The sequence below is a fragment of the Erithacus rubecula genome (assembly GCF_903797595.1).
Source record: "Erithacus rubecula genome assembly, chromosome: 3".
In the NCBI taxonomy this organism is placed as follows: domain Eukaryota; kingdom Metazoa; phylum Chordata; class Aves; order Passeriformes; family Muscicapidae; genus Erithacus; species Erithacus rubecula.
This window is the reverse complement of record NC_136689.1, coordinates 116,718,741-116,790,829: the sequence shown is the minus strand read 5'-3', so window position 1 is coordinate 116,790,829 and position 72,089 is coordinate 116,718,741. Positions and strand designations below refer to the sequence as shown.

General features: G+C 36.6%; 1 protein-coding gene across 1 annotated transcript; it reads left to right on the top strand.

The window, feature by feature from the left end:
* Positions 1 to 12,943: 12,943 nt before the first annotated feature.
* TRPA1 (transient receptor potential cation channel subfamily A member 1) lies at positions 12,944 to 43,979 on the top strand. The gene is made up of 27 exons (XM_079300912.1): positions 12,944 to 13,130; positions 15,478 to 15,640; positions 16,699 to 16,874; positions 18,587 to 18,694; positions 19,132 to 19,240; positions 19,569 to 19,714; positions 20,963 to 21,099; positions 23,269 to 23,317; positions 26,297 to 26,396; positions 27,317 to 27,417; positions 28,691 to 28,860; positions 28,948 to 29,112; positions 29,768 to 29,882; positions 31,102 to 31,268; positions 32,113 to 32,206; positions 32,834 to 32,893; positions 33,840 to 33,938; positions 34,752 to 34,822; positions 35,246 to 35,393; positions 35,963 to 36,052; positions 36,280 to 36,449; positions 38,356 to 38,485; positions 38,618 to 38,800; positions 39,696 to 39,764; positions 40,383 to 40,493; positions 40,987 to 41,084; positions 42,856 to 43,979. The coding sequence occupies exons 1-27, from the start codon at positions 13,011 to 13,013 to the stop codon at positions 43,085 to 43,087; spliced, it is 3,381 nt and encodes a 1,126-aa protein (XP_079157038.1). The 5' UTR covers positions 12,944 to 13,010; the 3' UTR covers positions 43,088 to 43,979.
* Positions 43,980 to 72,089: the final 28,110 nt, after the last annotated feature.

Sequence of the window (72,089 nt, the reverse complement as noted above, 5' to 3'; positions counted from 1 at the left end):
CAAAGTCAGTTTACTGTGTTTGTAAGACTACTATTAATATCCAAGCTAATATTTACAGTCCTGACACAATCCACGTAATAAAGTTTCTACTAACGTTATAAACATTAACAGGGACCCAGTGTAAATATTTAAATCATAGAGATCCTCATTCAGCTTCAGATAGGGTATATGGAGGTGACAGATGCAGACTATTTCAAGTCTGATAGCCAGCTTCTGACAGAGGCAAGGCATGACCTAAGTCTGATGGAGAACTCATAAAGCCCATTTTTCCATCATCTGATGGCTCAGTTATTGTGAGCCAGTTGAAAGACATGCATCATTTTCAGACTTTCAGCTTTTATATCTGAAACTCTTTTAGACACAAACATCTTAAAAATCTCTCTAACACATTCTTATTTTTTCATCAGGTCTCACTTGCATTTTCATTATTTCACAGCAAGACATTCTCAGCTGGAGTAACTAATTATCTTAGTGTAGTTTTAACAATACTTTCAGGGAAAAAAATATTTTTACAATGACTTATGACCTTCACTAAACAGAATGAGTCACACTAACAGATGTGGTAATGCCTGTAAGCAGATGTAAACACACTGGTGTCTTGTGACTTCCCGTGCAACCCAATTGACTGGCATATGGCTGTCCCCTATTTGCTGCTCTGTGTAAGTAATGCAATCACTATGGCCACTCCAAACACACGTCTGGGAGTTCAGTACAGTGGGCAAAGCTGACAAGTAAAGCATTTCAGAGTGTCTCAGACAGTTGCAAACCTCATTTTAATGGAGTATTTATGATGCTTTGAGCAGCCTGGTCTAGTGGAAGGTGCTCCTGCCCCAGCAGGGATGTTGGAACTAGGTAATCTTTAAGGGCCCTTCCAATTCAAGCCATTCTACAACTTACTCATGAGGATCCATGAAATAAAGTAAATTGGCTCTTGTCATGAATACAAAAATACTATAAGAGTCTGGATTGCTGGGCTACTTATAACTGATAAGTGTACACCAATCATTTAATTCATTGCTAAAGAGGAAGAGTCAATGTAGAAGTAATGACCAAGAATTCTCCTTTTCTTCCTCCTGACTTTCTTCCGTCTCCTTCCTGCCTTCTGCCAGCCTCACTCTCACTTGGCCTCTCAGCTCTTCTTCCCTCTCTTTCTTTTCTTTCTGTCTTCCCTGATATAAGGTTTGGACTTTTCATCTTATTTTAGAAATATCTGCTATTATAATATATAATCTCTGTGGATTTATGAAAGACCGAAATTTAACACTCCACTAATTCTCTGTAATACACATGTTATTCCAAGGAGTTTCTAACAAAAAGAGAGATTACACTTATAAGATACACTTATTTTGGTACCTAAAAATCCAGTGTCATTTCAATGAAAATGACTACTAGGATGCACTAGTATATAACAGTGCATATAGGATATATCAGGATCTACAATTTTCCAGCAATTAAAGAGTGACTGTTGGCAAAATCTGCAGTTTTAATTCATAATTACTAAATAATTATTTAATACATGTTTTTACCTTTATAAATACTCCCATAAAATCTACAGGCTTTGAAAACAGCAAATATAATGGCTAATAATATTGGAAACAATTAATTAACCACTTTCTTGGTTGTCAGACAAAGTATAACTGAAGTTTTTCTGAAAGTCTGTTTCACATCAGATTTCATACAGATCAATGTAAACATATTTTGACATGTAAGTTTCTTACATGAAATTGAGCTACTTTGGAAAAAAGACAAACTATGATGACTGCTACTTTTATTTCTTGAATAAAAATACAGAATCTCTCTGAGGATCAATATAACATACTCAGGGAAATCATACAAGCTGATTAGACATAAGAGGAAAAGAAATTCATAACAGCTCACACTCTTTTAGCACTGAATGTAGACTTTCAGTAAAAAAGCCCAACTATGTGTCAAGTACTAATTGCTACAGAATTGAAGAACAAGTCCTAGTTACTTTGATCTCTTTAGTTTTGAAATCAAAGACACAGTTTCCATTTCCATTGAAGGCATTCTTTAGTATTTTCTGGGTTGGTAAATGTGCAGAAATGCAGTGGGCAGAGGTTTGATGTACCCAGGATTTGAGGATCCTGTGCTAGGAAAGGAGTGGCTCGATGCCATCCTGCTTTCCCAGGGCAGTTGCAGAGCATGCTAATGCTCTTGGTGCTGAATCAGTAACTCAAGCACTGAATCAGCCATTGCATTACTGGAACAATTTGATGTTCTGATAATGAATGTCAGAAATCAAGAAGAAATAAAGGATTTTGATTTTTTTTTAAAGATATATTTTGGTCTATCAATAACAGATGATGTGATTCACAATGGTCTATTATGAAGGAGCTCTGTCCAAATGTCAGAATTCTTTAAAATACATGCTAATGCATTAAATGCACTGGACAACATATTTCACACTGTCATCATTGAAGTCCCCTGCATTCACAGTTATTAGAATTTTCCCTAATTAAAATAAATATGTATCCAAGAAGCAATACACTTTTTGCAATGTAACATCAACTATTATAGTTTAATAAAATGAAGTGATAATTAACTTCTATGTTTAAAAAATGTGTTTTTTTCATGGAAGTCACATATTCAATGAGAAGATAGCACAGTTCAAACAATCAGCTTGAACTTAATATGGGTTTTATCTCCATATATATTCTATGTAATTTTAGTAATAATTTTCTTTCTTCTTGCTTTGAAATCTAGTACAGTATCTCCATTCCAGAGAGCAGAAATTTAAAAAATTTAAAATAAATCAGCAAATTTGCTAGTGTGTATTCACCTGGATGTATTTAGACAAAATTTCTGATTAAAATCTTCTAATTGTAAACCTTTCAAATTGTTTCACCTTTTACAATGCTGAGTACCTGATGTGTTTTGTCACTGAGCATGACCTGTGAATAGATTTTCTCATCTTCAGTTTATAATTAATCTCATTAAAGCAAAACTTGCCTTCAAGAAATAAAACACTTGAATAGTATTTTAATACTTTCTTAATTCCTTTCATCACTCCCTTCCTCACAGCACCACCACATTAAGATACACTCATAGCTCCCTTTATCCTGTTACTCACTTTTTAAACTGTTTATATAGTGAATCTATGAATCTCAGCTCTGTACTAGCTACATGGCACATGTACAATCTTTCCTTTGACATTACCACTGCTAATCTGCTTTTGTTGCTGTCATAACATCTTATAGTTTTTTCTGATACAGTGTACTTTGCTGTGTTTTTCTGTTTGTCTCTATATTCATTATCACCAGCTGACACATGACTTACAGAGCACCCATTCCAACCTCTCCCTTAATCTGTGTCACTTCTGCAACAAGCAAGTAAACTTTGCACAGGCACTCTTACTAATCCTTTACTGTCAGTTTTAAAAACTAAATTCTTGAAAGTGGTTAGAAAATATACTTAAGCACCTAATACCCATTCATTTGAACTGGGCATATTTTTAATGTAGCACTTACTGCCTTTTAATTTTGAAAGAAAGCTTTTGATACTCATATGACAAAGTATATAAAAGATGGTGCAATATTTATTTCCACATGTATGCAGCTTGGGTACTCCTCTAGCTATTTGTATCCTAGAGGTTTTCCTTCATCATGTTGTACTGACTCTTCCTTGCTTTTTCCTTACCAGGGGTATCTAGGAATTAAGGGCCTAAATATCTTTGAAGTGTGGATCCCAGTAGTTCTCAGCCCTCATACTTGATTTGTAAATCCCTGCCTCCAGAGGCATATGAGAAAACAACTAACCATCAATTTGACCATCAGGAATAGAGATGGGAGACGAGAGACACCTTTGAAAAACTCCTAGTCTATGTCTGAGTAGTCAAAAGCAGAGAGATACCATAGTGAGGGAATGATATCTTAAAACAGATAATCAAGAGGAAATTATCATCCCTAAATAATGAATAAATTTAATTTGGTAGTTACAGAAACATCTCTAACTATGCAAGAAGTAAGTCATTAGAGAAAAACAGTCAAGAAACTTAACAGGTTTCAAGGTAGAAACTATTCACCTTGTGAATGGTATGTTGGGAGCACTTGGGCTATCACATGACTGAGCTTAGTGAAAATCCCTTTTAAAAAATTGTTCATTTTGAAGTTTCCTCAAAGAAAATGTCACGGTGACTTGACTTTTTTATTTTCAGAAAATTAGGTTTTTCTGTGACATATATTCAATATCCACAAAATTCCAACTGTGTTCACATTAATAAAACTGTGCACTGCAATATGTAGCTATCTGCTGTAACAACAGCCAAAGAACACAACAAATTTCATGCTTCAAGAACTGTACAGCAGTACTGAAAAACAACTCAAACTGGTAAGTTCACAAAGTCTGTCAAAACCATTCTTTCTTGGTTCCATGTTTTTAAAAATAATCATGTGGTTCTGTAAAGCTTCAACTAGCACTTAGACTATTTTTGTGTTCATATCCACTTTCTATTTACTTAGATAGAGAGTTCATCTCCAAAGAGACAGATAAATGGAATTACACAGTGATGCTAGACAACTTTTGTAGGGAGAAATTAACATGTTGCTTGACTGTTGAGAAGTCAGGAATCTTCATCTCTCTCCTAAAGTCACTGAGCAATCTGGTCAAAGCCAGCACTAGCATGATTGAGTGACAATGCTTGGTGGGTTTCAGCAGGCTGGGCAAAGATGAGCAGCAGAATGAAAACCCCAGTCATCCTTTTCCAATGCCAATTTAGAAGACTTTTCTAAATTTCTTTATCTGAAAATAAATTTAAATAAATCTGTATTCAAATTAAGAATAAGTATTTTATTCTAAAGATTTTGTTTCTCTCCAGCTTCTATGTTATCAAAATGATAGAAGAGCTTGAAAATGTCACTCTCTAACCACAACTCAATCTCTTGTTTGAGAATCAGCAAGGCTTATGGATTCTGAAAGAATCTGAAATCGCACAGAACTTATATTTGTGATATTACTTGAAGTATATGAGCTATTTTCCCCAGAATGCATAATTATGCATTCTAGTATATGTGAGAAGACAATGTAATTGATAGGTGCTAGTACAAGGAAACTTTGTTCTTTATCAAAATGCTGACCATTGTAACTATTCCAGTTTCAGGGAACTGTGCAATCTTGCTTTCAGTCTAATGCAGATGGGGCAAAGGAGTCTTCTGAGAATTAGTTCAAATGAACTGAGCAACATTGAAAATCAAGTGCAGAAGACAAAGCAAGATTTATATTTCAGAGAGAAAGCATATGTAATTCTTACACTGTTCCATATTACATTAGGAATCGATCACAGTCTGCTACTTTTTATAAGGTAATTCCAATTTTTGAAACATTTATTAGTAAAGTGAATTTCATAAGTAGGCAGTTTTCCTCTTCAGTGATGTTTAGATTTTCCATTAAAGGCAATTAGTTCACTGCAAATAGGTAAACAAGTACCCTCCAGTGACTACCTGATACACTGAAACTACTCTGAGATATTGCATTAGAAAAATACTTCTTATATGGAAGGTACATTTGCAGCCAGAATTGAAATGGGGTTGGATTGCAGGTATTAAAAAAGAGAGCATCAAGGATCCCTTGATGAGAACCAGTGCTCCTCCCACCCTGAGCAATGCACACCTGCCTCTTTTAAATAAGCATCTCCTTACACAAAGTGAGCCACCAGATGACACAACTGGTGGCTTCACCTGCCACAAGAACTTACTGACATAAACATCAGACAAGGATTCAAACAGTTATATCTTTGTGTTCTTTATATATGTGTTGCTTCAGAGAGAAATCATCTGCAAACTTCTTGAATGGTAAGCGTAATACAGTTTTCGCTCAAATTCTGTCACTCAGATTTTTGTTGGGCCTATTTTTCTTTTGCTTTTAAGGAGATTTTTTTTGTTAAAAGTACAATGCAGATTTTTTTTTTTAATTCGTGTTGAAATGTAAATTTGGCATAATTTTAGCTCATTGGAAAACTGTATCTACATATTTTAGCTGATTTGCATAAAATCTGTATTTTACAGGCTGGAAAATGCAAGTAATATACAAATAATATCGCTTCATTTCATTTTCAGTATGGACTTTCCATTTCTTTTTATTGGCAAAAGTTTTTCATAATCTGGTTTTTCTTTTGGCTGTGAGACGTTGTTTATTTTCCCCACTATAGTCATATGAAAAAAAAAAACATTGTAAGTATTGTACCTACCTTAGTGGTAGATATTAGCTCTATTTCCATTTGATGCTTGCAAAAAATGAAGTATTTAATTCAATATGCTTTAAATAGAATAAAATAGACTATTACTGATGAGAGTCTGGCCATAGTTTTATATCTACTAAATATGAAATAGAAATAGATTTCAAACAAATACCCATACCTACTCCATCTAATAAGCCCACATAATTTAATCTTAGGCAGTGAGACACAATTTCTTTTGACTTAGATACCATCCTTCACTTAGGACAGGAATCGCCAGGGCTTGTAGAAGTCAAGTCAATAGTCAACAAGTCTTAAAGAAAAGCTAAAATACTCAGTACTGTACTTGTAGTAGTTTCATTGTTCTTGCCTATTTCTTCCTGAATTAAATTTGTTTAAACTGACTAATTTAAAACAAGTCTAAATATTTTCAATTTTTTTAGGTTCAGGCAGCGAGCATTATTTTTGCTTCATTTCTCATTTTCAAAATAATATTTTCTGTAATTATAAAATTATATATACATAGTTTATATATGTATAGTTATAAATGCACTATATAACATGCCTTTTAATAAAGTTAATTTTCAATAAGTTTTTTCTTTCTAACCTGATAGACATATAGCTTAATATAACAAAAGTTATCCTTCATTATTTCAGTGCAATTGCATGAGCAATTCATTGAGAGGAAATAAAAGTGATACAGAAAACTTGCAAAGCATATTACAGGTATTTGAAAGAGGTGACGACCTGAGGCACAATCTGACAATGAAAATATAAATTGCATTCTATTTTGAAGAAAATAAGTATAAAAATCTCTTTTATTGCAGTTATAGCAGTCTGTGATGATCCATAGAAAGCATTTACTGAAGATTTCCAATGTTGCCTGTTTCTGCAAAATAGATTCAATTCATTATTCCCAGTTACTTAAGCAAGAGGGTCAGGTTAACCATTGTAGAGTTAGGATCCATATCTCTCTTTAGATATCAGAAACCATGGAAGTGCCTTCAGAAAACGTGTGTCCCTAAGAAAGTTAGGGAGTTAAGTGAATCCTCTTTGTTTAAAAAAGAGAAACAACAGAAGTTAAGAGGAAGACAGATTTTGGGTGGACAATATGTACAGAAATAAAGCAATGTCAGGGGAAGAGAAGAAAGAGGATAAAGCAGACTTGAAATATAAAGAGAGAAGCCAAGGGAGAATAACAGAAAAGAGAGGTAGTAGGAAGGATACAGAAATGGTCAGAAAAATGAGTTTGAAATGCCAACATGAAAATATTGGAGATCGTGTGTCTTGGGGTGACTTTATAATGCTTTCATCCGAAATTTACCCTAAACCAGGACAAAGTGCACTGGTGCTTTACTAATGCTACTTTTCCATGCTTGAGGTTGTCGCTCTTAATTTCCCTTATTTGCAAACTGGTGGCAGGGGAAACATCCATGACATTATACAACACCAGCTCCCAACAACTATAAGCATGAAAAATTTTGAGCATTCTGATTTACAGTGAAATGCACACTGGACTCTGAGGAAGTATACGACAAAATGGGGGAATTCTAAACCAGAAAGCTTAAAATTTTCATTAGAAAATAATATATGCATGGAAAAATTTGACAGAATAAATAAATATAAATATAAATATAAATATAAATATAAATATAAATATAAATATAAATATAAATATAAATATAAATATATAATTGTTTATATAATTGTGATAAGAAATTATTCCAACTTATTTTTTCGTTCTGTTACTTTAAGGACAAGTACATCCCAATAGAAAGCTATGAATTACTAGGACACATTCTGGCAGGTTTTCCTTCATACAGTAATTTTTAAGGACTCTCACCTTTAAGGATACTTATCAATAACTGCTCAATATCAGTAACCACCAAAGACTATCTTTGGAAGAATAAACATAACCTAAGGCTGTTTTCAGAGATGAAGAGAGAGAGTAGAAGTTGTGTGATTAAGATGTCTTTGTAGAGGACAGATTTGGCTGGATAGGATGTTCACAGGAGAAAAGGATTTCTAAAAGGATAAAATAATGAATGAAAAGCACAATTTCAATGAGGATGCTGTGTTCCATGACAGGCAGCAAATATACTAAGGAGGAAAGGTCTGTGGATGCATATTAGGACTGCAGTGGTGATGAAAATCACACAGCTGCTGAGGAAAGACCAAGTAGCACTAAGAAATAATGTTTATGAATGTATTACTGGTAATCAAACAAGTGCTTGAATTAGATTGCAGGTGGGATTTGAGCTTCCAAAATCTAGGACTGTCCTGCCCCAAACAAACCCTTGTCTAACTCACACATATAAATATCCTGAGGCACCCATATCTCCAATCTGATTTAGTTGAAGATGTCTCTGCTCATTGCAGGAGGGTTGGACTAGATGCCTTTAAAGGTGCCTTCCAACACAAAGTAATATTTAGTTCTAGATATTTTATTATCAAGATTCTCCTTTTTTTTTTTTTTTTCCCCCAGATACAGTACAACTGAAGGTATATCTCCACAATCTCCAAAACCAAAAATAAGTTCATTCAAAATAAGCAGTGTGAAACATATATTCCATGCCTTAGTCTCATTGGGGTGAGGGATCAGAAAGTTTCTGAAGCCTGATAATGCAGCTTTTCTTAAATTTCATGGTTAGGAATGTCCAGGATGAACTTCCCCAACTTCACAGATGGTATCTCGGTCTGGTTAGTGGTAACTGAATGAGAAACCACAAAACATGAAGGCAGGAACAAGAAGAGGAATTTTCCAGGGTGGTGGAGAACCAAATATCAGTACTTTGAGCCAGTCTCTGGCTGTACATTGGCACAGCTCCAATAGGAGGAGGAGAGAGCATCACTACCAAAAAGCAAGGTGCCATTTGGTGACCATGATTGTTCTTATTAGGAAGTAAAGAGAATGTTTTAATCTCTTTAATTTGAGAGAGACATATAATGCCTGCCATTAAGAGGTCTTTCACTTGTTTTAAAGACAGTTTGCAAGAGATGGCTCAGCTCCCAGTTTCACAGGAGGATTACTGTGTGAAATGGGTACCTAAGTCACCCCTCACCTCTACACACTCCAAAGCATCCATCCCTCTCAGGGACAAGGGCTTACCTTCACTTTTGCTACCATACCCTTAAACTTCTAGATCCAGCATAATGTTTTTGTTTAGGAGCTAATTTGAAGCCAACAGTAGCTTCAGTTAATTGCTGGGCTGCACTGAATACCTTAGGAAGTTATCCTTATCAAGAATGTCCTAATGGAGTGACATCTGCTTAATACAATAACCAATAAATCAATTTATACTTCCTTTCAAATTATAGATTTACTTTGCAGGCCTCTTTTGAACAAATTTCTTCTTGTCCAAAATAATAAGAGTAGGACTCAAAATCTGCAAGATACTATTTCATATAATATTTTATCATTAGAAAAAAAAAAAAAGACTCTGCAGTGTAATAAAATGAATTATTGTTTTCTATATCCTCTTTTTTCACAATTAGGCATGTAAGAAACATGTTAATGACTTACTTAAATCCTTCTGGGCATAGCAGCATATTCCTTACTACAGCAAATTTCAAGAATAGAGAATGCATTGAAAAATCCATTAGACATAAAAGTAAAGTGTTAGTCAAGTTGACCTTGCTTGTTTGTCAATGACAGTAGCATTTTTTTCTCCATAATAAATACAAGTATATTTCTGAAAATTTTTCAGGACACAATGCATTCTTGCTTGTTTAGACAGTAACTCAAATTAATTTCTGAATGACTGTATTCAATACCTAAAGTAGCACTATGACTTCATTTGGCTTACTGAATTAAGCTGATCCATGAAATCCTAATGATCATTTTATACATCATCATTTATATTGTACTGGTGCCAAATAAATAATTTCCAAAGCAAAAAAACATACAGTACATCCTTTTCATTATTGCCACTTGCTTGAATTTATGGTTCCTGGGTCTGAAAAATTTACAAAATTTCAGTAATGTGTTACTCAGGCTCCAGTATTCTAATGGTGCATATTTACTGTATATATGATTTAATTATTAAACAATCATATTTTTAATGAAATGCTGTGGTATGATTACCCTTAGTGAATTTTGCTTGTACTAATGGATCCACTTCTTCCATTAGCAAGATCATGTTTGAAATAAAATGGTATAAATGTATTTTAATCCACTCTAGGGAAAAACAGCTGTATGAAAGGTTACTCTTCGACTACTTCTGTGAATTAGTTCCTTATGTCAAATCATTATGCAGAAATAAAAGCTGTGGTCAGCCCACTTAAAATTCCATTTGAATTCTACTGGGAATGGAAAACCTTTGTACTATATTTCATACTCTGAACATTCTTCTGAACATTTACTAGAAGACTAAAATGTGGCAGTAATAAAAGAAGGGAGCAGTATTATCAAATTCAAGAAAATTAGTAAAGCTATGGTTGGTTGAGGTTCATGACTTCTATTGTTTCACAGTATTTCTCTGGCTGCAGTTTAGGGGATTTTAAAAATAAATGGATGTTAGTTTTACTAATTCTTCCTGACAGTTCAGTGACACTTCAATTTCCAGATAATGATTCCTACAGAAAATGACTTTTTTTTTTTTTTTAATAAAATACCTAGATGTTGAGTTTAATTTCTCATAAAGAGAACTGTGAGCAACATAAAAGTCAAGGCTAGACAGGGAATTCAAAGGGATCTCACCACAGGAAGGTGAACATTCTCACCAACTGGAGATGCTTCTAATTGAGGCACCATGAAAACAAAGGGGATTAGAGAGATCTCCTCCTCTATCCTAATCCCAGGTCAGATAATTAGAATCTCTGCGGGCACTAATGGCTAGCTTTCTTGAGTATAGCTTTCTTGCTATAGTATCAATACCTCTGCTCCTTTTGGTCACACTTAATGATGATGTAGGAACAAAAACATATCTTAATGCACTGCAGTTGAACATTTTAAATACCTGTGGCTACAGCACCGAGTGAGGGGAAGAAACTTTTTGTCTCATTCTTAATGTTGCCTGATAATTGACAGGAATTAGGGTTTGTACCACAAGCACTTAACCCCACCCATTTAGTCTTAAAACTATTTATTTTTATAGTCTTAAAACTGCTTAGTTAAGGATTTGTAATTTCAGCAATATATGACAAACAATTCTGGAGTTACAGGTTCAAAATAAAGGGATCAAAATAACAAACACAGTGTTAGTAGAGATAAGCCTGGTATTATGCATGCCAGTGAAAGTCTCTGAAGGAACCAGCAAGCAAAAATTACAAATTATGTCAGAGATAAGTGGATTTGAGAAAGTTCTTCAAAAAAGTGCCTCCTTGTAGTCCTTTAATGAAACTAATTTGTAATAGGACATGCAAAAAGAATTTCCTGGATTTGATTAAGCATTCAAAAATCTGGAGTAGGAATACAACTTTGTAAAGTAAGGAGGTTCCTTGGGACCCCTTAAAGTCAGTGATGATATAAAGGTACAAAAAACATTCTGGTGACATGGCAGAAACTACTACTGAATTTTCAGAATGACCAAAAATACAGATGTTTGTGGCAGATCCCAAAATTTGGTGATACGGTAATGAAATGTCAGATGAAATTCAATGTTGATAAATCCTGGTGAGTACCGACAAGAAACACAACCCTAACCAGCTTCATATGAGTGTGTACATAAATGCTGTTTATTGATACTATCACCCATTAGAAAAGGGATTGTGGTGGAGAAAATTTCTGTGGAAACAGCTCAGTGGCATTCAAAAAACCCCAAATACTTTTGTGAACATTTATGAGAGGAATGAAGAAAAAAATCAAATGAACAATGAATACTACTGCTTGAATATACCTTGACCATGTAAGTATTCCCATTCCACTTCTAAAGGAACATGGAAAAGATTCAGAGTAGCAGGATGTGGCTATTCAGAGACAAAAATTGGCATCTGTAAGAAGGAAAAACACATGTACAAGGCCCCATCAATGAGCAAAGTGCTGGAAAAACTTTGCAAAATAATGAGCACTAACAGGGATGAAACGAAATGGGGAAAACCACTCCATTTTTCAAAATAAAAACCCTAGGGACCACTAAGTGAAGCCAGTGGTAAAAGAAAACTTTTTTTTCACAAATATATAATGAAATTATGGCACTTAGTGCAAGAGGATGTTGTGGCACAGACAGTATAAAAAGGATTTTAAAAGGCAATGAGCAAAATAATGGAGATTTGCTTGCCGACAGCAATTAAATAGGCTATATGGGGTGTGTCACTTGGTTTTGGCAGTCCTTAAGCTGCCGCTTGCCATAAACCATGAAAACACAGGCAAAAAATCACCTCCTGTGCCTCCTACTGCTTTTCCTAATCCTCTACCCCTTCCACTACCTGACCTTTGGCAGGGCTACTCGTCTCACGTTAAGCAAAGTGTTTGTTACACATATTTCCGTAAAGACTGAGTCAGTTTCAGCCTCTTCAGGATTAACCCTCTGAAAACATGTTACTCCTTTCTGTTCCCTTCTCACATCTTCCCTTCACATCCCCAAACTGCCTGGTCGAACAAAATCCGCAGGAAAATGCTAGGGCCGCACAGAGAAGCTAATAGCAGGAACTGGAGCGGCTCTTTGCGGGCGGGAGGGCAGTGTAGGGGCAGGCAGCCCCGTCCAGGCGGAGGCTGCGGGAGCGGAGCCGGGAGCCGCGCCCGCCGGGATGCCCGCCCCGCCGGGATGGCCCCCGCCCGCTCGCCCTGCCCTGCCCTGCCCTGCCCTGCCCGCCTCCCCTGCGGGCCCGGCCGTCACTGTGTGTCCCTGGCAGGTCGCCGGAGGGAGCCGGGCGGGCGGGCATGAAGCGCTCTCTGCTGCGGCTCTGCCGGGCGCGGGACAAGGCGGCCGCCAGCAGCGCCTACCAGGGCGTCGTGTGCGAGGCCGATGCCGCGTCCGTCGCCTCGCAGGATGTCTTCAAGGTGCGTGGGGCCGGGCTGGAGCGAGGGGCGCAGTGGGGGCGAGGGTGCGGGGGTCTCTGTGTCCCGGGGTTGTTCCTCCGGGACAGCGCAGGGAGGATCGGTGCGGATGGGAGACAGCCGGGAGCTGCCGTGGGTATGAGTATGAAGGCACAGCACACTGATGCTGTGTAGGTAGGGAGCAGGGGAAGGAGGATGTGGGTGGCAGGCTGCTGGCGCAGGGGAACCGAAGTCATGATAGAAATAGATTAATAGATCACCCCTTAGCAAAAATGGCACGAAACAGAAGTTTAGAACCGCTGGAACTGTGACGGAGGGAAAGGGAACCATCAGTGCAACCTACAAAAGTGATATTGCAACCAGGAAGGTTCTTCCCATTTTTAATCGAGAATAGGATGAGAAGTCACATATTTGTATTCCTGCCAGGGAGACCTAGACCAAGCTTCAGTGAAGCCTTTTTAAAGTATTGGAATAATTAAGCAGAGGAAGAGTTTGCTTACAGGATGGGAAACTTGGATGACTTTGGAGCTTTTTAGCAGTAGGCTAAACAAATTTGACAAAGTTTGGAAATGGGTTTAAATACCTCCTGAGGTCATTTCCATCCACATTTGTTTTCTGTGTGCTGGCTGTAGACCTGAGCAACACCTCTTCAGCATAATATGACTTTACACTCTGATGGGTGATCTGTCCCTACAGAGCTGTTCAGGCACAGGGCAAAGGAGCTGCTGCTGTTTAAAATAACTTGCTTTGCTGTTTCTAACTAACCCAAGTACTGAGAACACCTAACTGTTCTTTATTCCTTATTTTTTTAGTGAAACACTGCAGTATTGACAGATAAATCTTACTTTTGTAAATAGGAATTATCATCAAGCCACATCTTGTCATACATTGAGAAATAAATCCAGTGTTAAAAGTGGGAAAATGTGGTCTACATGAATAGAAGTAATAAAGCTAGAATGTTAGAAGGAATAGAAAATACTGGGCTCTTTAACAAGGTTTTCCTAGACAACTTTTTGGTGTCTTTAAAATTTATAGATATTGCATGTGTAATTGAGCTGTTATTTTTGTGACAGCTGAATCATCTTAAATATCCTTTCCACAATTATATCATATGTTTCCAATTAGCTTTTTCTGATTGCACTTTTGAAGCAGATACCAGCCCTCTATTTGGCCTCAGTCTTATAAATGTTTAAACACATTTGTAACATTATTGACATGAGTAACCTCACTGAGGTCAGTGGGACTATTAAGCTGAATGAAGCCAAACACATGCTCAAGTACATGAATGGGCTGCTCTGTAATGTATATTTGCTTAAGGATGGCAAAAATTGTTGAGTCGTTTTGACTCAGGGGATCCTGGAAAGCAAAGTTTTCCTTTACTTTTGCAGGTGTGAAGGGAGCAGTGATTTTAGGGAATTCCCTTTTTTTTAAGCCTTTGCTTGCTTACACACCATTTGAAGGTTTGCATTACCTTAAATAAGCATTTTTCTTTTTCTTTTTCTTTTTTTTTTTTTTTTTTTACCCAATGTAGTTGAACTGTTTTTCTTTTTTATTCTCTTTTAATTTTTAGTATCTGTTTCTTAAATTCCTGCCCATTCTAACACAATCATGTTATTCTATAACTTTTCTTTACATAGAAATATGGGGTTTGAAAAACTTTAACAAAAATATTCGGATACTGTCATAAAATAATCAGCAGAGTTTCCATAGTGGACTTTGGTTGTAAAGCATAGTACCTGGAATGTATCAAGCTGCCAGTGGGCTCATGGGGAAGATACTGAGTTGTTAAGATACTGCTGAGATAATATTCTGATGTTCTCAGCATGCTGCTGAAATTAAAAAATATATTGGTTTTTCTGACACAAAGAACATCACAGAAGCCCAATGGCTGAACTTGAAAGCCAAGGACACAATATCAGTCTCTGTAAAAACATCTAAAAAAATTAATTTATCAGGATTATTAATTTTCCTCTCTGTTGAGTTCATTTTACATGGCCACTGCATGAAATAGTATAAAAACATAAGTGTTGAATTTGCTTGTTTGAGATTTTCAATAGTGAGGGAAGGATCTTGATCTTACTACAGAAGAGAAAACAGCGTATTCTAGATGATTTTAAGTTCCTTTTGCACTGTTTCTCATCTGGATCTTATATTGCCATCAATTGAACCAATAACCAATCAGAGTTTCCCTGTTAGCTCAATCTGATCAGGATTTGTGAATTTCTATATGATCCCAAACAACTGGGTGGGAGTTACTGAGCAGTAATACACCCACAAACCACATTATGGCATTGCTAACTTCCTGCCTTTCAGGAGAATGAGAAGATGAGAATGTTTTTACCCAAAACAGGTAATTTCAGATGGAAGTGCCTGCAGGCTACGGAGCTTCATTAAGAAGAATCGTTCTGGGCTTACAAAAGTGGATGAGTTAAATGCCACCCCACTGCATCACGCTGCAGAAGGGGGACAAATAGAACTCATGCAGCTGATCATAGATGATTCCTCCTGTGAAGGTAACATGCCTTTTATGAACTACTTTCTTTAGCACAATGAAAAAATTCAATAATCAATATGTCCATTACCCAGCTGGAACAGGACTGATGAGTGTTATCTCCATTTATAGATTCAAATATATTTCAAGCTGTCTGCCACAGTTTGCACTGTCTCAGGTGTGGCTTGGGTCGCTCTTGTTGTGTAAGACTGTTTTCTCTCTAATGCAGTGAATCAATATGTCTTGCTTTGTTTGACACTCAGATATATAGTCTTCAGATGTGAAAAAGGAAACTGCAATGACTGAACAGAAGACCTGACTTTCTGTTTTCCTTATTCATGTTAATGATAAGCATTACATAATAAGCATTGTGAACTACATTAGTCTCCACTGATAGAGTATATGCTACTGACTAAACATGCAGTAGCCATTAAAAGCTTGTTTTTTTCACCTATTGATGGCAAATCTAATTTTAGATTCTGGCTGAAATATATGTTTTTTATTTTCAGTCTTTCATTTTTGTCCTAATTTTTTTAAGGTTATTTGTAGAAGTTTATCTTCAGTTTTCAAGCTCAAAATGTATGGATAGAAGAGAAAATTTTTATAACTGGTGTGAACTGATTTACTTTTTTGTTCTGAAGTGAAACAGAGTATCTATGGTCTTTAATTTTCTTATGGTTGGCAAGCACTTATTTGTTACCTCTTATTTCCTTTATTCGCACTCATTTATTCTGTGCTCTAAAGAAACAGCTGTGAAGTAAAATACAATAGGAAAAAGAAGAATCAAGAGAGGGAAATCAAGTTAACTCTTGGGTGAGGACAAACATGTATAATAATAGGCAAGAAATAGACAGGTGTTTCACCACTCCCATTCCTCTCACCAATACTGCATATTCAGAACAATATTTAATCAATTTAACACAATGCAGTGCATCTCATAAAATATTTTCCTTTCCATTTCCAAGAAATGTGGTAGCACAGACCTAAACTTTACACTGAAGACACCTTTCTTTTTCAGTGCATCAGAGCATTTGATGGATTTGTTTTGTTTTTTGTTTTATTTTCTCTCCTTTGACCCAGCATTAAATGTGATGGATTCTTCTGGAAATACCCCACTGCACTGGGCCACAAAGAAAAACCAGGTGGAAAGCGTTCGTTTGCTTCTCAGCAGAGGAGCCAATCCAAACATCCTCAACTCCAATATGATGGCACCTTTGCACATGGCTGTTCAGTCCCTGCACAATGAAATTGTGAAGGTGAGCCTGAAGTCCATGCAAATGCACACACCTGATAAGTAGCTCAGGCAGCAGGTGTGTGCAGAGCACCATGGCCTTGTTGATATGTTCCATATCTCCTCGTGTGTTTCCTTTAGGGAGCTGGATGTGTAACATGATGCCTTTAGAAATGTTGGTGTCCTCTAAGCACTGCCAGAAAAAAGAAACTTACTGATTTATAGAAATACAGATGTTTGTGCTAGTAGTCCTTATGTTTTACAGAAAATTAATTTAATTTTCCAGACACAAGGGAGTTTCTTTAAAAGTGTTATTTTTAAAACAGAAACTTCATGTAGGCATGTGTATTTCAAATTATAATGTTCTGTTCTTTTTTTTTTTACAATTGTATAGGAAGTCTTAGAAGTATTAACATTCTTGAAACTAATGTATTTTTAAAATAAAAAATAGAGTAAAACTAGTCAGTACAGTTCTTAGAATCAACATTTTAATAAACAATTGAATGGTAGCAGAACTAAATCTGCAATTAAAAATCACAAAAATATATTGTGAAGAAATTACTAAGGTGTCCATGTTGAACCTTGTGAAACAGCAATAGCTTTGAGATTTTAAGCATCATAGTTTTTTAACTATTTTTCTAAGTACAGTGAGAATGTTTTTCTTTCATAGGCAGCATAAGGTTAAAATTTTAAAATTATAAACATTTTTAATTTTGTAGATGAATACAACCTTAAAATTGCAACATTTTCCTTTTACCTTTAAATTTGTCTCTCTAGTTCATCCATGCAAAAGAAACATGTTATATGTATTCAAGACTAAGAGTTCTTTAAAAATGTTTCAGTGTCCTCCAGTCTTTTACAAAATCTGTATTTAATTATGAATTAAAGAAAAATGAAATCTGAAATCAATGACATTTTTAAATGGGCTTCTTTATCAGTTTCTGTGCTTTTGTTCTTGACTAAATCTCTGCTTTCATTTTTTCTCTGCTCTGTTGTTTATTCAAACTAAATCTCCCTTTGTTTTCATTGCCAAATTGCCTGAGAGTGATTAAATGCACCAGTTCCTCTAGTACAGAAAAAATAAATAACTGAAATTACTGAAAGACAATTAAATAAATAAGTAGCTAGGGGAATGAATTAGCCAGTATGGTCATTATAATTTCCAGATCCTTTACTTGTCAGAAAGTGCTGGAAGCAGTGATGGAGATAATTGATGATACTGATAGTTCAGTGTCAGCTGTTAACACAGAGACTGGAGCAGGATTTCAGGACTGCAAGGTCCCACTTTTCATCAAGACCCATCTCCCCTCATTCTACTGTTCAGTTGATCAGATTCCTAATTGAGCAGATTCTGCAACATTGCCACTTGCCAGGGAATTTTCTGTTGGAAACTTCAGTTAAAAATCCTTATCTGCAATGTGCTACATTACAAAATATTTTCCCCCATTATTGAAAAATTGTTAAATCAGACTTTAAAATACTTTGTGCAGAATTTAATTTAGTTGCCTGGCTGCCTGCTGGGAAGAATTGTACTTCATATCTGTTCATATTTCTCACCAGCATATTTTGGCATTCTCATGCATTTTTTCCCTCATCTGCCAAAGCATTGTGTGCTTTTGGCATGCAAAGTGAGTAAGTTGCAAGGGTACTATGGGTTGTAAGCAACAAAAATAATGAAATAGGCTTTTGTTGTTGTGTTTGGCTTATGATTGACTGAATGTTTTCTTCATCATTTAGATTTTGGTCCAACATAGCAGTACAGATGTTAACCTGGAAGGTGAAGCAGGGAACACACCCATAATGGTAGCGTGTTACAAGGACAATCCTGAAGCACTGACACTCTTGGTAGGTACAGTTATCCATCATCTTTTGAGGTGATTCTCTCTACCTGATGCAGTGTGATTCTGTTCCTGTTCTGTCTTTGTTCAGTGCAGGAAGGTTAATCATGGACCTAGTGTTCAACTGGCTTTGCATGAGTTGCTAAAAAACTTTAATCTTTTAAGAGGGTATATTATATCTCTAAATATCTGAGTGGCCAACTTTTGGAAAAATCTGATTTTGAAGGTCATGAGAACACAGTATGAAGTACATACCAATGTATGGCCATAACATGCAAAAGATACTTATAATCCATATGATACTAATAATCCATATGATATTAATAATCCATATGCAACATTAAAAAAAGGATATGCTACCTAGAAGACTATATCTGTAATAGTACATTAATTTGTCAGATTTTTCTGTGTGTCATTAAGCTGTGTTGAAACATTATTTTTCAGATTGAAAATGGAGGAAAAATATGTAAAGCAAACAAAACAGGATGTATGCCTATCCATGCAGCAGCATTTTCAGGTGCAAAAACATGTCTGGAAATTCTTTTGAAAAAAGGTAAATACAATGTTCCCAAGCAGTGAGTACCAATTTGCTGCTTTAGTTTTCAAATAATTGTGAAAACAAGAAATTATAACTGTGTTTGAACTTAAAAGAAGTTATTGCAGTTATTCCTATAAGTGATTTATGATGACAACTTTTGTATGATTGCAACAGCAAATTAGCTGTTTTCCTAAATATGTTCATTCACTGTCAAATTATACATATGACAAGTTCATATTTTCAGAGAAGAGAATGTTACTGAATAAGCTTGTTTTGAAAGCCTTTATATTTTCTGGTATCTCATTCTCACTTTAAAAAAAATCCATTTATTTTCATCTCTCAGGTGAAGAATTGGGTCACTCTGCTAAAACCCACATCAATTTTACCAACAATGGCAAGTGCAGTCCACTTCATTTGGCAGTTCAGAGTGGTGACCTTGAGATGATTAAAATGTGCATTGAATTTGGAGCCCAAATTGATCTAAAACAGGTAAAACTCCAATTGGAGTGAAATGTGTTTTTGATAAAACCTAGTTATCTGTAAATATCTGAGTGGTATGAAAAGAAAGATGAGCAGATTATCATTGTTCATTTTCTCCTCCAACACAAAGCAGAGGGAACAGCAAATGCAACCAAGTCTCTGGTTCAAATCAAGCAAAATATTATGTTTCTTTACACAAGTCTGACCCTTTCTGATCATTTTTGTCTATCCTCAGCCTTGCCTTGGCCTTTACAATATCTTCTTCAGAAGCAAACACAGATTCATGATAATACTGCTGCTTCCATGGTGTAGCACTGCTGGTGTAAGGGTCTGTGCCCAGATGCATTCATGAATAAACATTTTTAAAAGTATCTATCACAAATTAAAATGTTTGCAAAGATGAAATCAACTCATGAGAGCAAAAATAAATATAGTTTTGCCTTCTTTACTGGTTTGATTCTTTGAACACACAGCTTTTGAATGAGGTGATTTATGCTGCTGATTTTGTGATGGGTAAAACTGTTTTGAGAATGTTTATGGCATTGTGGAAAAGCCCCTTCCAGTGCATTCACCAAAGTGGTCCTGCTGTAAAAATGAGAAAGCCAAGACCCTCAGCCATATATCAAAGCTGCTTAGTCCCATTTAGCTAAACAAAATCCCCTTTTGGCAAATATTGTTCTATTCATCTGTATATTGCTTAATTATTTTATGAGTCTAGGTTAGAATAGTTTCATAGCATATTGGGCAATGTTATTTTATACCTGCTGAAAAATGGATTTAAAAATTACTTCTAAGGATGATTCCATTTTAGGAAGTAAATGACATTTTGAAATAATACATTTTCTGTATTATATAGAGACATTTGTTTGCTTTTTCATTTGTATTGGCCTAGATATGGTTTTATGCAGGTTTCATTTGCTTCATTTCTTGTATTAAAGGGTGCTGCATCTGTCTGTTTTTAAATTAAACTACAAAAGGTTGTTAAGAGTATAATTATCTCAAATCTTAGGGACTTCATATAGAGTGATAAGAATCTTTGTAGTAATATTTTAAAACTGTATCTTCAGTCTTTCCTGGTTTTGCCAATCTCTTTAGAATTCTACTACAGTTAAAGACTTAAAACTTTATTACTTGCAGAGAAATTTAGACATTTATGAATTACAAATCCTGGGCTGGTTCACTAGTGTGTTTAATAAATTGGAAGTTATGTTTCTGAGGTTTAAATATTTGCATTTTGTCTTGTTTCCCCATTTATAGAATGAAAAATGCACAGCACTTCATTTTGCTGCCACTCAAGGAGCAACAGAGATTGTAAAGTTAATGATGTCATCCTATGCTGGTGAGGAATCCATCATTGATGCTGTGGATGGGAATAAGGAAACTTTGCTTCACAGGTAGGAAGCTGCTGTGCCAGATTTCACTATAAATTGTGAACCATGATATTCTTAGGTATTCTTCCCATTTGGAACACCCTTCTACATAATTTGGAACTTCTCCATGGTAGAGGAGGTGATTGCAGTGCAGTATAAAAGAGTGAAAAATTCAGTCAGAATGTTAAAAATCTCAGTGCTGATACTGAAATGCAAACAGTTCCACTTACCTTGGAACCATGGCAAGGAATGGTCACTAATAGTTTGCATTGAAAATAAACAGTAAAGATTAGGGGAACAAGTTATGGAATTGTTAGCATCTTCTGACAATGTGGAAGAAATGCCCATATATAATCACTTGATGATTTTCAGAAAATGAGTTTAAAATAATATAAACTATTTGAAATGATATTTTCTTTTATTTTCAAAAAACCCAACCTTATACCTGATCAGGTAAAAGGAAATGGTTTTACACTTCCTTGAGACTTCAAAGTTGCAGATGATGTTTGTTTATGTAGCAATCCTCAAGACTCCTAATCTTTCACACTCCATTAAAAACTAGAGCACTAGACTGTGGAGAAGTTTCCTAAATCTTTTGTAGAAGAAAAGTACTTACTTACACATGCTGGCTCCCAACTCTATAGATTATAATATATTTCCCCATCTGTACATTTTTTGCAAGAAAGATATGTTTTACTGCATTTAACTGTAAGTATTTGACAGTGTTATTCTACAAACAATTTTACAGCATGAAATAAGTGATAGAAGCAGGGGAGGTGATTGTTCTTTGGACACAGTGTAAAGTAGAATGATTCAAAGATAATTGGAGACATTAAAAGAGTTTGTTGTAAAATTAGGATAATGTTTGGGTACACTTGGAAATGTTACCATGGAAGAACATGATTGAAGATAAAGTGATGACAGAATGCCAAAGCAAATTGTGCAGACACATGTACTACTTAACAGATAACTGGCTGCCTTATCTGTGAAAATTATTGTCCTTGAAAAAAGCTTGGCAAAAAGGACAACACTATTTTAGTCCCTGTGTCTGTGAAACTCTAAAAATTATATAACCAAGAATCATCAAGAAGGTAGAAAGTCACGCAAATATCTCAGAATATAAAAAAACTGAGTAGGAACATTAACTTGTTGAGAAACAAAGTAGCAGTAAAGCATAGGTAGGACTTGATGCTTTTGCATTCCTACTGTCATGTTTTCATATAAATATTCCATAAAATGACTTTGCTTTCTCTTCAGCCACCTTGGAATTTTTTTCAGTAATAATGTGTGGCTGGAAAGGAAATGGAGGCATCTCTAGTATTTGGAGCCATGACTTGATTTTAAAAATATGTCTTTTGATCTATCAGTTCTAACTATAGTACACCCAATGTTTTATTACCTCTTATAATGCTAAGGCAACAGTTATCATCTGAGATACAGTACAACCTTGGAACTGTCCTTCTATGTTGCTTATTGAGTCAAAGTATTTTGCAGAGGTCTGACTTGTGGAAACATTTTATTTGTGTGTATTTACTGTGCTATACTTTCATGCTTGGACCAATTTTTTCTTGTAATATGTAATTCAATGCCTTACTGTACAGTAAAACCAGAGAAGATTCCAATTGTACAGACAACTTTAAAATGTTTTTGGTAAATGAAAACTTTTTATCAGTATATTTAACTAATGCTACTGACTATACTCCAAATAGTCCCAATTTACACCAATTAGTTTGTTAATACTTTTTTGAGTAGACTTGCCTGCCACAGTCAGAATGTATGTTTAGACATTGCCATTTTAACCTCATACTGGCAATATTGCATAAAATGCAACCAAATTATTTTTATATAATTAAATTATATATATTATATGCTTGTAAAAATTTGCATATAAAATTTATGGAATTCTGTATTGACTTTGTGTGGGCACACTGAAAGATCTGACATATGAAATTACTGGTTCTCTTAAAAATCAGTGGTAAAATACCTGTTTACCTAGCAAGGAAGTCTTTGTCTTTGTTTCCTGCAGTGAGTTTTGAATGTAATAAATGAACTGAACTTAGTTTGAAAAGAGAACTCCATGCAAAAAAATAAAAACAGTTTATTAAGATGAATTATGGGGAAGAATGCTATCCTTTGGCTTGAAACTTCATTGTCCTTTCTAATATTGCTGTATTTTTGTATTTTTCTCCACAGAACGGCTCTCTTTGATCATTATGAACTGGCAGAATATTTGATTTCAATGGTAAATATTTAATCAAGCAACATGTTTAGAGAGATTATTGCTATCTATTGCTGCAGTTCTGCATAGAAAAATTCATAAGATAGAATGAGTTCTCAGGTATAGGCTACTTAGATAGGTAGATGTATACATTTCATAATGTATAATTGAGACTTACAGTGCAGCAGTAGTTGTTGACCCATAATATCATCCCAGTTACAGGGGATGAAATCTTGCATTTTTATTTCCATTTTAGTTACTCAGAAAAGTTTCATAAACAACTTTTACCAAGTATGGTGAAGTGGTCTGGTCATCCTACACTCTTCAGACATGGAATACTAAAAAAAGTGCTGAACATGCATTGAATTTAATCTGTTTTTTTAACAAATTAATAATTTCTTTAAAGGATGTACATACGATTAATGTGGGATGACATAGCCATATAGCAAAGTTTGTGCATGATTCAGAAATATTTTTTATTCTATGTGGTTTGGTTGTATTTCTTCAGTGAATAGTAATGGAGAAGAAAGAGAAGAAATGTAATCAGGGATGCTACTGGCTATGCTCCCAGTGTCCATTTGTGGCAATTAAACAAAGGCTCATAATCATTTTGTGCCCTTTTCAGCTGAGGACATTTTCAGGAATCATCAGATTTCTTTTTCTGTTTTATGTGTGTTTAGGGTTTTTACTTCATTTCATGGCAATTACACTAAAAGAAATTCTCTTCTACATGCAGTTCTGCTTTTCTCAGGAAGTCTGTTACAGGGATTTGATTTAGTTAGAATTAGATGTTTGGCTTACTTTTGATTCAAATATGAAATGGTGAGGTTTGACACTTAAACTTGTCTGACAAAACCAACTGTCAACAAAACTGACTACCTGAGAAATACAGGTATGAAAAATGAGAAATACCTGAGAAATGCATGTGGAGGCTGGTGTGTACAAAACACTATAACATAAATTTCTTTAATACTGCATTTGCTGAGAACAAACTTTCATTCCTTTAGTTTGGCCTCTTCCCTAGATTTGCTAAGGGTTTCTTTGGCTTTCCATATAAAGTACATCAATTTTGATGCTTTAGGACTGTTTTAGTTTTCCCTGTCTGGGAGTGGATCAAAATGTGTCATTTGGAGGTGGTGGAGTGTTGCATGTACAACCTGTGCTGCCTCCTCCCTTGCACTCCTGGCCAGATCACAGAGTTCTGCCTCTGCTGAGGTGTACATGAGGGTAAAAAAGAAAAGGTGCAGAAATGTTACTGCCTGAAAGGGCCAGTTTCCATTTTTAATGTAGGATGACGCATTTATTTTACGCATTAAATATTCACATTTTATTCAAAATAAATAAGCAGTAATTTTACACATTTTCTTCTTATTTTTTGTGACTTTTCCCCCTTTTGCTTCTTTGGTTTTCTCTAAAATGAAAATGGAAGATTAAATTGCTAAAAATAATAATTGATATTTACAAAATTGGCATGTTTGTTTTTCTATTAAAATCTGTTTAATTCATTTATGTTAATGCATTCAGGGCAACAGAAATGGAAAATTAAATGGAGTTCAGAAACTATTTTACACACCCTTAATTCAGCTGTATTAAATATATGTGACAATATACAAGTTACTTCTTACTGTGATAAGTAATTATGAATTCTGCCAAATTACTGAAAGCTGAACAATTGTGTTAGCTGGTGGGAAGGTGATTAAATATTGCATAAGGAACTGGAAATTGCTGCCCTGTATTCATTGAAATAAATGAGACACTTGGATAAAAAAAGGTCTGTTTCTTCATGAAAAAAATAATTTTTAGTATGTGGTCTCGCCTTGTAGAAAGGTAAATGGGGAAAGGGTATTGCATGTATTACTCCCAAATATTTAATGAACATACATTGGAAGCTCCCTGTTTCCTGTGGTAAAGTAATCATTACACATTTATTATGTACTTCTTATTACTACATTGCAGGTGTTACCATCCTAGAAAGTAAATACTGCTCAGGACTGTGATTAATTCTCTCTCACATTAGGACTGGACCCAAAGATGGTTCAAGTTAATCAAAAAATTGCCATTGATTTTTTTTTTTCAATCATCTTTGGATGTTATCTGAAATAAAATAGATTTTTTTTGTGTACTTTGTTCAGCTCATCAAGTTCAACTTGCAACTCGATATTTAGAAAAAATAATACCTAAACCATCATAAAATATACATACATCTCATTGGTTCATTTGTGTGTATCTTCCTGTTCCCTTGGTGGGATTTTGTAGATAAATATGTTTATGCTTACAGTAGCACTTTGCTGATATGACCATAGTGATACTGTGACTATAGTGACTCTAATATTCTGACAATATGTGTCAGTGCAAAAAGGAGATGAAACAGAATAAAATATACCTCCTGTTGCTACAGCTACTTTGGTGTGAAAATGGACTTGGTTCAAATCACTTATGCTGGAGGATAAAAAACTAATATAGACTGAGCTAAGCAGATTGAACTATATTAATTTCTGGATGCATTACTTCTTGAATTGTGTTCATACAGTGTGGAGGTTTAGGAAGATCTTTTTCTGCTAATTCTTTGATAGGTAAGACCACATCGTTCAAAGGGTATTATTTTTGCATTTTTCCATAGTGTCAGTCCTGGTATTTTCAAGTTAAAATTTTATATTTAGAATTTATATACATGGAAAGGTTCTCTGACAAAAGATCATAATCTGTAAGTACAATATACCTAAAAGCAAGCCACTATTAATTTGGCATCTGAATTTTTATATATAGATGACTGAACTGTGGCTGATGGTGAACAAACATAGTAGTTTTTTAGAGAGATATAAAGTGTTTATTTATTTATTTATTTATTTATTATTTATTTATGTATGTAATGTGAAATTACTTATCTGGACCATCTGCAATTACTAAGAGTGCCTTTATTTCTGCTATGCTTATAAAGGGCAGCACCATTTTAAAGTTTCATTTATTCATTATTCACCATAAACTTTGAATTCTTTTTCTCAGGGAGCTAATATTGATAGTGTTGACATAGAAGGTCGATCCCCACTTCTGCTGGCCACTTCCTGTGCATCATGGAAAATTGTTAATTTACTGCTTTCCAAAGGTAAAAAGGAATATACACATACTATATATATATATAGAACTACTTCCTTTGAGCAGGGTTCATTAATTTTAAAACTCTGCATCCAGCTTCTCCCTCAATTTGAATTCATTGGTTCAGCATCCAGCCCAGGAGCAGCTGAGCTGAACAGCTGCACACTGCTGGTATCCCCTGAGATAAAGGAAGAGTTGGTGTGATGATTTCATCCCTTTCTACACCCCTGAACAGGCTGTAGAAGAATGTGCATGCCATTTGTCATGCTCCTCAAGGTGGAGGTGGCACTGGCACTCCATCCCTGCACTCCTTACAGCAGAGCTGCAGAACAAATACGCCACTTAAACAGAGCTGTGTTTCATACCAGCAATCAGTCTTTAAATGGTAAAGCCCACCATTTAATCCTTACCTGTGGTTTTATAAAATCAGTCACCTTGAAAATGTTTGAGCTATAGCTCTTTCATTTGCTGCATTTTGGTGCAAGTTAATTATTATTACTGTATTTCCTCTTGTTAATAGTATAACTTTATAACTAGTATAATTTTCTTTAAAAACCTTATAGTAAGTTTTGAAACTGTAAAAAGTCACTGTAGAGGTTATTATCTGCATCTTTAAATTTCCTCTTGATTTGTGGGTGATCAGCATCTTGAAATATAATGACCCCATATAAAACTTAGTGCTGCAATTAAATACAAAATGCATAAACACAAGAAAATTATGGAAGCTGAGTTTTGCAGTAGGGGAAGCAAAATTACATATTACATGGTTGACCTGAAGGAATATATTATAGATATATAAAAACTATTTTATACAATTTTATAGATTAATAAGCATTTGTTCAACATTTGTTCCTTTGTCTTAAACATCATCATGTATGCCAAGAACCAGCAGTTTTGAGGTTGCTGGTATTTATTTCCATATTTATTTAGGAGCAAATGTATCATTAAAAGATCATCTTGGTCGGAATTTCTTGCATTTGACCGTATTGCAGCCTGGAGGATTACAGCATCTGAATGAGAAATATCTGCAGGTACAGTAAGCATCAGTTTATGTCTTTCAGTTACCCTTACTAAGAAAATGTAAAGAAAAAAAGCAACTACCATTTTATTTTGGTATGTTTGTAAAAATTTCTGATAATTGTTAAATTGAGTGTCACAGAATTGGTTTGAGGAGGTACATGTCACATAGCTCTTCATTAAAACATTTCAAGGCAAATAATACAGTTTTCTTATTGCCAGGCAAAGGAATAACATAATCCCATAAATTATTTTGCTGTTGGGGCATTGAATAGCTCAAGAGGTAGGCAATAAAATATAGAACTTTTCACTTCTATTTTCCCAGCTTGCATGCAGTAAAGCCAAGAGACATGCTCTTTCAGTCAAGATCTAGAATTTTTTAAATAGTTTGCAGCATATTCTATCGGAGATTTCTGTGGACTGGACCATTATGAAGTCTTGGATTTAGTTTTCAAAAATACGTCTAACATAAATTTGTATTTGGCTGTGTTGAAATGAAGAACTCATATTGATGGAGACCAAGCTTGCCTGAAAAAAAATTAAATGTTCTGGCCTCCAAAGCTCCAGCCTTTTAAATGTGAATCAAATATAATTCATCTTACAACATGTGCTGAAATCTGTGGACAGTTTTGGTTGTAATTCAGAATTGATTTAACCTCCCTTTTCAGCAGATGTAATGAATCAGTTTTAAAATAGTGATGGTAACTCAGCATTGACTTTCTGATTATTGACCATATTAATAATTCAGACAAACTAGGACAGTAGAGGAGAAGTTTTAGTTGTTTGAAGAAAGGTTGTAGGATAATGTTAGACAAGGAAAATGGTGAAAAAGATGAAAAAGAGAAACAGGAAATAAATTTACACTGTAAACCAGTGAACTACTGCGTTTTGACAGTCAGAGGTTTTGCTACTGAATATAGACTATAAGCTGCCTTTAGATTTGGTACAAGCCTTCTACTGCCAGCATTGAGCTGGAATGTTGGAATGGCAACAAAGGAGAATTTCCTTTATTGTGCTGTGGATGGGTTGCAGTCAGGATGCAGGACAGCAAACTCCTGTTCTTTGAAAAGTAGTTGTTTGAAAAAATGATGACCCACAAATCAGCAGATTAAAACTTTACTTTTACTTTGTTCTTAGCTTTACTTTTACTTAAGTTTAATTCTTATTTTTAGATACTTGTTTTTAAGTATTAATGCTATTGTTGCAACCTATTAGAAACTATGGAGCAGAAGAGCTACAGATGTAATTCTGTGCTTTTGTTTTTGGGTACTTCTTGGGGGATAACAGATGGAACATATTAAAAATCTCGTTGTGGATGAGGATAATGAAGGATGCACTCCATTGCATTATGCATGCAGACAAGGTGTGGCCCTCTCTGTGAATAATTTACTCAGCCTCAACGTTTCCATCTACTCCAAGAGCAGGGACAAGAAGTCGCCCTTACACTTTGCTGCCAGGTTAGTGGCACACTCTGGGCTATGGAATTCATGCCATGGTTTTCATGCCTGTATAATTTTTGACATTAATTTCTGTCTCTTGCAAAGCTATGGGCGCATCAATACTTGTCAGCGACTTATAAGAGATATGAAGGACACAAGGCTTTTGAATGAAGGTGATAAGAAGGGAATGACTCCCCTCCATTTGGCAGCCCAGAATGGTCATGAGAAGGTAGTTCAGTTTCTTCTGAAGAGAGGAGCTCTCTTCCTCTGGTAAGTATACAGATTTTCATTCATTAAGCAAAAAAAAAAACAACCCTTATCTCCCTATGTTTTATGTTCATCTGCTAGGAAGTTAATGCTATATAGATGTAAGTATAGTATATGAAAATAATTATTATATTAATATATGCAAACACAAACAAACAGTATAAGAGTATGATTATAAAATACTTGTAAAACAGAGAATCATGGCTAGCTGTGGAACCAAGGCTTCTAATGCTGGGGGAACTGAGTTTTCTCTAAATCCAAGTGAGAGAAGAATATTGAACATTTTAATGAAAAAAAATTGGTTTGGAAATGTTACAAACATTTCAGCTTCACTTAAAGGCTTGAGTAGGATTTTTTAGGAGTGGAGGTTCACAGGCATTCTGCCTTGCTCTGTAAGTCCTGCCTTCAGGTCAAAGATCCACAGATCTCAGAAGCAGATGAAAAGGGAGAGATCAAAGTACTATTATTGAGTTGAACCTTTTACTTCAGAATGGTGCATTGATCACCACATCATAGTTGACAGAAGGTATGGACATCTCAGCAGAAACCATGCCAAAGAAAAGAGGTCTGAGTCAAAGGAGCAGGCATTTACATTCACTTTAAATTTATAAAAAGATTTTTTATTCATAATTTCTAATTGTATACCATTACATGTAAGTGATTATAAAGGCTGGACAGCCCTGCACCATGCTGCCTTTGGAGGATACACTCGCACAATGCAGATCATTTTGGATACTAACGTGAAGTGTACTGACAGAGTGGATGAAGAAGGGGTATGTGTTAACATTATTTTTCTTGTCTGCTGTTACTTCTAGATTAAATTTAGGGCTAGGCTATTAGTAGTTTTCCATTGTGCAATGCATGTGTAATATTTAATTTCCTGTGGCAGACTCAGTGCTGTTATGTTTCACCACTGTTAAAAGATTTATTGGATAAATATATGGTTGCTTAAATTGTTGTCCAATTCTTTTTAGTGGGAGACAAAGAATATTCAAATACCCTTACAGAAAACATGAAACACTGAATGCATTAGACATGTCCTTCTTGCCCTCTATACAATGCTAAATATTTTAGCAATGTAGTGTAAACATTGGTAATGCAAATTACACAGATCTGAAAAAATCTGGTATCAACTATAATTCCTTAACATATTGTTTGAAATCCACTGCATAGTGATGTCCAACAAAAACAGCACCTATCTTGTGCTGGAGTTAGGCAAATACAGTGTGTGTTAGGTGAAGACAGAATCCCTTTCTTGGACTGAAGGCCTCTTGTATGAACCTGTCCCATCAGTAATAAATGAACTGTTCAATTCTCAACGGAGAAGCTGCTGCTAATTTCTCTGAGAACCTGTTGAAAACATTTAGAATTACTAGATTAGAAACAAATCTTGACTATATAAATTTATGAAAAGCCTTAATTTCAATTTATGAGAAGTCCTTAATTCCAATCAGAAAAATCTGTATGTATTCAGAAGACTCTCAAATGTCAGTTTCAGTGTAACTTGATTCTTAAACCACTGATTCCTTTACTTTTATGAAAGCACCAAAGAAAAAAATAAATGTTCCCCTTGCAAAACTGCACCCTCAGATTTTCTGGCAGATTTTTTTGTATGAGCACATCTGGTTATAATTGGATGCTTCTCTTCTTGATTATCAAATGCAGGTGTTCTGTATCTGTGGATACCATAATTTTTACCTAATTTTGACATTCAGTTCATTAACTGCAAAACTAAAAGATATTAGAGAATTGGCTTTTCTTACCTACCATGAGTATCCTCTTTAGATTTTGCCTTACTGTAGCTGTAGACCTAAAGAACATGTCTGTAATCTCTGTCAGAATCTCTGACAATATTCCAATGTTTTGTGTTGCTAGTAAAAACATTCAAGACTTGCAGCTGAGAAAAGCATGTATCTTTTCAATGTGGAAAAGCACTGAAACATGTTTTTTTTTTTAATTACTCATGTGCTGCTGTACTGCTTGTCTGCACAGAACACAGCTTTGCACTTGGCTGCACGAGAAGGACATGCAAAAGCAGTGAGGTTACTTCTTGATTATGGTGCGAAAATTCTGTTCAACAAAGCAGTAGCTTCTTTTTTCCATGAAGCAATACACAACAGGAGAAAAGATGTGGTGTCTGCTGTCATTTTGCACAAAAGGTAAAGTATACACAAAATGCTTCTTGAATTTATTTGCCCATGTTTTGGGTTTTTTGTTTTTGCTTTCTTAAATGAGATTAAGTTCTGAAAATGTGTAGTTTAACAAGTAAAGCTGAGTATACATTTTAAAATTCTCCTGTTCTAATGACCACAGAGAAAAAATGGCATAATTGTAATTGACATCAGACATGTGGGAAGTTGTTTTTCATATTACATTGAGTATTTGGATTCTGTGTTGAAAAAAAAAAAAAGTAGAAACCTTCAGAAATAATTTTGACCTTTTATATAATGCTTAAATGTCTATAGAATTTTAATCAAAATGTGCATGCAACTGAAGTAGTTCAAGAGATTTATTTTAAAATCCTGATTTTAAATGTTGGAAGTATTTTAAAATGTGGCATTTCAACTGCAGTTTAGAATATTTTGGGTTAAGGTATAGTGAAACCCTACTTTTGGAATAAAGCAATAAACCATTGCCTAATGATAACATCTTTTGGTAAGAGTTACAGGAATACTGACAGGATTTTACTGTATTTATTATTACTTGCCTAATTTTGTAACCCAAGATTCCAAAATTCATTCCAGTTTCGTATTTTTAGGAGGCCTTAGCATAGCTGAAACATTTCTGTTTAATTGATAACAGAATTTAGCATGAATCATTCTTACAGAAGTATCCAGAATATTACTCAGATACTTCCCAAATAGCTTAGTTTCCATTTAATAGTAAATAAAATAGCTACATGTTATGATTTTCAATATCTTGCATAAAACTCAATCTAAAAGTAGTTAATTTAAAACAGAAGCAATTAATTAATTTCCCATTATCTGAAATAATTTTTTGCAGATGGGAAGAAGCTGTTGTGACTTTCTCTCACTATTCCACTGCCAATAAGTGTCCTTTGCTGGAAATGGTTGAGTATCTTCCTGATTCATTTAAAGTAAGTTTTCTGCACATGTTAAAGAAATGACATCACAAAATAACCCTAGTCGTGCTGCATTCATTTTACTGCTTGCTGTGCTCACTGATATGCATTATTATAAAATAGAAATAAGTTCACAAAATTATTTAAATAGTATTTTAGTGATAGTCTCAGTTTGTGCAGTTTAAGTTCTTCAGTATTAGAAAAGTTCTTAGCTTCTTGAGATCAAAGGAATTATAAAATTAACATAAGAATGACGTATAGATGTAATGAAAGTAATAAGTGGATTGGATTCAAAATGACCTGAGATATTTTCACTCTCTTTGCTAACTGCTAAATGACACAGCAGAAATGTTTTTGGGTTTTTTAAAATAGCAAGTGACTCTGTATATATGTATTCATAAACTATTCACTCTTCATACTCGTAAACTAGCATGTAGTCTTGTAAACTGCATTTGTATTTAATTCCTGCATGAAAGCTTGGGAATTTTTGTCTTCAGAGCATGCATCATAAAATCTGACTGAGTCAGCACTTCTGTTAGCTGATCACTGTATTTGATGGTCATTATCTTCTGGTCTAAACAAATTCTTTCTGTTGAACATTGTCTATATCACCTTAATTCATTTTTCTGTTCATCTGCAAAGCTGGTGTTGGACAACTGCATAATTGAGTCTTCAGAGGAAAAAACAAGTCGAGACTTCTATGTAAGTAGATGAAAAAGTCTGGGAAAGTACACAACATGTATATTTTAATGTACATGTCAAACTCACATATGTAAGGTACAGCTGTAGATTAATCTCAGATCTTAACACAAAACATAGGAGACAGATCTTATTTTATCCTTTGGACTGTAAATGCTTTGAGTTCAGTTTCTGTAATCTTCATAATAAATGTGATATAAAACTTCTACAATCCATAAACTGTACCTTTGCTGTGTTAATTTTTACAATCAAGCTGGATATCAGAGTTATGGGTATTTCAAAATAGCAGTGAGAGAAGACATTCATATTATATCATCACTCATAAATATCTATTTATGCATATCTAAATTATGCTTATAATAAGTAGTGCAATTGTCATCAATAATTTAGAGTTCAATATATTTCTTTGTTTTGTAAATACTTGTCCAAAATTTTAAGCAGTATGTTGCTTTTGATGCTAGGGAGACATGAATGTTCTCCAGTTATGTTACCTTTGAAACCATATTGAAAACCACCTTATCAATTATTATATTGGATTGTGTCCACATCATTAACAGAAAGCTTGCAAATGTTTTGCTACTGTGCATTTTCTTTCATTGTATTCTCAAAGCCATATAACTTTTAAAGACAAGGTTTTCTTGAAAGTCACCATTAAAATAAATCACAGTTATGAAAATTACTTTTCTTATTAGTAACATTTTAGGAAGAAATGTGCACTTTTTATTTTACAATCCAAAATGGCTGTTTGTTTAACATCTTGCAATCACAGATGTGTGTCTTGATAGCATGTGTTCAGCTAACAATTAATATACATTTTGATCCTGACTACCTTGACACAATATGCTTTTTTTTTCTCTGAAGGATAGCCTTTTTTGTATTAAGAACATAATCTAAGACTGAGATATTTATTTGCATTATTTTTAAATTCTGGTCTATGTGTGTTATATAGATTGAATATAACTTCAGATATCTTCAGTGTCCCTTGACACTTAACAGGAAATTAAAGGATGGTGAAGATATTTTCTATGAACCTCTTACCACTTTAAATGTAAGTTCTGGTTTTCCTCTGACATCATAGGTTGTTGTCTTGGCTTAGATAAAATTAGGAGGTTTGAATTTTTCATCATAATATTTCTTCTCCAAAGCCTATAACTCTGTGCATTAAAAGTATATTGAAATTAAGTATGGGCCAAATTTCTAAGTAATAAATAAAATTTATTTTAGGTTTAGATAAAACTATGAATGCTCAAGATATTGTGCTGTACATTCAGGTAGTACATCAAAGAAAACCACACTTTAGTCATTGCAGTGACCATGCACTGGAATGTAAGGCACTGAAAAACCTGACAAAGCTGATTTGTTTCATATGCTAATTGCAAAATATTTATGATGCCTGAAACAAATTTGCTGGTTTTTGCATTGCCAATCTGTTCTCTCATTCTTTGTCAGAAAATGTTTATATAAGCAACTTTCTGGCTTAATATGCTTACTTTTTGGGATTCCTCTTGGCAATTAGTTGTTATGCTGTCTAATAATAAATTAATAAATAGGTAATTTTCTCATTAAATGTAGAAGCGTGGTCTCACAGGTGGAGTTGAAAATAGTCTGTATGATTTTTGAATCTTGAAACAGAGTAACAGAGCCCCAGCAGAGGAACTGAATGCCTTAGCAGGCCGAGAGGGCAAGATTATGATGGGTTTGGGCCACAGCACTTAATCACAAGAATTTTGCAATATCTTACACACATTTTGCTTTTCATTAGGCAAATAGTCAGGTAAAAAAAGGTGGCCTAGCCAGTTTTGTAAGCACTTTGCTTGCCTGTGTGAATCAAGTTTGACCTTTCTGTATTTGTGTTTTGTAGGCCATGGTGCGCCACAATCGCATGGAGCTGCTCAGTCATCCTGTGTGTAAAGAATATTTGCTTATGAAATGGTTTGTCTATTTTAATGGATATAAAATGTAATACTGCATGTCAAGATAAAGACTATTGTGCCTGAAAGTTGTTTATTAAGATGTGCTTATTTATAGAGTTATCTGAGCAAATGTCTTTTCCATGAAGTGCAACTTAGTATTTAGTAAAGATTTTTTAATATTTACAACAATTGCAACTACTATCTCTGTTTCCTCTTTATTGCAAAAATACCTGATAAGCTTGCCAAGTTAAAAATGAAAGGAACTTCATTTCAGGGTAGCAAATGCATCTTTGTCTACAAAAGTGATGAACGCATTCATCACACAGAAACATTTCAAGAAATGTTTATTTCCTCATCTTCAAGACATGATTGACTCTTAAATTTGAATGCATGCTCTTCTAAATTTGAAAAGTGTTGTAACTTTAAGATTTTCACTTTCAAGGATGGCCTATGGGTTTCGAGCACATCTAATGAATTTAGGCATATATTCTCTTGGTCTCATCCCGTTGACTCTTCTGGTCACCCACATACAACCAGGAAGACCTCTGAATGGAACAGAGCTCTATGAAGCAAGACCATTAGAATATGAGGTACTTTTATTAGTAGTCACAATATGTTTAGGATTTTCATAGCAAGATGGTATGATTATTTAAATAATTTCTAGATTAATTTATGCTCTAGTAACCCTAAGGAATAAAACTGTAGTGTATATTTCTAAACATTCAGCAGCAACCTCTGCAGAAAATTTTCAGTTCTCATTTATTTTTTTTTCTGAGAATTTTTATTTGATACATTGTTGCTCCAGTTTTTTTCCCTGAAGTGAACAATATTTGTTTAATATTGAAGAAAAAAAGATTCACATGAGAGAAAAGGCATAGAACTGAACTCAAAAAGGATATGCCAGTAGAAATACAGTATAAAATAAACTCAAGGGATATAAAAGGTTCGTTAAAATATCCTGATATATGAAAAAGTCATGAAAATCACTTATATAGCCCAACCCAGTACATGGATTTCGCAATAAATTTAGACAGTAATAACTATATGACACAAGCTAACAGTTACTTAGCTTGGCAGTATAATGTATATATAATAGAGATGAAATGAACATTCCTTTATTAATTTCTATTTTCTTTTGTGTTCTGATTTTTTGTTTCAGGACTCATACTTTACAAGGGTGTGTATGTGTTTAGTTTTAATTATGAGTTTACTGGGCATCTGCAAAGAAATATTTCAGCTGATTCAGCAGGTAAGTACATAGAGAAATAACATTGATCAGATAGTGTGCTTGCATGGCAATGTGTATGATATTGAAATTAATGTGTTTTTTTCCTGTTAGGAGGGAAATTCCAATTTATACATTTTAATTTATATATATAAAGACTAAAATTGAGAAGAAAATTTAAATAGTGTATTGAATTCAGTGTTTAATGATGGATGACTTGTAAATATGAACCTTTCTCTCTTAAATCCTAGAAATTGAAATATTTGTTGGATTACTCCAATCTACTGGACTGGACCATTTATACTACAAGCATAATTTTTGTGTCTTCTTTATTTATTAATACACCAGCTCATTTGCAGTGGGAATGTGGAGCAATTGCTGTGTACTTGTCTTGGATGAACTTCTTGCTTTATCTTCAACGGTAAAAATATTTTATGAGCTTTGCAATAAATAGTTTAATATTTTCAGATATTTGGCATGTCCTAAACTGTGACTGATCAAGTTTGAGAGTCCATTTTTATTTTTTCAAACTATACAAGTTTCCAGATTAGGACCATAGGAATTTTTCTATCTCTGGTAAACTGTAAAGTCATTTTCAGTGTTTTCCATGTAGAGCATCACAACGTATTTATAGCAACTATAGAAATAAGAATATTTATTTTAATGTTAATTAAGCATAGCTGTGCTTAATTTTACCTTTTTAAAATCATCTTTCATTAAACTGTACAGACTTTGATTTTAGAAGAGCCCAGAAGGATATGAATTATGAAAGGCATAAAGTAGTCAGGTTTTATGAATAATACCTGGGAGAAGATAAATTCTTTTATCATTTCCCATATTAAATAGCACATCTCACTTGTATCTTGTAAAAGAATTCCAATGGATGTTATTATTTCTTCAGCTGATATTATGTCTGTTTATTGCCCTTAATTATCTTAAATCTTGTTCTTCCTATTCTTATTGTATATATGCATTAATGACCCCTGTGAAGTCTTGCAGACAGACAAACACAACATTTGCTGATTAATTTCAGGGTTGTTTTACTGTAGCAGGGATGTTTAAGGACAGGCTTTGTAAACAGAGTTAATGTCAGAGCAAGTACCTTTATGGTCTGGCTGCAAACCTTGTCCTCCCCGTGTCTGATCTTGGATGAGTAATGAATGGGTGTGTCCTGTCTGCTCTGGGAAAATGGGGGCTGAACCTAAACAGTGAAAAGTAAACAGGTGATTGCACAACCCTTCTACTCCTGTCAGAGGAAATGCCTGCCTGGCCTGACTATTTTTCAAGTGCCTAGCAGTAGAACTCTACACATGAATTTTTCTAACTCATTCAGGCTGTTATTTCCCAAAGCAACCATTGTGATTCCATTGACTTAACTGAATTTGGCCTAATAAATGCCTAATAAGTAAAAGAAGATCACTTTGCTTCATTTACAGCTTGACCTTTTCAGTCTTGCACACAATGTTTCAGAGTGAAAGCCAGGCATAGGGATTATCACAGTTGCTGCTGTATTAGCATAAAAATCTCTTGGACCCTGGATTTGAGGAGGACATAAATTCCCAAGTTCAGGTTTGAGAGAAAAAGTAATGTAATATGGTTTATGGTAATTCCTGTCCTGAGATTTAGTTTTTGTGTTAACCATGAATAGGAGAGGCTTGCTAACCACAAACTGCTGTTGGAAATCCAGGTGTCTTAAAATTATGCTATTCTCCTTCTCTTACTGGGCAGTGTGTTTCTTTTTGTTTGTTGGTTGGTTTTCCATTATTGTATTACACTAAAACTACATGATATCATTTGTTTCACATCTTGTAAAAAGCAACATCTTTTAAATCAGGTGTGTGGCTGCTACGTGGATTATGGTGCCAGTTGTCCTTTGCTCTGGTTGCTACTTTGCTTAAAGAAGGAGAAAAACGTTAGATAATTTGCTAATGATTTTATTCTGAATGCAGTAGTGGTATAATACTGTACTGCTTATGCCTGTGAAGAAAATAAATGAAATTTTTTCTTGTGCATTAAAATAGAAGATTATGCAGTTTAAGTTGCTGTGAGTAGGATCACTTGCACTCTTTTAGATGTGAAAGTAGAACAGGTTTGTTACCATTACAGAATCTCTCAGAGAGGCAGTGTCTCTTTCCACAGGTGAAAATCAGCATTACTTACTGTCTCACATAAATAACTGCAAGGAACTCTAACTTCAGTATTTAATGGTTTAAGGGTAGACTTGGCAGTGCTAGATTAATGATTGGAGTTGATTATCTTATAAGTCTTCTCCAAACTAAGTGATTCTATGACTGATTCTCTTTCTTTTTTGTTTACTTATTGCCTAGATTTGAGAACTATGGGATCTATGTTGTGATGTTCTGGGAAATTCTGAGGACTTTGATTCGGATTGCTGTGGTTTTCTTTTTCCTAATACTGGCCTTTGGGCTGAGTTTCTTTGTCCTTTTGGGTTCACAGGTTAGTTCAATTACATAGTTAACTTCTCATAATCTTAAATATTATCTTTGACTAAAGCATCTCAAAGCTTTATTTACAAATTTCATCACTTGGGTTTTTTTTATTTTTTTATTTTGATGTTTCTTTTTGCAGCAAACATACAGCACACCTCTGCTCTCTGTAATGAAGACATTTGCAATGATGCTGGGAGACATTAATTACCATGATGCATTTCTTGATCCTTTACTCAGCAGTGAATTGCCATATCCATTCCTGAGTTACACAGTTCTCATTATATTTACCTTGCTTATTCCAATCCTTCTCATGAACTTGCTAGTAAGTAAGCTATTTATTAATATACAAAAGTGGTTAAACACTATTTTATATAGAGAGTTCTAGCATATGGAATTACTTCAGTAAGTGACAGCCATTCATTATTTAACAGATATTTTCAGTAACATATTAAAATTTCCCTGTTCTCTGCACTTGTTTTCCATCCATTTTACTGTTCTGAATATTTTCCCACAGCTCACTTCTGCAGGTGTATCTTGTATATCTTTAGGTAATAACTGCCATGGAATTTGAATTGGACCTGCAATGTATTATTCTGAGGTCTTGATAAAGAAAATCAGGGAACAATGATTTTTGTTCAATCCCTTATTATATCATACCCTAACAATAATTTAAATTAAAAAAAATTAAAAATCCCAAAAAAGCCCAAACTCAAAACTTCATTGCACACAAAACAGCAATCAAAAATAGTGTTAGAACTAACTAACAAACTTAACCTAAATGTTAAGAATCAGAAAACATGATAATGGTGAAAAGGGGGGAAAATATGTAATATATCTTCAGCCGTGTTTCATTGAATATATTTTTATTTAGGAAATCACATTTTCACAAGCTGAACAATAAAAAATCAAACAGCTCATGTTTTTTAAAGTTATTTTTTGATGCCATCATCCTACTCAATCAATAGATCAACTGATTTCTTAACATTACAGCAATAATGAAGAATATAAAAGAAGGGATGTTATTCTTGACAAAAGTAACTCTTTAGGGCCTTACCAACAGATTGTTGTCTGTAAAAACACTGTAAATTTATCAACACATATTTTCCATATATGCAAAAAAAAGTTTCCAAATTCAAGTGAAGAAATAAATGTGAATGATAAATACAACTGAAATCACAGACTACAAAATAATAGATAATTAAATATTTCTTTTCTAGATTGGTTTGGCTGTTGGTGATATTGCTGAAGTACAAAAATATGCTGCACTGAAAAGGATTGCAATGCAGGTTAGTAACATACCATGAAAGCATCAAATGTTGGAAGTACATATCATTGCTAGAACACCACTTAGATAATTAGTGGATATTTCATCACATTCCTAACTGTCTTAGGATGTCTGTATAGCAAATTGGTGAACATGGAATTTTATTCTGAATCCCATTTTCACTCATATGAGTCATTGCCAAGGAAGCATACAAGCAAATGCATTTTACAGGAATTTTTCAACCATCAGTTCAAACAATTCTGAGTTTTTCCAAAACCAGAATCTCAAAATCTGTCACTGCAATGCTTGAAATCACGGTGGTCTTTTTGTATAGAACCTGTGCAGTGGAAAGAAGGCACACAAAAATCAAAAGGATACCAAATTCATTCTGCTGTACTAAATTCTCATTAGTTAAAAGAATGCACATCTATGTGGAGTAATTAATTCTGCTAAGATACTCAGTCCTGGTATGAATATGTAGTTTTAGTGTCTGGGCTGGAGTATTCAAAATATTTTACCAGTGTTTGCAGTGTGGGGTAGTACTGTGAATTGGATATAATGGCATGATGATTATTTTCACTTATAATGTGTATTTATCTTAACACAACCAATCTCATTCTAATTGCAAAACTGCATTTAGGTTAATCTCCACACCAACTTAGAGAAGAAGCTGCCATTTTGGTTCTTGAGCCGGGTGGACCAGGAATCAATCACTGTATATCCCAACAGGCCGAGATACTGTGGGTTTATGGTAAGATGGTGGATTAGATAAAGAATTCTGATCAAAAAGGGACATGATTGACTTTGTGCACACATTGCTAAGACTCAGTCATTAACTGATACCAAGGGTATTGTGTTAGACCTTGAATAAGGTCAGTGAAATTGATAAATCAGTTTCAGTGCAGCTGTATTCAAATAAAAGTATGGTTTAAATATCAGTGAACTGTAACTTTATTAAGTGAGATAAGCTACAAAAAATTTTCGGATAAAAGGTAGAAGTACTCCCTTTGGCCTTATCTTCTTTTGTTTCTCTATTTTGCATTTCAGCTGTTGTTGATACACCGAATTTTCTTATAAAACATATTCTGCAAAACAAATGTTTTAATACATAAAAAAATAACATAAGAGAAAGTCTTGTTAGTTTTAACACTGTGTGAGGACTTACCATTCATATATTTAATCTATTGTCAGGATCTATTTAAGACTATAGGATCTGTTTGAGTTTGGTTCCATGTTTTGTTTAGAGTGTGTTCCAGTATTGCTTTGGGTGTGAGGACTCTACCACGTATGCACAGAGCCCTGATACAACACTAGAACTGGAAGTTCTGAAGCAGAAATACAGGTATTTTTTATGATATTTTACAGTTGTAAAAATAAGTAAAACCAATATTACAAATTCACTCCTATTTTTAAAAGCATTTTAAAGCTCCATACTGTATCTACAAAGCAAAATTCAGTGTCCCCAGCTCAAACCAACACAGCCTTGCTCATTGAAGTAATCTGAAGTAATGGGGAAGATGCATTTTCATTTTAGAGATTTGCAAGTGGAGATTTTCAAGAGTTATTTGGAACTCCCAAGCAATGCAATTCCAGTTGGTTTCAAAGTATACACAATCTGTTACTGACTTTTCCCTGGTCTGATGGTAAATCAGGTTCAGATTGTTTCCCCAAAAATTGATTGGTTTCTTGAATCTCCCTTGAGCAAATCATGTTTCCAAAGCCTTGGAAGGAATTCTTTGTACTTTCTTGATTTACCTGTCACACCAACATATCCATAATAATAGTTTAAAAAAACCTTTTTGTGAATGTACAGCTAGAAAAATTTATTGTTTCTCACTCAGTCTCTCTTTCCCCTGCACTTTCTTCTCTCCATTTTTTTCTTTCCTTTTTTTTTTTTATCTACTAAAATTTTGTCTTCCTGCACAGATTCAGATTGAGTATTTTCTTGAGTGGAAGACTCAGAAAAAGTTGAAGGAGGGTGAGACTACACCCTGCAGATATAGTCATGGACTATATCCATGGGCTCTAGCAAGTTTTCTTCAAATGCATCCTACATCAATATATTATGAAACAGCATAAAACAGACTATTTCTTGGTTGGGATTTTTTTCCTACAGAGAAGAAAGAAAACTATAATTCTATAAAATTATTTGCAATAGAATAACTTGTGACATATTGTTATGGAAAGTAATTTTTCCTTCTCTGAAAATATTGCCTGAAGTCTCTTACTCCATTGTCAGTGCATTTTTATTATCAGAGTTTAAAACAGTTACTGCTGGAGCTAGTGTCAGTGCTGGGTGTATGTATTTTTGTGTTTTGGTTTGGGGTGGGAATTTCTTTTGCTTTGCATTTTAATTCTTGTGGGTTTTGCATATTTTAAGATGTATAACCATTTCTTGTTAAAAAAAACCCCAAAAAACAAACTAGCAACCTAACTACATCTAAAGCCCCCCATCTGTTCTTCACAAAGAATCTTTTCAGTCACACTACATTTCATGTTGTAATTTTGAGAATCTAGACATTCAGGAAAATAGGTTTTCAAAATGCCTGTTTGGTAATTTTAAAAAGTTTCTAGTCACATTTCCCTTTTCTTTCACTATTTCTTTAAAGATAACAGATACTGTGTTCTGTATGTGTGATGCTAACTTAGTTTAACTACTTAATTGAATCAATTACACTTTGGATAGCACTTTGAGAAAGATCAGTATTTCTCATATGCTGTAAAAGTAGTTGCAAATTTCACTAAATGTTTTTGGTTGCTTAATTGCCGTTGCAGCTCTGGCCTTTTCCTTGCCAGAAAAGGAAATAGGTCATTAGGACAAACTTTTGATACAGCAGTCTTTATTTTTGAGATTGATTTTAAGAGTGAAGTTGCTTCTACCTTAACTATACATTCATTTTCACAAGAACCACGGATTTGTTCTTTAATCTTATTTCCTGGAACATGGAGAAGTACTTCGTCTTGAAGAATTAAATGTATTCTAGATAATAGTCTTTGTTAGCAGAAGGGTTTAGTTAAGTACTGTCAATTTTTGCATCTGTAATTTTAAAGACTTAAATGACCTTTGAAATGACAAAGCCTGATGCCTATTTGTTTGTTTGTTTGCTTTTTAGGCTCAAAGATATATCAACATTGTTGGAAAAGCAGCATGACCTCATTAAACTGATCATCCAAAAAATGGAGATAGTGTCAGAGGCTGAGGATGAAGACAGCAATGATTTATTTCAGCACAAGTTTAGGAAAAGGCAGTTAGAGCACAAGAATAGTAAATGGGATACAGTGTTAAAAGCTGTTAAAACAAATGTGCCTAACCCAAGCACTGAAAAGAACAATAGCTTCTTCTAGACTTGGCTGTGGTATCATGTTGTATTATCATTTTGTTCTACTTTAGGGTCACTTCTCTTATTGTCTTTGCATAATGTTAATGTGATACATCATGTACTCAAGTATAAAAAAGGCCAGATCCAAAAGCAGGATGCAGGTGCTCAAAACAGTATTTAAGGAGACTCGAGATGTCTACATCCAAACTGTGATCCTAAAAGTGACTGGCTAATCAGGAAAGTGCCTAACTCAACAGAGGCCAACCTTGCTGTCCTGGCAGTTCCCAAGGCTTCTGCCTAGATCTGTTCCTGGATTTGGCCCTAGTACACTTAGGTCTGTATGTAATTACATTATTTTCTGTTACGAGTATTTTTAAAGTTTCTAAATTTTTAGAAATTAGATTCTAGTCATTTATTATTCAGATGTTTGGATGTAGAGCCAATGTAGGCTTTATGTAGCTTAAAGAAAAAATACAAAACTGACAGAGTGCGTTGGAAGTTTTGCTGAGTAGGGACTGCAGGATCAGGCCTGAAAGGTAGGAAATAAAGGATCATGAAGTTGTGATGTAAGGGAAGAACTTCTTTGTTTTCTAGAAAAGTGGAAGCAATTCACAGTGGGATCATTTGTACTAGCATGCATATAGCAATGATAGAATGACATGTTTAATATTAGTAATTTAAAACTTAAATGCTGTCCTTATACTAGTAATGTGATTTTGGCCTTCCTGATAACCTAAAACTGATCTTGCTGCTTTCATTTGCATTTTGGTTTTATTATTAATTTACTGAATATTTACTGCATTATGTAATATATGGTAACATATTAAATTTAGAAATAAACATTAATTAAAATGTCCTTAAATACCCAAATATATTTGTTTCAAAACCAGTGCTAATAAACTAAATATGACTATGCATGATGGTAAGGCTCTGTGGTCTGCTTTTGAATTCAGACATTTTCTTTAAGAATTTAGTATACATTAGTTCTTCTCATAAAAAACAATCATGATTCCTGTTTATTTAAAAGGTAGTCACCAGAAGGTAATTAATGCTGTACAGCACTTGTCCAATCTTCAGAAAACACTGGAAGATGCACTGTAAATTAGTGTGCTTGTGCCTTAAAATTGCCACAGATGTTCAGTAGGCAAAATTCTTTCTCACCCAACTGCTCTATCCCAACTTTGAGACTTTGAATCCTTGACAGGTAAAATGGAGAAGGGAGGAGGCTGCTGGAGGAGCAGCTCTGCTCCAGGGCCAAGACTGGTAAGACACAGTGAAACAGGGAGAGAGCATGTAAGCAGAGTCAGAGCAGGAAAAGTAAAAATATAACTATAGTCTCTGAAATTGTCATGGCCCCTGAAGTCAGATTTCTTCCTGTGAATAAACTGTTTGGTTTTTCTGCACTGCTGTGCATCTGTAGCTCCCTGTGTCAGTAGAAAGAATGGCCAGGTTCTCAGGATAGGGCCAAACTTGAAAAATGTAATAGTGATACAGTAATTGTAAATTCCTGGCAGTCTGTGCCATTAACACTAGATGGCAGTGAGTGATAGCATTTTTTGGTAAGTAAATGGGACCTAAATGCATTGTTTTGAGTGAAGAGCAATAGTATGGTTGCAACAGGAACAAAGCAGCCAGCACTCATAGTTTTACAGTCTGAGTCTTTCAACCTTCTTTAAATAGAACTCTGAGACCTTTATATGCAGCTGCCTCTCAGCTTTTCTGAGTGTTCACAATATGAGAAAAGTTTTCCTTTCCAATTTTGTATAGAAAGGCAGAAATAAGTTATTTTATAATCAGCTAATATTACAACATTGAATTAATGACTTATCTTACCATGGGAATCATTATACTAAGATTATTTAATTGTCATGTAATAGAAGTATCTAATGGAGCCTATGTACAAGAGTTGTAGAGTTAAGGAAAAGTGCAAGTACAACTGGAATATAAATCACAGTTAAAAATTTGTGCAGACTGAGCTGAAGATTCTGGGCCTTTTGAGCAATCTCTAGAAGCAATCCTGTTAGAATCATTGTGGCTGGAAAAGACCTCTAAGTAAGGCAAAGTAAGAGAGCATTGAGTACAACCATTAACTTAACACTGCCAGGTCCACCACTAAATCATGTCTCTGAGAACCATATCTACATGTTTTTTTTAACTCTCCCACGGACAGTGATTTCATTTTCCTGGACAGCCTGTTGCAATGCTTGATCACCCTTTCAGAGAAGGAATTTCTCCTAATATCCAATGTAAACCTCTGCTGGCTCAACTTAAGCCAATTTCTCTTGTCCAATTGCTTGCCACATGGCAGAGGAGACCAACCTTCAGCTGTCTAGATATGTTACATGCTAGGTACAGCTAAATATATGTTAACCAAAAGTGTGAATTTTTGAATTCACACTTAGGAACTGATATTCAATGGAAATGTATCCTCTGGGTGTGAATATAGTATCTGCAAACTGTGATGGGTGTGTATCTGTATCCAATACTCACCCACTTCCCTTCAGTCTGTATGGAAGTAGCACCTTTTCAATTGGGTGTTCTGTAGACATACATAGTCACCATTTGTCTCTCTCAGGACTGCATATCAAATATTGCTGATAGTGAGGGTAAATGTTCCTTTTCATTTCCTGCTGCTCAGCAGTGCTGTCACTGTTTTCCCCTGAAGATAAATGGCAGTATGGTGCAGGCACCATCTCCTCCTACCAAAACCAGGTCATTCCCATGAGTTCCTATTGGGAAGGCTGATTTCTGCCTCATCTGTGTGACACAATGGAGGGTCACAATTTGGTACAAGAAATGACATTTCTGCATGAGTTCATAGCCTGAAACAAGATGGCAATCCTTTGCTGAAACCAAAGATCCAATTGCCTGCCTTTCTAGCATCAGACTCTTGTTGATAATGATGGACTAGCAAAATACTTCACCCATGTAAATTAAAATTAGCTAGAGCAATAAAATACATCCTTAGCAGAAAATCTGAAGTGCCCAGATTTGAAGTGGATTAGAGTGAGACTCTTTTCAGTAGATGGGAAATAACTTACTTCAAGCTGTCTAGTGTGCATATTGCTGTTCTCCATGATATGCTGCTGGAAAAAATTCAAAGTCACTCTATAAGTAAGTCTCCATAATTTTTTGAATCGCACTTCTTCTTCAAAGAAATAGCCTTGCATTCTCCTTAAGAAAGAAAGGAAAATCTATATGAACAAAGTGGTGGTCCTTCTCACTAGTTAGATTTTTATTTTGTAAGATGGAATGCCCATAAGTAGAGCATGAAGCAAGAAAAAGAAAGATGAGAAAATACCCTCAGTCTGTAGAAGAGGACCCATGAGAAGAAGTCAGAGGCAGATTTTCCCTTAGATTAATGCCCTTTTTCCCTGCCCTGTAAGTGTAAGGAATCACTTAGGCTATAACATGATGTGCATCAGTTTTAAGCTGTCTTTACATTGGCTGTCTGATGAGGGCACTCACTGTGAGCAGGAATTAGGCCCAGGTAAAGAACAGACATAGTATAGGAGTGTAACAAACCTCACCCTGGAGTTACAGGCAACAGGAGAGTTTTTTGAGCTTTCTCTTTGAAATTATTGAGAAGATACAAAGAATGACACAGGAGCTGAGAAAATCTCTGATACCAAAAGTATCATTGCTCAAAGGCAGCATTTTCTGAGGAGTAAACAGATTGTCAGTGATGCCAAGGTGCAAATCCATACTGACACAGGTACTGCAAGAGAGATTTGTGTGAGCCAGGGCATGGGTTGTTCCATGCAGAGGTCACTCAGGCACACCTGAACCTCTTAGGTAAGATATTCACATCCTTATAGAAACACAATGTCACAGTAACCATGACAGAAGATGCTTCAGATGCTTGAATGCGCCAGTGTTGTAGAGATTAACTCCATCCCAGCAGAAACCAGGATACTCAGGCAGGGAAAAAATCTCAGAAATAATAAGATTTGATTTAGAAGTCAAGGCAAGAAAAAAATGAAAGTGATGAGAAGTGAGGCATTTTGTTGTTTCATAATTGGGAATCACTGCTTAAAAGCAGAGCAAAGTTTAAAGCTATTCATTTCAGAAATTTTTAGTATTATTGTTAGTATTTATTTATCTAGAGAGATGACTGCAGTGTAAAAGTTGACCAGCAGCAGGGAACAGGAATGTGAAAAGCAGAAGGTTCAAATAGGCCAGTAACTTGGAGTAAAAACTAAAGTGAAAGGAACTGGGACTAACATTGACATTAGTGTGATTAAAAAGGACAGAAAGCCCCAAGGTACCACTGACCCATCTGAGTACAACAGTGTTGCTCATAGCAATGTCAAATTCAGCTGCATTCAGCCATATGGGATCAAGGATAGGGAGAATTAAGAGCATTTAAACTTTTAAAAGCAGAAAGTATGCCTCTCAGCTCAGTCCTGATGATAATCCCTGGAGCTGGCAATGTCCATGGGAGTGATTCAGCAAGGCAGCATGGAAGTGATGCTGTGAGAGATAGCCATAATGGACCTCAGAGCCATTTCTCATCCCCTGAGCTGACTCACTTCCTGTGCATTCAGATTTTAACATTTCTTGGCATATCTGCCTATTCTGTGAGATAATTACAATTGTGTTAAATGGCTGACAGTGATCATGGTTAAATGCTGCTGCTGGCAGTGTGAGTCCCACCCCAGGTAGAGCAGAGGGGCATCTCTCCCCTGAGCTGTGTGGAGCAGGCTGCAGTCTGGCACTCCAAAGACCACCTGAGAGAGACTTGTTGGACAATCCTCTTGTTGGCTTTTAGTTGTGGTGGTGTCAAATGCAACAAAAGGAAAGGTGACAGCTTGAATCTCAGATGGCTCCAGTGAGTCTGTAGGGTGTTCTGAAAGTGCTTACCTCATTTAGTTTTGAAGAAATGTAGGATTAGTGTTTCAAATCTGTATCTGGTCTAAGTTTGGGCCCTGACTGTTTGTCCCTTAGGAAAGCTGGCTGATAGCTTTGTGAAATGGTTTGTGGACAAGTTTCACACACAAAGGAAAAGTTAGGGAGTCTGCATCACTTCAGCCTTTAACCTTAACCCAAAAAAATTTGATAATTAATGGAGCTGGACTGATTTAATTTAATTTCATTTAGATTTTATTCCCTTGTTAGTTAAAGTAAGTCTTTCTCCCTGAGTATGTTAAAAAAAAACAAAAAAAATCTCCTCTGTTATTTCATATTTCATCATAAATTTATGAAATTAGCCATAAGATTTCTCTATTCTCTTCATACCTTCATTGTATTCAAATAAATGATATTTTGCTTTGCAAAGTTCTCAAATATTTTGTAACATAAGCTAATGAGTACTGGGGATAAAAAAAAATACATGCTACAATTACATTAGATAAAGCAGAGACAGACGACCACAATCAGAGGTGTGCACATCTACCCTCCCACCCACCAGACAAGTGGGGTCTTGTGGAAGGACAGAGGGACAAAAGTGAGGCTGGTACAACCACAAAAAAAAAAAAAAAAAAAAATTGGAGAAGTGAAAGAAAGTGTTTCCCACTTCTAAGAATAAACTTCTTACAGGTAAAGAAGAATTATGCATTTCTAAACTGTGTAAAAGGAGCTTAAAAAGTGGAGGTGACTGCTGAAATCCACTTCTGCTGCCTGCAAGACAAAACATCAGCTGTGGCCTGGAGCTGGGAAGTCTCCCATGACCTGGGAGATTATCCTAATTGTTGCTTCACAGCAGCTGAGGTGGACCTGTGATGTTTCCTTTGCCTGAGATCAGTCGTGTGGTGGATGTTGTCACACAGACAGGTCAGACACAGGTGGCACAGAGGATGCCACATCTGAGCCCCTCTTCCTGGCCATGGCACAGCTGAGGCACACCCTGAGGTACACAGTCTCACTTCCTCCAGAAAGCACGAGCAACTGAGCACACACTGTTAAAATAGCTGTTTTCTTAATTGTGAAATCTATAGATATGAACAGAGAGGCTAAAAAAACCCAGTGTGGAATAGTGAGTGTCAGATGAGAAGGAGGAGCTGCAAATAAAAAGCATATCTGACCCAACCAGGGGGCTGCAGGCAATTATGGCAGATCTTAAGGGAGGGGAGAAGTTGTGGGAGTTGCTCTATTGACATTGGCTCAGAGGTCACCTGGGACTTCTGGGTTTGGGACAGCAAAGTTATCAGTGCTATAAAGCTTCTTAAATTTCACTGGTGAAAGAAAAGGCAAGGGGTGCTGGGGGAATTGAGGATGGAGCCAAGAGTCCACAGTAAGAGCTGTGAGTCACAAGGGAGTTTTGTTTGTTTTCCAGAAGAGATGAAAGCATCGTCCACTTATCTGAACATACACAACAATGCAGCAATTATTCCTGAGGAACTCATAAAACATGTATTAATGACTCTAGAGTGAAACAATGGAATCCTAGCTCCAGCATGCATATTTTCTGATGTAAGAGCCTGCTTTTTAATGTCCAAAATCCTAACTTACAAAATAGCCTTTAAATAAAGACTGAATAATCAGTAAAGAGCTTACTGTTGAATTTTGAAGCAAAGCAATAATACATATCTAGGCCTGTGGACTTTTTCCTCCTAGACTTTAAGAAAAGTTAAAACCTCTAATAAGAGAGGTTGGGAAAAAAAAAAAAACAAACCTAACATCACAGAATCACAGAATGGCTGCTGTAGGACGGTATCTCTGGGGATCACCCAGCCCAAACCCCCTGCTAAAATAGGTTCACCTGGAGCAGGTTTCATTCAATCTCATCCAGACAGCTTTTGAATATCTCCAGAAAAGGAGAGCCCACAACCACTAGACAGTCTGTTTCAGTGCTCTGTCAGCCTCAGAAGAACAAAGGTTTTCCTCATACTGAGATAGTACTTCCTCTGTTTTAGTTTGGGCCTGTTGCCCCTTGCCCTGGGCACCACTGAAGAGTCTGGCCATTAATATAAATATTTGTATGCATTGATAAGATCCCCTCTCAGTCTTCTTTTTCCAGGCTAAAGAGGACCAGCTCTCTCAGCCTGTCCTCATGAGAGAGCTGTTCCAGCCCCCCGATCATCTTTGTAACTCTCTGCTGAACCTGCTCTGCTAGTTCTTTGTCTTTCCTGTACTGGGGAGCCCAGAGTTGGACACAGTACCCCAGGTGCAGCCTGAATGCCACCCCAATGTGGTGGGACTGGAGCCCTCACCCTGCTCTGAGCCCTGTCCCATGTCCCAGGTCCATCTCTTTACTGCACCCCAAGGGAATGGAAGATGTTCGTGCTGTTTTGTTCAAATGGAACTGAGAGCCTTAGAGTAATTTACTTCAGATGCCCCATTTTTTATTTGCAAGAGGTGTTTATTGCAGTGAGTCTTCCCTACTCTACTGCCACATTTACCCTTCATATTACTTAAGAATTTAGGAAATTCTTGAAGGTCCTTCTGAGGCAGCTGGCTATGCTGGTCCCTCCCAGGGGACACACACTGGTACTTGCACCTCAGTTAAGGTATGGCATTCCCAACCTGAAAAACTTTAGAAATGCTGGAGAAGTTCATGCAAACCTTCCAGCAAATTGTGCCAGATTTCAGAGCATTTGTGGGATGTCTGAATATATCCATAGGAGAACTACCACTGTGATTTTGTCCTGTGCTACACAATCCCTGACCAAGACCATTCTTACATGAAGAAGCAGAAGCCTGCACTTCTGTCAAAGCAGGAGTAGAGTGTGTGGTGCTCAAAATGCATCAAGCTGCTGTTCACTGCCACTACCTCCACACTAGCACAGCACTTGCCTCTGGGCTTCTATCAGCAAGATCAGGTCAGCCAGTGCAAGCAGAAGTCAGAGGGATGTGAAACACAAGCAGTGCTGCACTGGGCACCCCCCAGACCTCCCACCTCCATTTTTGGGGTGCACTTAGCAACCAGCAGCCAGGAAAACCAAACAACAGGTGCTGCAGCATGACTTATATATTCCAGGACAAAAATAACCTCCCAAAGCAGTGGTGGCTACCCTAATCAATTAGAACTTTCCAATCTGTAGAAACTGAGCTTCTGCCATTTGCCTTTCACTGGCTCAGTGGCCTGCACTCTTCTTGCAATGCAAATTCAGAATGTTTATAACAATACAAAGATATTTTTCAAGATCACCTTCTATACCAGAACCAGCAAGGCAAGGTGAGGCAAGGCAGTGACTGGCAAGATGTGTAGCAGGTGTCACAAGGACTGTAACCTGTGCAGTCTTTTCCAAATTGAAGCCATATGATGTTTTCTAAGAGGCTTTCAGGGTTGCAGAGCCTTCTGGATGCCCTTTCTGCAATGCCACAGCTTGCCAGCATTTATAACACAGCTTGCAGCCATGGAAGTGAAGGGATGGTGTAGCTGCCTCAAACCCACCAGTGATTCTTAATTCCCCATTCATATTTTGCTGTTAAGCTACTAACTGCACAGAAGTGACAGCATAATAATGGCCATGGCAGAAAGTCCCACAGATCATTGCAACAAAGTTCAATTTTAACTTCAGAGAGCTTGAAATCAGTTTCCAGAAGGGGCTCAATGTAGGCAGCAACCTGAAGATGATTCTTCCAACATAGTCAATAAAATGGGTCCATTACAGGAAAGCAAGTCCCAATGGAGAAGGAGAGAAAACCAGAAAACACTACCCTTTTCCTCATAATTCCTAAATTAATTCAGTTGTCATTGCAGACTGAGATTTGCCTTGATTTCTTTCTCTGCTATTCTGACCCTGAACACGGCTCCAGGTTGTCCAATTTCCCTTGTCCCTGCACAGAGCAGTGACACCCATCACAGAGCCTTGCTCTGCTCACAGGGAGCTTCAGACAGTAATGTTCACCCACAGAAGGTTAAAGCAGGCAATAGGAATCCAATTTACCCTTTGTGCAGGTGCATCAGGGCTGGGTAAACAATCAGCTGACTGTGGACTGAGCTGGTGGCTGGGCCTGCATGCTGGAGAGACCTATCTTATAGAAACTGACCCTTAATAAATTGTCCTCTCTTTTGTAAATTTATCCTGATCACAGATTTGCCTGTTGGAGTTGTGACCTGGACAAAAGTAAGCTGTCTGTAGCCAGATCTTTCCCCTGAACCAGTATGGTGTGGCAATCTCTGGGAGCAGTTAAAATCAATTTAATTATTTCTCTCTTGCTGTGGCTGACAATCATAGCCACAATTTTTTATTTCCTAGCTGTGGCAGAATTTGTGTTTGCTGTTTTTTTCTCCTTTTTCCCAATAAAAAAACTTTGGTCCCTATATATAAAGATTTAACCAAATGCAATAAAAGATCCCCTTATTATAGCTTACATAAGAGAATACAACTAACCAATAACCACTAACCACTAACCTCTTCCTATCTCAGTACTCAGTAGAAATGTAAATTGGTTCTCTGATAGACAACCTAGATCAGACTCTTAGTTCCAGTGCAAAATGAAGAATTAAATCTGGTTTTTGGTTAATAAGGACACATAGATTGTACAGTTTGCTATAATAAGTGACAATTTAGCAGCCTGAAAGATGCCTCTCTATAGAGCCTGAAGAAGGTGGCATTGTTCAATTTGTACTCTCCTCCCCCAAAAAATGAGTGAAGATCCAAAGATAGGGCACAAGGCCAGCTCTCTGGAGTGCTGTCTTAAGCCTTTGCTGCTCCAGCCAATGTTTTAGCGTGATTGTATCAGGGAAACCAGATAGAGAAAACTTTTTTGTTCTTTCTGCCAGCTCTTGGTTAACCTCTGAGCCCTTTGGATTAGCAATATAGTAAGGATGTATGCCTTGTATGTTTTCTGCTGACTTCCAAGTTGTTCTGTAATGCTTCTTTCTGGGAAAGTGAGCAGTGAGGACTGACTTTAAGGGAATTGCAATTTGATGGATGTGGGAGGTTTAAATGTTTGGAAAGAAATGTCCTAATTTTCTGCTTTGTATACATGCCCTAAGATGTGGCTGTGGGCCCACTTACACTAATGAATGAATACATTTGAGGCAGTGGGTGTTTTTAAGACAAATTTAGCCTACTCAAACACTCACTACAGTTGTAGCACCAAGAGGTTTGCTAGACACACTTTTTTTAGTAAAAGCAACGAGGATGGGCTGGAGTTTTCCCTCTTCATTACCAGCTCCCAGTCCTGCCCCTGACATTCATATTAGATTGAGAGGAGAGTGTCAGTTTAGCAAACCAGCTGCCAGGAGTCATCAGTGGTTCTGCCTGGCATCCTGTCCTTCTTTCCTCCTGGGCATCTCCAGCTGCCCTCTGAGTGATACTCACTGCTGGATGTCAGCCCTGCTCTCCCCCTTCTCCTGCCCTGAAGGACACTGTTCCAAGGTGTGACACCCTGCCCTCTTCTGTCTTCATCAGAGAGCCCAGGGAGCAATTAAAATGCTGTTATAAATCATAGTTATTAGCCAAGTGACTCATCTTACGGCAGTGAGAAGGAATCTCCAATCTCATGAGTGCTGGGTGTCTCTTACAGAGAGGGCTGGAGTGTTGATGAGCCTTTATGGTATCCTTATCTTGCATTTCCAACAGCAAAATCCAACCTGTGTTTTAGTTGTGCTGTTTATATATCTAATCAAAGTGGGTCAGGAAACGTGGAAGACAGCACCAGGGCTGCCTGAGAAACATAATATTTGTCAGAGAGCATTAACTCAGCCTCCCTCTTTCAGGGAATGATAGATGAAGTGTGCCTGAAACTCTGTTTAGATTATGTGAAGTAATGCACTGGTGGTTACATTCATCCCAAGCAAATAATTTTCACTCACTTGAGCTGCCTTACAGAATTTTCCAATAACACTTTAGGCAGCCTTAAACAAAATGAAGTCCTCACAGGTCACTCATGTGGGAGTTCCTCCTGGAGCCCACTTGCACACAGACAGGTTCAGAGGGCTCTACATCTAAAATAGAAGTGGGTCCCAGGCTAAAGCCTGCATCAGCATCAGCAAAGTTTGAGAGGTGCCAGGGCTGGTGTCCATGTCCACTGTGCAGTGTTTAATCTGGTTCAAGCAGCAGAAAGCCTGACATTAAAGAAACCACAGCAGCTCTTTATGAAAGGGTAGGATGACCTTCAAGGAGGCTCTGAAAACTTTCAGAATGCCTGTGGTCACCCAGGGCAGGCACCCTCTCTCTGCTGGGAGCTTCCTTCCTGAGTGGCATCATCCTCAGGTAATATTCAGTGTGGGGCATTTCCTGGGCCCCTCTGTTCAGGGACCATGCCATGTGCCCCTGCTCCAGCTCCATGAGCTCTTGGGAAAGAGGAACAAGCAATGTGATAGCTCAGGGAGCCCATGCCAGGTCACACACCAGCAAAACTGCTTCTGGAAGGACCAGAGCCAGCCTTGAGACCCATTCCTGCTTCTCCTCAAGAGTCAGTGACAGGGTTGCTCTAAAGCTCAACACATCTCTTACTGAAGCCCAGGGAATCTTACTAGAGGTAATTATGGCTTGCTCAATTTAATAATTGCACAGAGATATATTTCATTTGCACTCATTGCCAGATCTAAGACAAAGTGAATATGCTTGCTTAAATTTAATTTTTTTTAGGGAGGAGTGCTATAATTTTCAGGGGACGAATGCAATTAGATGATGCCTAATGATGCTTCTTCTAGCCTGCATATTTTTAAAGTGTTTTGCCTTCATATTTTTTTAAAAGGAGCCTTTGTCGGCATCAGTTCCAGCTTTCATATGTGCTGTGGCCCCTGCAATTAAGAGTTCTGGGGATTAACTAAAAAGTCCCATTTAAGACTTTTCAGAAAGTACTTTGAACGAGAGGGGGAAACCACTCAAGTCAGTTGCTTCTGTGCATGTCTTTTTGTGCTATGAAATACGACTTCAAAGAAAACCCTTCTGTTTCCATTTCAAGGTCTTTTTGTAAGGCAAGGAAGATAGGCAACCAGCACTGGAATGCTGCCACTGGGAGATTTATTGGAAGTCTTGAAGGGCTCAGTAGACTGGGAAGGTAATTTTTGTATCCTACTGCACTCAAGACTGATTTAATTTTGTGTCAGTTCTGGAACTGCAACCAGAATATGAGCTGTGAGTTTATAAATTGCTCCTCCGAGTGCCTGACCTTGCAGGGGAGGAGAATCTAGAAGGAGTTAGAAGATAAAGAGATCTTGCACAGCCAATCAAACACATTTCACTGGGTTAGTGGACCTCTTGCTTGTGCCTCATTTCACTCTCATGCACTCTGGCTTTGACAGGATGCCAATCTCCTCCACAGCATCCATGCTGCAAGGGATGCACACACTGTCCATCAGGGTACATCTGACACATGGATCAGATTTTTTTGAACAGAGAGCACTACAACTACAACAAATTATGCATCTAACAATCATTATTAGGAGTATTTTTTAAAAATCTTTAACTGAAGTGGAATTTCAAAGAAAATATTTAAGGACAGCACATTTCATTCCAATAGGAGGAAAAAAAAATGTTAATTGCTTGATTAGATTTGGGAATATTGTCTAAAAAAGAATGTCAAAAGTTCCACCGTATGAGTGATTTAAAAATATATTAGACAAAGATTTTGGGAATGCATTTCAAAAGCAGTATTGTTTTTGGCCAAAATTAAAGAGAAAATTACCTAATAGCACTGTAGGATTTTTCATTGTTCAATTCCAGCTCAAAAAATCTATGATTCAAGTTCTGGAAAGCGTAGAATGTATGAAGTCCCATTGGAAGATGAATTTCATTTCCAAAGAAAGTTTTATTAGAATAAATTGTGCTTTCTTGACATTAAATCATTACTGTTCATAAGATACAAAGCACAGGGTGGCCGCCTTTGAAACTTCAATAACCTGGGATTCATATAAATTCTACACTATAGTTGCCACAAGTTTTTATTTCTCTAAAACTGATATTCTCTGAAACAAGCAGAATGGGGTTGAAATGACACCACACATACCAAAATAACATTTGGTGCTATTGTAGAGGGTGTTAGCCCCATGACATGGCAGATCCTCCATGTGTTGGGTGTATGGCACAGGACAGGGACCATCAGCTAGCAGCTCCTGACCTGTGCCTGGCTGACTGACATGCCATGGAATCCTATCATAGTTTCCATCTAATATTTTTGCAAAAAAACAAGCTGAATTATGCTACAAATATTGCCTGAATATCAGCTTACCGTGTAAGCACTCCTTGCTGCACCAGGAGTGCTGTGCAATCACTAATGGAAAGCCAAATGGTCTATAAACTATGTCAGTGAGATAGAAAAAAAACAAAATCCCCTGCTACATATCAAATCAACAAAGCCTTTCTGTATTATATACAGTTCATTTATAAATGTCACGTGTGATTAGCAGTGGTGGAGCTGTCAGGGAAATACATTTTCTGCTGTTATATTTGCTGCCTTGTCCATTTCATTGCTCACTTTGCAGCTTTATCTTTTGAAGGAGTTATCTCAAGACCAAGGTGAGAGGGAGACCTTGTATTACCTTCTGATTCCCTCATATTTTGTTCATTTACCACTATGACCCAGAGGCAAAGAATGATTGGCACAAAGTTTTCCAGGGAGAAGTGTCTCCAGCATTGAGATATGTCACTGAAACAGGAAATTCCCTAGAGAAGTGACAGAATACACACAAGTGCAAGGATCTGTTGCTGTCCAGAGCACTGTGTACATTTTTCAGTGTGAGAATCCCATGTGAGATAGGATATCTGATATCATCTTGGAGTCCTTTGAATTTGCTTTACTCCCACTGGCACTGAGGAGTCCTGGTCATGCAACATGCTGTAGAAAGTGTCTGACATGGTGGTTGGTTGACTTCAGCTCTAACTAGCAGTGGAAATATTGCATGGAGATTGCACATTTTTTTGCCTCAGATGGCGCTGAGGGCAATGCTTCTCACAGTCATGATGTGATCATACCCTCTGCATTTGATTGTGGTGACATTTTTTATTTCATATTCAGAAGACTGTGGAAGACAGTAGAACCCAAGAGACCACTATTTATTCCCCTTTAAATTGGAAGCTGATCTTTCAAGTGTTCAATAGACTAATTTAACCCCCAACTGAAAAACACTCTCAAAAAAGAAAATACTGCCTACAAGAATCCATAAATAAAGGTTTTTTAATGTGCATGCCTGTGTTTGCTAAACATACCTATTCTAGCTGAGAACTGTAAAGACACAGGCCACTGAAAACTCTGTAGGGAGTAAGTTAAAGGAGATGACACAAAGCCTAAAGCTTTGTTGTTACAGTTGAGCTATTGATGCCGTTTTTCTTGGCTGGAGACAAGCTCTCCTCCTGACCAAGCTAAACAGAATCAGTCACATCTCCAGAAAGGACTGAGATCCAGTCCCATCTAAGATCCAGGCTTCTGTTTCAATGGCAAGTACTTAATTCCAGGTGCTGACTTGGCATCTGTCTTCTCATTTGAGAGGGTTATGTGGTCATGTTATAAACCAAGAAAATGTAATTGCGAAAGAAATATCAGAGAAAGAAATGTGACATCACTGATGCATATTTAACTTTCCCCTCGACACTCCATCCTCTTTTGCATCATCTGTAAGAGATCAAGAGATGCAAAGCAGCTCTGAAAGGTCATGTCTGTCCAGGCAGAGGTTACCTGTATTAGGACCCTTTATTAGACATTTGTAAGTCACCTTCAGAGGACACCAAAGGGCCAGACCATAAGCACACATGGTTGTGGTGAGATGGAGCAACATCTCTAAGGCTTCAAGTCCTCCCTGAGAACACCCACCTCCCCCAAAAACCCTTCTGCCCTATTCCTTTGAGAGAAAGGTGAGGGGCAGAGAGGAAAACCAGTACTGTCAAGCTCAGGCTCCCCTTAATGTGGTTTATCAATACAAGAGAAAATTGCCAACAGGATTTAAAAGCTGTTGCATTGCCACAGCCGATTTAAGGATATTTTTGTGGATGCTCGGTGTTAAGTTATTTCCTTTTGGTGAGATTATTAATGACATGTTCTAAATGAAAGTGCCAGGCATAAATTTAGCTTGGACAAATGTTGTCTTTGCTAGGTGTGTAGAGCTCTGAACCATTGCAGTAAATTGCCTACAGCTGGCAGCCAAATGAAATCTCCAGGCCGTGTCTGCACTGGCTGTCTGTGCATGACACTGATGTCTCCTTTCTGCCTGCCCATACTCAGGCTTATTCCACAAAAGTGAAATATTTTTCCAGTGTCTACCTACAGAGTCTGCTACTGGCACATGGTCAAAGTAGTAGCTGCTGCATACTCAGCTCTGCAAATATGTGTCTCTTTTGGAAAAGGCTGTTGCCATTGCAATATTAGCTGGACTGTCAACATGAAAACTGAACTAACACTTCCATTAATATTTAGACCTGTCATGCTCAAGAGAACATTCTGATCTAACATGTTTTTGTATGCAGCAAAATTAAAAATCATGATGTTTAAATTGAGATATAACTTAATGTTAACTAAGTGTCATCTCCCATCATGGTATTTTGCCCCAGTGGAAGCTCAGCAAGCAGAAAATCTTCAGGGGAGTGGCTCTGACGGTATCATTAGATATTGGCTGGCACTGATTTTACTCATCTTGCATATGTGCACTTAATTTTCAGATGTGTTTTTAGGAGAGATATGCCTCTTGGGATATTGTGTGTTTATAATAGGTAGCAGCATTGACAACTCAGCAAGGCTTATGCAGAGATAAACATATTGAAATAAAGCTACTTCTGTGGCCACATATTGAAAGATCTTTTCCATTTCTGTTCTTTACTTTTCGCAGTATGATTCATGTGTTGTGTCTCTTTCATGAACAATTTGCAATGTGGAGTTACACATGCAAAGGAGCAGAAACCTGTCTTACAGTATTTTATGGAAGAGCAAAACAACTTGTCATTTTGTTATTGCAGATCTCCCAATTCACCAGATATTTAATGTTCTGTTTTGCCCCCCCCCCCCAATCTAATTTTTCAGGTGTAACCTAGGATGTTTGACAAAAAGTATGTTCAGGGAAAAAAAAAGAAAATAAAAAGACCCACACAATTAAGTCCTTGAAAAATCTTTCCTTTGGCTCTGTGCTATTACTATTTCAGTTTTCACATATATATTTTTCTTCCCAAAATGAACAAAAATGTTACATGATATTCTGCTTGGTTTTTCCTCTTGGCAGTTACAAGGAACTTTCACAAGTGGTTCTGATAAGTATAAAGTATTTTTGTTAAAATGAATCACGTCAGCTATCAAAAGAATGAAAAAGCAAACTTAAATAAATATTTTGGATGAAGGAGGGGAAACATTTTCAAAATCCTCCTTGTATTTTCCTGGTATCTGATCTTTTATGATTTGTCTGTGAGCAAGCTGAAAATCTTTTAGTTGTTCCTAGCAGAATCCCATTTTGCTTTACCACTCTTCCCAGCTGTTTATTCAAAACTATAAGTGATCCTTGGATATTTTGCTAAACTGAGGATGAAAAGTCTGAGGAATGCCATGGGATTATTATAACAGTATAATTAGCTGCAGACAGCTCTCTTCTCAACAGCTTTGAAAAGCTCTTCTATCCATCTCACTTACCCAAGTAATTAATTAAACACAGCTGCAGACTAGAACAACTGTTGCAAACAAAAAAGAAGTGTTTTGCATTTGCTTTTCCTGCTCACTTCTAGGCAGCAGTGGAAGAGGAAGCCATGTAGGAGCAGTTAGCACAACTGGGGACAGTCTGCTTTGCTCCATCGCCTGAAATCCTGTTCTGGAGGAGAGAGGGGAAAGAGCATCTGTGGAGCACAGCTGTTGCTGTGGCCAATTCATGCCTGAAGCAGGGGAAAATCTTTTAAAATCACATGACTATGTCCTGGAAGTGACCCAAGGAGGAAAAGCCCTGAGCATCCTTGCCAAAACTCCCATGTCATGTCTTTTTTTACATAGTGTTAGAAATAAAGCACATAAGTGAGAAAAATGGAATAACTGAAGCAGTCTGAATTTGGAAGGGAATTGGCAAAAACCTGGAACAGGTGATTTTAATACTTTCAGATGTTCCTGGAAGCCAGTGCTACTAAAAAAACAATAAATAAAAAATACTGGAAAGGATGCTGTCTTCTCTGTCTTTTTGCTGTAAGTGGCAAGCTTGAAGATGCAGGGAATCCTTACAATTCCTTACAAGGAATGCTTTTGGGATAAGATAATCCATAGAAGAAAGTGACTTTGGAATGGTGTATTTTCTGTCTAAGTAGTCATCTATCAGGTCAAATGACTGAACATTGTATGTCAGAATTATAAAATAAAGGTATGAAATGTGAACAGTAAAGCTGAGCTAACAGGCAAGCTGGGCAAGACTGTGCAGTTTTTTACTATTTCCTTTTAATGTCATTGACTTGCCAAGCACAGCAAAGACCACAGAGAGAACTTAACTGTATCACCAAGAGCAGCCAGTGTTACCTGGTTCCTGGAACAAAAAGAAACTCTGAAAGTAAAGACTTGAAGAGTGAATGTGGTTTTTTTCATGGATTAGGTGCTTTCCTAACAGAAAATTTAGAGAAGCACAAGAAGCAAGGGCTGGTTTTTCCAACGGCATTTAGGGATGCCCATGTGGTGACACAGCCTTCACTGTTTCACAATTACTAATGGCCCACAGCACAAAGTATTTTATGACCTGTTTGATTGCTTTTCCACAAAATGCCAACACTGTCAAGGACTAAGGAAGTCCTATATCCAGAGTTTAGCTTTTTATTTTTATTTGTGGTGTATTCAATGGCAGTGATTCTAGTTTAAAATGAAAAAGGGATTTGTCCTGGAAGAGGAAACCATTTATCCTGACAAGGCACAGGTTTGCAATGTGTGGAATTTCATCATCCATGTACCATCCAACTTTCATCACACTCTGCATGATGGTGGAAGTCCTGCCTGCTTGCCCCAAATGAGTCAGGGACTATAATGAGATTTCCAGAGGCATAGCTAGAGCCTGCAGCTCTTTCCAGACACTTCTGAAAATATTATAAGGGCATTCTAGACACAAATATGCTTGTCATGAGTTCCTGTGCAGACATGAGGATGAGATGCAATTTAAAACATCAGTATTTGAAAGCAGATGTGTACACTCTAAATAAGTACTGGAGAGGCTTTTGCAATTTTTTCTTTGAGAATAATAGAATGGGTTGGGTTGGAAGGGACCTTGATGATCATCAGTTCCAACCTTCCTGCCATGGGCATGGGCACATTTCATTAAAACAGGTTGCTCAAGTCCCACACATCCTGCCCTTGGCCACTTCCAGGAGTGGAAGACCACAACTTCTCTGTTTCCTGTGTGAGTGATATGAAAAGACTTGCCTCTTTTCTCCTTTGAGAAACCACAGCGTTTTTCACTAGTGAACTGAAGATACTGTAAATGAGATATTTGAGAATGCTGGAAACAAAATGTTGTATTGGCTGCTCATGTATTGTATATTACTAGTGGTACTGAGTAGCATTGTCTTACAGAAGAGGCTTAGAAAACCCAAAATTAATTTATAAAGATAATAATAATTTATTATTAATATTTTATTTTAAGATAATAATTTTAAAAATCAAAAGCCGGCCAAAAGCCAAATTATAGCCCATAGCATGCTTCTTCAAGGGAGGAACATTTTTCAAATAATGTGTTATTTATAATTAGCTGGTATTCCAATTACACAGTTCTGGATTTCACACAGGCAACAAGAGGGAAGAGTGCCCACTGCAGGAAACCATCACCCTTCCCAAGGTCCTGCAGTGGTGGAGCCAGCAGGACCCCAAAGCTCTGTTCTTTCCAGCCCTTGAGCTCTGACAGAAATGGGGGTAGAATAGTTTCCATGCTCCTCAGAACACACATCCTTTTCCCCAGACCCTTCTTTTGTCAATGTCAATGGTTTATTCTATTCCTCCTTTCTCTAAGTTAAAAAGCAGACTGTATCTGATCTTCAGTGATTTCCACTGTTACAATGTCATTTATGGGCTCTCTATACATTTAATGTGCACAGTGACTTCCTTACAGGATGTGGTAATAGAGACTTAGCTATCTTCTTACAGTGTTTCTCTTTGGGCTAGTTTATAAAGTCATGCCCTGGAGGCTTAGGGTAGGAACTCCACTTCTCTTTGTCCAGCATCCCTCATGTTCCTCCTTCACAGGCATTTAACTGCTCCATGTTTTAAATGAAGGGCCCTATTCCATTTCTTTCCTCAGTCTGTACATTGATTAGCAGACAGTATTTGCATTCCAGTGTCTCACAGATGCTGCTTGGTTGGCAGTGCCTCTGACAGGGACTCTCACTGCACCTTTGCAATGCACCAGCAGGCTGCTGATGGCTCCCTCATTGTGATTCTCTCCATGTGGCAGGGAAGATTTCATTCCCACTGCAAGCTGGGCTACCTTGGTCTCCTGTCCCTGTGTTCTGTCCTGGATCAGGCTGAGCACAATGACAGGCAATTGTCAGTAGTCACAATGCACAGACATGGCACAACTCCTTAGGAAAATTGCTCTGTCATCTCTTCCTGCTTCAGTCTCTGCTGCCAGGCAGAGAGCAAATGGAAGGTAAATAATCTGTGTGTCACACATTTACAGGTGAAGTGGTGATAAATGTGTCACTGCCAGTGCTTTCCCATTTCCTTCCATAGAAAGCAGGTAATCTGATCTGAAACCCTATAAAAAGAGGAACCCCAAGGACTGAAATCCAAGTATTTACTTGGCAAATGGATATGCCAGCATCAGTGCAAGGTCCTGTTGGTGCTGATGTTACTCTGTTTTCCTGAGCAGACCTTTGGAGATCTCTGTTTCTGCAGCAGTGACAGGGGCATGTACTGGCCTCGATGAGGCTGAGGCTGGCAGATAGAACAGAGGTTACAGCAGGTTTTCCTAAGCTCAAGGGTGTCTCAGATCATCCACCTTGCCCAACAGGCTGTAAAATGTGAGCTGCAAATAGCTCTCAAGATAGCTTGATCCTAAAGTCAAAGAAAGGAAAGGGCTTAAACCTGGAATCAACACTGCATGATGACTGCTTTCATTATAAATGCATCCAGAAAACATTCAAAATTTAGTGGATTCAGAAAACATTATCCATTAATCAGCTGCAGGAGATTCAGCTCAGCTGCAGGAGATTCAGCTCAAATATGCCTGTAAACAACTTTATTTGGCTTAATTAAAATATATTGAAAAAAATAAATAAAGCAAAGTAGAAATCTCAATTTCTAAGTAGTATCTCAATTTCTAGCTCCACACTTACTCTTTGTGCCAGTTTTTATTTGCAATGAAGGAGAAGAGATAAAATCTTGGGGTGGATCCTCACTGCCTTAGTCACCATATTCTGGATGAATCCTTTTTCTACTATAAACCTGCTTAGCTGCAAGTATTTCTTAGATTTTGGCCTCTACTCTCTACCAGACTATGGAGAGGCATACTAAAAATAGGGAGCACATGCTGTTTTTAGAAAGCTTTGATACAAATTTTTCAGCCTGTGTTGCATTTTTTTAAACATTCCCTCTAACAAGTTGTTATTGTATTAATATGTTTAAGATTTTATTTCTCCTTCAAGAGCATCTTGAGATCTCAAGAGTTTGCATTAACTATGACACAAATGTCATTTGGCAGACTGAATATGGCATGCATTTTTAACAAGATAGAAAAAGGATAGGTAAGAAATGAAGAAAGGTGTACTATCCCAGAATTTTAAAATGTGGAACAGAAACACAGGGAAATCAGGTACCTGTACAAAACCACCCAGGAAGTGAGGCAGAATCAGAAATTAAATCCAGGTCTTCCCCCTATAGATTGAGAAACATGTGAGTGGGCTGACTACCATAGCATATGCCATAGAATATGAGATTTTATTCAGGACAATCTCTGCCAATGCTGAACACTGCACATGCCCAGCTAACACTTTCTGGGAGGTGTGCTCACATGAAAGTGAATTTTGCATCCTTTCTCCACATATTCTAAACTAATTAATAAAGCAGGCTGTATTTCAAGTGTGAACTTGCTGCTGTTGACGAAACAACTTAGGCTGTCCTCTCATAGTTCATGATGTCAACAGGTCCCTTGATTGAAATACAGCCTTGAAATCCACCTCTTTCTTCCAGGCTCCAGTATATATTATTCTTGTAGTTTTTAAAGACAGCTGTGTGAATTAATGAACTGATCTGAGAATCGAGGTTGGCCAAAAGCACCATTTAAAAGCCATGTAGATGACCTCATAAAAACTGCAAAGAATGCTTACAGCTTGCTTGTAAAACAAATCTATTCCTTAATAACTCAGAATGCCCACATAATTCAGTACACATTTTGACCCAAGTGAGTGCTTTATAAGAGAAGATGAAAATTTCCCATGAAAAAGACATTTAACCGGTACAGGCAACTATAAACTTTAATTGATATTTCACAGTATGTACAAGTTTGCTCTCCAGGGAGTGTAGAATATCATTTTTGCACCTGCACTCTAACTGCAGTCTTATAGTATTTCAGCCATTAAGCATTTTTCATTAAAGCACTTCATATAGAATTAGTATAATCTGATTTTAACAAAAGCATTCTATATATAGGTTTTTCACACCATATTAATGCATAACTGTTAGAACTGGAGAAGCAGTATTGTGTAGGTTTCTATACATGGTCATTAGTTAGGGTGGTCTCTGTACTTGGAACACTATTTGTAAAACATATTTATGATAATGTATTTGACTCTGAGAAGAAAGGTATTTCTAATAAATTAAGGGGGGTTTCCACAATTTTTTTTCTTGGTGCCAGATTTCCCCAAAGAAATTGCAAAATATAGTGAAATAGCAATTTATGGTAAAGCACAATGGTATCACATTATTTAAAACTTCCATCCTTGGCAGTCATAAAACCTAACAGTAGAAAGGGTGTTTGCATATTGGGCAGCAGAGGGAATATTTTTGGATGGCTATAACCTAGCAAATCTGCAGAAATATTTGTCTTATGGCTTGCATTTTATAGCTGTTATCTAGCTGGCAATAAGAAGTGAACAGCTGTGCAGTTTTAAGATGTATGATTTTACAACAATGAACTGGAGGCCTTGCTAAATGGTTCAAATTAGACGTGGGTAGTAGCAAACATCACAGGACTTTTCACCTTGTGCTGGAGACAGAGACTGAAGTTGAAAGTGCTCTACAAACTCGGTGAAAGCAGCACCTCCTTAGTCATTTTTAAGAGACTCTGGAGAATGTCTGCAAGTTTGCATGAAAATACTTTCTGGGATTTTGTGAATCTTTTGCATGCTGTTTCTTTCAGATAGCTCTCACCCCAAAAATGCTTCCTCCTGCAGAAGAGATAAACTTCATAGGCATTACTCACCATACTATTGACAACAATTTTAATATTTGAGAAAACAATTGAAAAACTGAGAAGGTAAGGCACAGGGATATACAGGGATATTGATTTCACAAGTGCCAGTAAATTACAGAGTTTCCATCACACACCATGTATGATTTGCACAGGGCTGCAGGGAATCGTGGTTTGTCTATGCCTGTGATGAAAATATGAGACATGGTTTGTGTTTAATCGAGGTACAGGGAAATATAGTTGTTTTGTATAAAAATAACTCCCTCCATACCTCAGAGACTTACAGAGGAGGTGGATGAAAGTGTGACTGATTGACTTGCGATAACCAGCTTCAGACCACACGCAGGAATTGCTTTAGTCAAGGCTTTCTTTCCTGTTAGATCAACAAAAAATACAGTTTAGGATTCACAACAGTCCAGCAAACACTAGGCAAACACTGCAACAAAAATTTTGGGAAGATGGTGTAGTCCAATTTCCCATATCAACATTTCTGCCATCATTTTCTTCAAAGAAAATCATCTTGTTTGTGGTGGGAAACTGGTTAGATCTATGCTTAGAGAGCTAATTATACACAGTTAATCCACATATTCTTCCTCCCATTCTCTTGAAGAAGAAGGTTTTAACTTTCACAACCACAAACACAATGAGTGAGATCAAATTTTAGTCTGGATTTAGCATCAGATAAACTGCTTGAAATTTACCACTTTCAGGTGATCTCCCAAAACGCTTTGAGACAAATCCTGTACCACACATGAGAAAGTGCAGAAACAGCCCATGGGGTTACACCACTGAGCTTAGCTGTGATCTTGTCAATATTTTTTGTACCTAGCCTTGTCCTATGCGTGTGAATACTGAGCAGCCTCCTCCTTCCTTTGTGCATGAGCCAAGGTTTTATGGCATTTATACTTACCCTTACAAGATATTTATCCTTCAGGAACATTTATACTGGGTGACTTCTCACATTAAATTTTTAATAATGACTGTCTTTTTAGCTGAGTTTTCTACCAATGTGTTAAAAACCATGACCTTGCTAGGAACATTAAAGATCTCTTCATCATGAGAGACAGTAGGAGGCTATTCATCCTAGCAAGGTTGTGTTCAAAGCAATCCCAGTACTGTATACCACCAGTACATATCCACACTGGTCAGTTCCCTGTCCAGGACTTGCTGGGTTTCTCTCCTTGCGTTGGGCAGACTAGCAGAAATGTATCATACTTGTGAGATTTTTTTCTCTTATCTCAAATGATTATTTCCCTCTGCAGGACAAGGTGAGGTTACATACCCAAAGCTTTTCTGAGGCTCACCCAAACAAGATCTCTGGCTCTGGAAAGTGATGCACACGCAGCTAATGGCTGGTGGGAGAACACAATCTTGGGCAAACATGATTTTGTGGAGCCTGCTGAGGTCTCAGTGCAGCTCATGGGCTGCAGCCAGAACAAGGAGTGAGGGCAGCAGCTCACCTCCCTGAGACCCCTTCTCATCTCAGCTGAAATGGGGACAATTGATTGCAGCTCAGAAGAGGGGATTGCTGGGTGCCTAAGACTGCTTGTTGAGTGACACTTATCCCATAATATATTTGAAGATAACATATCTCCCAGAGCAAAGTGAGGGGAAATGACTAACTGGACCAAGCTGGGGCAAAAAGCACTTCTGACAATGGCTCAGTGAAAGTGAGGGGTTTTTTGTTGGTTTGTTTTAATGCAATAAATCTTACACGAAAGAGCAGTTAATTTTTTCTTTTCTGTTTGAGAATCTGATGCAGTGATTAAAGAGGCTGGATGGAATTTGGAAAACAGCATAGCCAGAGGCCCTCCACTGTTCTCCTCCATTTGGTGGCAAAAGTTCCACCCTTTAGATGTGTGATCAGACCTCTCACTCTGGAGTTTGTGGGTGGGGGTTTAAGAGGGTTCTGGTATCTGGGAGCCCAGGCAAACAGTTCTCTTATAAATATCACTTGTAAGGAGAGGAAATTACTTTCACTGCTCATAGAATTTTCAAACAAGAAAAAATGCAAATATTGTCTAGCAGACAAACCAAGTGATGTGAATTCAACTATCAGTACAGCCTGTGGGAGCCTTTGGGAGATACTAGATTTGGGGAAGTTTGTTCTGTTTTGTTTTCTCTCTCAACCCAGTAACTACAGATAAAACTAGTTGCCTAGAACATCCCACAGAAAAGAAAATGTACAAGAAAAATTCTGAAGCTTGTTAGCTCTACTTCTGGGAATTGCTTGAAGAGTAGGTTTTGTGGACAAACTCATATCTCAAATATGGGACAAAACTTCCCAATAGCCATGGCAGCAAAAAGCATTAGAGGATATTTGCCTCTTGTATCACTTGCTTCACAAATCCCTCTGCTGCCTCTGTTACTACAATGACTTCAGTCCTCTTTGCCCAGGCAGGTGATAATAGATGGAAATTATGGATTTCCAAGGCTGGATAGTCTCTCATAGCAGGTAAAGCATAGAGAGGTTCTGACTTCTGCAGGCATATCTCAGAACCATGTAAATGCTCATATATGTCAGTAAAATTGTATAGAGGGGCTGCTGTAGAAAGTCTTAAGTCAGAGAATTTGAAGAACTAAACATCCTTGAATTCAATGGAGTCAGGGTTTTAAATTTAAAATCTAATTCTTGATTGGGTAAAATATTTAAAAGAAACTGACTTTGTTTCTAACATGGTTTAAATCTTAAATTGTGCTCCAAAACCATCTCTTGTTGCTGGCATTTATGTCACAAACCACTTTATTATGCTTTTCATGCTTTTGTGAAGACAGAGACTAGCACAGTATTCTCCTACTGTGTTCATAGACTGTCTTGAACTTCAATTGCTGAAATTCTTTGCAGCAGCAATAGTATATGGCTAATGTAAGGTGATCTGTTAATAGTAGAGGAAAACAAAAAATTAAGGAGAAAATAAAATGTTCATAACAAACTTCTTTTTACTGGGAGCATCTTTTTTAATTGCATTTCTCATGCATGTAGAACAACTTTGTTATTATGCTGGAAACTGAATTGATTATGTACTTATTCCCATATTTCAAATGTTAATTTTTCTTAATTATGTGTGAAATGAGTTTATCTATGGAATAATCAATCAGTTCTGTCCATTTGTACAGTTCACATCTGTGATGGTAGCCACTTTTATAAATAAGACACAGTAAATTCCATAATCTGTGAAATAATTTTAGCCCAAATGAGCATTTTGTGCCCTTCTTTCATGGAGATTGTTTAAAACAAGGCACACATGTTTCAATAGTAACTGTACCCTTACAGAGAGAGACAAGTTTTGCATACCCTCTTAAATCAATCATTCCTGCATATTTGAATAGGGCTGGGTACAGCAAGCTGAGCAGCTAATTTAAGTCTAGCTCTTTCTTTTCTCAGGATCAGGAACTTATATTTCCCCTCTACCTGACTGCCTTTTTAAAATTTTTTTTATTCTTTTTCAGCTTTAGTCACAAGTTCCTGTAGCATTCCTTACAGAAACACAGCTGCTATCTATTGAAATATAAGTCATTGTTCATGGATTGCATTTATAATCCACCCTACTGGTGAGATACATAATTGTATTTGCCATATGTGAAAGCAATTACAATACTTTTTATAGGAGAAATGCCTCTGAGTGTCTGCTTGGCTAACTAAGCCTAGCCTGAGTTGTGTATTTGGGAGCAAAACTGTATTTTCTGTATTTATTAACTGTATTTATACATAAATAGCTGTTGACTCCTACTAATGGGCTAATATTGAGAATTTTAAGTATGCATACAAACAATCAAGCCATGCTGGTTCTCTTGCTACATCCATTTTTTTCCATACCAAGTTTTTTGGCTTTCAGCTGACATAGTTCTGTTGATTCCAAGAAAGATCTATCAGTCTATTTCAGCTACATATCTGAAGTCTAAAACTCAGATTATATTTTCCCTTTAAAAATTAAATTTTGTTTTTTCTCTTCTTCACTCAAGTCTTCTTTCATTCTAAAAAGATGAGCTTCCTATTGATATGTTTCCAATAAAGGCTGCTTGTCAAGCTCTGATCTCATTTTCTCATGACATTTCTTGGCCTGAAGATTTATTCATAGGCTTTCCTATAAGTAGCTGCACAATTTTTAAATGTCAGGAGAAAACCTCCAAGAAGATACCTTCCTGTATTAACGGAAATTCTTTGCTCAAGTCCTGTCTCAAATTGACAGGAATTGTTGCACTTGTGATATTTAGTGTAAGTAAGGGCAAGAGTTTTGGTCCTCTACCCTTCCCTGCTTTTTTGGAAACAAATATTCCATAATAACACTTCTAGGGATCTTTTGCTCAATGGTGTGTAAATCACCTCAATCTTTTTAATAGGATTTTGATCACATAACTTAATACCAAAGGACAGCTCTCTTATGTTAAATATGAGGAGGTCAAGGCTTTACATTTTAATGCATCCTTTATGCTTATTCTGCTCTTCTGCTGTAATGATTCAGGGCATTAATATATCATGTTGCCAGCTAACCAAGAATACAAGAACAGCTTTGTGAGGTTGATGTTTTGTATTATTCCATGAATCAACTTAAAAGAGGTTGCCACAGCATCTGCCAATCTCCCATAGGGTCACTTGGAGTTAGATTTTCTCGGGCTTTAACCTGAAGAGAGTTGAGGAGCTTAAACATTTAATGGGAACCCAGTGTCTGACAGAAGTTAGCAAAATGAGGCTTTTAGTTTATTCCTGTTACAGAGAAGCATATTGGATGTAGTCCTGAAGGGATTCAGGTTTCTGTCTAGTATCTCTGCAGTTTTATATTCAGATCAAGCAGTAATGATGTGAACTCCTTCCCTACTGCCTACAAACTATTGCAAGAAGGAAATATTACTTACAATATTAAGTTCTAATGCACATATTATTACTCTTGCATGTCAAAAAGGATTAAAGGTACATCAGAATTTTATTGAGTGTATTTTTAAGACCTACCTCTAATAAAACAGGGCATTTCCTAGCAATCTTTAAAACAGGCATACAGTTCTGTAGAGAAACTTTGTGTCAGCAGACTTATGTCCTACTCCTACCTAAGGAAGTCTGCATTTTCTGAGAGGCAGGAAATTCTTTGTTGTTCTTTGCAAAAACCTGTATTTTTTAAAGCAAGGGAATTTCATACCTCTAGATGTGCCCTTCAAAGTTACTTAAGGAGGATAAGAATTAGGAGAATGAGAGAGGAGGTCATCTAATCCAACACCCCTGCTCAAGCAGCATTCCCTAGAGCAGGTTACTCAAAATTGTGTCCAGACAAATTTTGAATGTCTTCAGAGAAGGTTGCTCCTCAACCACTCTGGGCTACCCCTTCCAGTCACCCTTACAGTAAATTTCTTCTTTGTGTTCAGGTGAAACTTCCTGTGTTTCAGAATTCCATATTATAATACATATTTTGTTAACTAAAATAACATTGAATTATCATTTCATCAGAAACCTTCTTGTCTTTGAATATTTTTTGTGACAAACTATTAGATGTGCACCTGCAAAGTCAGGCACTTTTCAGTACTGTCTTCCCAAGTTAGTGATGCAACTTTCCATTTTTTTAGCAAAGACTAATGTGTGTCAGAGATCTCCAAGGCATCAGTGTGTTAGAGATCTCACTGTTCTGAGGCACAGCACTTAATTTCCCTCTGGATAAACAAAGCAAATAATGGATAAATACTGTAGGATCAAATGCCTTCAAGCTATCAGGGTTGTCCCTGCAGGCTTTAATCCACACCAGAAATGGAAAAAAAAAAAGAGAGCTAAAAATTGCTGCAATAGATTAATGCCACTGACAGTATAGCATTTTAGAAGGGCTTTATGAGAAGAAACACTGCCACTGAAGAGCTTGGTTTAAAACACTCAGAGGTATTGTAATAAATTATTTAACAAGTGTTTGTGTCACAACTAAATTAGAAGTATTTTTTACCTGTATTTTCACAATGAACATAGTACTGCCTTACCCTGAGTATAACAATCCACTGGACTATTGCTGGACAACAGCTTACTGCTGTGTTGCAGTTCCAAAGCCTGGCATGAAAATGAACTTGTGACACTGCTGCCATTTTAGTGCACAGAGCAGATTCCTCAGGGAAACAAATAGCCTCATTTTATCCTTAAATTTAGGGTCCTGGATTCTTTGGGGATAAATATTCCAAATTAAGCCTGAGGAAGCCACATGACTGTTTGCATAACAGTAAATAATTTTTAAGCAGGCAGCGCTTTCAAGGCTAGTCAGGCAATTACTGTATTAAAAGGAGGCTTAAAAAAAAGCAAACATAATGTTCAGAAATCTATTCTTCTCATCCATTATAGTCTGGTTTAATAGTCTGGTTTTTAATGTTGATACAGTGAGAGTAGAAAAAATATGAGGGGCATGGACCTACAGAGCAGTTTATTCAATATATCTGGGGTCTCTAGCAACTGCTTTCAAAAAGACAGAATAATAATAAAAATAAAAAAAACCTAGGCAAATTATATATTTATTGTATATTTGGAAAATGCAATTTTTCTGAAGTTTTAAAGGAAGTAGCTCATACTTTTCCATAAGAAAAAAAAAGTTACTTTACACTGAATGCCTTTCTTCACAAATTGTTTTTGTACTGGAATGACTTGAAGTGGTTTGAAAATTAAAAGCCCAGTCTTGGCTATAGGTAGTTCTGAGTAAAGAATGTGTGTGCTGTCCCCTTAAGGAAAGACTGGCAGAAAATTGAAAGGTTATAGACAGTCTCATAATAAAAGTTACCTTGGGTGTGTGAAACCTGGGCCAGGCAGAGCCAGCCCATTTCTGCACAGGTAGGCAGTGTCTGGTCTGAGAGGGAATGGTGACTCTTTCCAGCTCTAGCCCGGCTGGGGTCCCCTCAC

Excerpts from the sequence above, each read along its gene's own strand:
- TRPA1 (XM_079300912.1), top strand. The coding sequence starts at position 13,011 with ATGAAGCGCTCTCTGCTGCGGCTCTGCCGGGCGCGGGACAAGGCGGCC. Across the intron at positions 26,397-27,316 it reads TAATTTACTGCTTTCCAAAG|GAGCAAATGTATCATTAAAA; the intron begins GTAAAAAGGAAT and ends ATATTTATTTAG. Across the intron at positions 32,894-33,839 it reads AAACAAGTCGAGACTTCTAT|ATTGAATATAACTTCAGATA; the intron begins GTAAGTAGATGA and ends TGTGTTATATAG.